Genomic DNA, 72089 nt, shown 5'->3' with positions numbered 1-72089 from the left:
GTTTAAAAATATTTGTCGGCTTCGAGACTCGAACTGAAGACCTGCAAAAGAATGCGCTACACTCTACCGATTCAACCACCAAGCCTCGTAACCTGAGAGCTTCTGAAGGGTCTAAGAATCTCATTACGACTGCCCAGTAAAATTTTAAAGACGGTGTCATTCTGGTCTAAAAGCACAATGCTAAGAATACGAATGAATTCTGCGCAGGTGCGTGAACTTGACTCGCAAAATTTCGAATAAATATAGAAATATTTTGATATTAAATACTATTTTTGACGTATATGATTAGGAATTATTCAATTAATCTATAGGAATGATAGAGAAAACGAACTAAAATAAATTTTTTTTTAAAAAAATAGAAAAATGTTTAAAAATATTTGTCGGCTTCGAGACTCGAACTGAAGACCTGCAAAACAATGCGCTACACTCTACCGATCCAACCACCAAGCCTCGTAACCTGAGAGCTTCTGAAGGGTCTAAGAATCTCATTACGACTGCCCAGTAAAATTTTAAAGACGGTGTCATTCTGGTCTAAAAGCACAATGCTAAGAATACGAATGAATTCTGCGCATGTGCGTGAACATGAGTCGCAAAATTTCGAATAAATATAGAAATATTTTGATATTAAATACTATTTTTGACGTATATGATTAGAAATTATTCAATTAATCTATAGGAATAATAGAGAAAACGAACTAAAATAAATCTAAAAAAAAAAAAAAAAGAAAAATGTTTAAAAATATTTGTCGGCTTCGAGACTCGAACTGAAGACCTGCAAAACAATGCGCTACACTCTACCGATCCAACCACCAAGCCTCGTAACCTGAGAGCTTCTGAAGGGTCTAAGAATCTCATTACGACTGCCCAGTAAAATTTTAAAGACGGTGTCATTCTGGTCTAAAAGCACAATGCTAAGAATACGAATGAATTCTGCGCATGTGCGTGAACTTTAGTCGCAAAATTTCGAATAAATATAGAAATATTTTGATATTAAATACTATTTTTGACGTATATGATTAGGAATTATTCAATTAATCTATAGGAATGATAGAGAAAACGAACTAAAATAAATCTAAAAAAAAAAAAAAAAAGAAAAATGTTTAAAAATATTTGTCGGCTTCGAGACTCGAACTGAAGACCTGCAAAACAATGCGCTACACTCTACCGATCCAACCACCAAGCCCCGTAACCTGAGAGCTTCTGAAGGGTCTAAGAATCTCATTACGACTGCCCAGTAAAATTTTAAAGACGGTGTCATTCTGGTCTAAAAGCACAATGCTAAGAATACGAATGAATTCTGCGTTGGTGCGTGAACTTGACTCGCAAAATTTCGAATAAATATAGAAATATTTTGATATTAAATACTATTTTTGACGTATATGATTAGAAATTATTCAATTAATCTATAGGAATGATAGAGAAAACGAACTAAAATAAATCTAAAAAAAAAAAAAAGAAAAATGTTTAAAAATATTTGTCGGCTTCGAGACTCGAACTGAAGACCTGCAAAACAATGCGCTACACTCTACCGATCCAACCACCAAGCCTCGTAACCTGAGAGTTTCTGAAGGGTCTAAGAATCTCATTACGACTGCCCAGTAAAATTTTAAAGACGGTGTCATTCTGGTCTAAAAGCACAATGCTAAGAATACGAATGAATTCTGCGCAGGTGCGTGAACTTGACTCGCAAAATTTCGAATAAATATAGAAATATTTTGATATTAAATACTATTTTTGACGTATATGATTAGGAATTATTCAATTAATCTATAGGAATGATAGAGAAAACGAACTAAAATAAATTTTTTTTTAAAAAAATAGAAAAATGTTTAAAAATATTTGTCGGCTTCGAGACTCGAACTGAAGACCTGCAAAACAATGCGCTACACTCTACCGATCCAACCACCAAGCCTCGTAACCTGAGAGCTTCTGAAGGGTCTAAGAATCTCATTACGACTGCCTAGTAAAATTTTAAAGACGGTGTCATTATGGTCTAAAAGCACAATGCTAAGAATACGAATGAATTCTGCGCATGTGCGTGAACTTGACTCGCAAAATTTCGAATAAATATAGAACTATTTTGATATTAAATACTATTTTTGACGTATATGATTAGGAATTATTCAATTAATCTATAGGAATGATAGAGAAAACGAACTAAAATAAATTAAAAAAAAAAAGAAAAATGTTTAAAAATATTTGTCGGCTTCGAGACTCGAACTGAAGACCTGCAAAAGAATGCGCTACACTCTACCGATTCAACCACCAAGCCTCGTAACCTGAGAGCTTCTGAAGGGTCTAAGAATCTCATTACGACTGCCCAGTAAAATTTTAAAGACGGTGTCATTCTGGTCTAAAAGCACAATGCTAAGAATGCGAATGAATTCTGCGCAGGTGCGTGAACTTGACTCGCAAAATTTCGAATAAATATAGAAATATTTTGATTTTAAATACTATTTTTGACGTATATGATTAGGAATTATTCAATTAATCTATAGGAATGATAGAGAAAACGAACTAAAAAAAATTTTTTTTTAAAAAAAAAGAAAAATGTTTAAAAATATTTGTTGGCTTCGAGACTCGAACTGAAGACCTGCAAAACAATGCGCTACACTCTACCGATCCAACCACCAAGCCTCGTAACCTGAGAGCTTCTGAGGGTCTAAGAATCTCATTACGACTGCCCAGTAAAATTTTAAAGACGGTGTCATTCTGGTCTAAAAGCAGAATGCTAAGAATACGAATGAATTCTGCGCATGTGCGTGAACTTGAGTCGCAAAATTTCGAATAAATATAGAAATATTTTGATATTAAATACTATTTTTGACGTATATGATTAGGAATTATTCAATTAATCTATAGGAATGATAGAGAAAACGAACTAAAATAAATCTAAAAAAAAAAAAAAAAAAGAAAATTGTTTAAAAATATTTGTCGGCTTCGAGACTCGAACTGAAGACCTGCAAAACAATGCGCTACACTCTACCGATCCAACCACCAAGCCCCGTAACCTGAGAGCTTCTGAAGGGTCTAAGAATCTCATTACGCGTGCCCAGTAAAATTTACAAGACGGTGTCATTCTGGTCTAAAAGCACAATGCTAAGAATACGAATGAATTCTGCGCAGGTGCGTGAACTTGACTCGCAAAATTTCGAATAAATATAGAAATATTTTGATATTAAATACTATTTTTGACGTATATGATTAGGAATTATTCAATTAATCTATAGGAATGATAGAGAAAACGAACTAAAAGAAATTTTTTTTTTTTTAAAAAAAAGAAAAATGTTTAAAAATATTTGTCGGCTTCGAGACTCGAACTGAAGACCTGCAAAACCATGCGCTACACTCTACCGATCCAACCACCAAGCCTCGTAACCTGAGAGCTTCTGAAGGGTCTAAGAATCTCATTACGACTGCCCATTAAAATTATAAAGACGGTGTCATTCTGGTCTAAAAGCACAATGCTAAGAATACGAATGAATTCTGCGCATGTGCGTGAACTTGAGTCGCAAAATTTTAAATAAATATAGAAATATTTTGATATTAAATACTATTTTTGACGTATATGATTAGGAATTATTCAATTAATCTATAGGATTGATAGAGAAAACGAACTAAAATAAATCTAAAAAAAAAAAAGAAAAATGTTTAAAAATATTTGTCGGCTTCGAGACTCGAACTGAAGACCTGCAAAACAATGCGCTACACTCTACCGATCCAACCACCAAGCCCCGTAACCTGAGAGCTTCTGAAGGGTCTAAGAATCTCATTACGACTGCCCAGTAAAATTTTAAAGACGGTGTCATTCTGGTCTAAAAGCACAATGCTAAGAATACGAATGAATTCTGCGCAGGTGCGTGAACTTGACTCGCAAAATTTCAAATAATTATAGAAATATTTTGATATTAAATACTATTTTTGACGTATATGATTAGGAATTATTCAATTAATCTATAGGAATGATAGAGAAAACGAACTAAAATAAATTTTTTTTAAAAAAAATTGAAAAATGTTTAAAAATATTTGTCGGCTTCGAGACTCGAACTGAAGACCTGCAAAACAATGCGCTACACTCTACCGATCCATCCACCAAGCCTCGTAACCTGAGAGCTTCTGAAGGGTCTAAGAATCTCATTACGACTGCCCAGTAAAATTTTAAAGACTGTGTCATTCTGGTCTAAAAGCACAATGTTTAGAATACGAATGAATTCTGCGCATGTGCGTGAACTTGACTCGCAAAATTTCGAATAAATATAGAAATATTTTGATATTAAATACTATTTTTGACGTATATGATTAGGAATTATTCAATTAATCTATAGGAATGAGAGAGAAAACGAACTAAAATAAATTTAAAAAAAAAAGAAAAATGTTTAAAAATATTTCTCGGCTTCGAGACTCGAACTGAAGACCTGCAAAACAATGCGCTACACTCTACCGATCCAACCACCAAGCTTCGTAACCTGAGAGCTTCTGAAGGGTCTAAGAATCTCATTACGACTGCCCAGTAAAATTTTAAAGACGGTGTCATTCTGGTCTAAAATCACATTGCTAAGAATACGAATGAATTCTGCGCATGTCAGTGAACTTGAACCGCAAAATTTCGAATAAATATAGATATATTTTGATATTAAATACTATTTTTGACGTATATGATTAGGAATTATTCAATTAATCTATAGGAATGATAGAGAAAACAAACTAAAATAAATTTAAAAAAATATATATATATAAAAATATTTGTCGGCTTCGAGACTCGAACTGAAGACCTGCAAAACTAAGCGCTACACTCTACCGATCCAACCACCAAGCCTCGTAACGTGAGAGCTTCTGAAGGGTCTAAGAATCTCATTACGACTGCCCAGTAAAATTTTAAAGACGGTGTCATTCTGGTCTAAAAGCACAATGCTAAGAATACGAATGAATTCTGCGCATGTGCGTGAACTTGACTCGCAAAATTTCGAATAAATATAGAAATATTTTGATATTAAATACTATTTTTGACGTGTACGATTAGGAATTATTCAATTAATCTATAGGAATGATAGAGAAAACGAACTAAAATAAATTTAAAAAAAAAGAAAAATATATAAAAATATTTGTCGGCTTCGAGACTCGAACTGAAGACCTGCAAAACAATGCGCTACACTCTACCGATCCAACCACCAAGCCTCGTAACCTGAGAGCTTCTGAAGGGTCTAAGAATCTCATTACGACTGCCCAGTAAAATTTTAAAGACGGTGTCATTCTGGTCTAAAAGCACAATGCTAAGAATACGAATGAATTCTGCGCATGTGCGTGAACTTGACTCGCAAAATTTCGAATAAATATAGAAATATTTTGATATTAAATACTATTTTTGACGTATATGATTAGGAATTATTCAATTAATCTATAGGAATGATAGAGAAAACGAACTAAAATAAATTAAAAAAAAAATGTTTAAAAATATTTGTCGGCTTCGAGACTCGAACTGAAGACCTGCAAAACATTGCGCTACACCCTACCGATTCAACCACCAAGCCTCGTAACCTGAGAGCTTCTGAAGGGTCTAAGAATCTCATTACGACTGCCCAGTAAAATTTTAAAGACGGTGTCATTCTGGTCTAAAAGCACAATGCTAAGAATACGAATGAATTCTGCGCAGGTGCGTGAACTTGACTCGCAAAATTTCGAATAAATATAGAAATATTTTGATTTTAAATACTATTTTTGACGTATATGATTAGGAATTATTCAATTAATCTATAGGAATGATAGAGAAAACGAACTAAAATAATTTTTTTTTAAAAAAAAAAGAAAAATGTTTAAAAATATTTGTTGGCTTCGAGACTCGAACTGAAGACCTGCAAAACAATGCGCTACACTCTACCGATCCAACCACCAAGCCCCGTAACCTGAGAGCTTCTGAAGGGTCTAAGAATCTCATTACGACTGCCCAGTAAAATTTACAAGACGGTGTCATTCTGGTCTAAAAGCACAATGCTAAGAATACGAATGAATTCTGCGCAGGTGCGTGAACTTGACTCGCAAAATTTCGAATAAATATAGAAATATTTTGATATTAAATACTATTTTTGACGTATATGATTAGGAATTATTCAATTAATCTATAGGAATGATAGAGAAAACGAACTAAAAGAAATTTTTTTTTTTAAAAAAAAGAAAAATGTTTAAAAATATTTGTCGGCTTCGAGACTCGAACTGAAGACCTGCAAAACCATGCGCTACACTCTACCGATCCATCCACCAAGCCTCGTAACCTGAGAGCTTCTGAAGGGTCTAAGAATCTCATTACGACTGCCCAGTAAAATTTTAAAGACTGTGTCATTCTGGTCTAAAAGCACAATGTTTAGAATACGAATGAATTCTGCGCATGTGCGTGAACTTGACTCGCAAAATTTCGAATAAATATAGAAATATTTTGATATTAAATACTATTTTTGACGTATATGATTAGGAATTATTCAATTAATCTATAGGAATGAGAGAGAAACGAACTAAAATAAATTTAAAAAAAAAAGAAAAATGTTTAAAAATATTTGTCGGCTTCGAGACTCGAACTGAAGACCTGCAAAACAACGCGCTACACTCTACCGATCCAACCACCAAGCCTCGTAACCTAAGAGCTTCTGAAGGGTCTAAGAATCTCATTACGACTGCCCAGTAAAATTTTAAAGACGGTGTCATTCTGGTCTAAAATCACATTGCTAAGAATACGAATGAATTCTGCGCATGTGAGTGAACTTGAACCGCAAAATTTCGAATAAATATAGAAATATTTTGATATTAAATACTATTTTTGACGTATATGATTAGGAATTATTCAATTAATCTATAGGAATGATAGAGAAAACAAACTAAAATAAATTTAAAAAAAAATATATATATAAAAATATTTGTCGGCTTCGAGACTCGAACTGAAGACCTGCAAAACTAAGCGCTACACTCTACCGATCGAACCACCAAGCCTCGTAACCTGAGAGCTTCTGAAGGGTCTAAGAATCTCATTACGACTGCCCAGTAAAATTTTAAAGACGGTGTCATTCTGGTCTAAAAGCACAATGCTAAGAATACGAATGAATTCTGCGCATGTGCGTGAACTTGACTCGCAAAATGTCGAATAAATATAGAAATATTTTGATATTAAATACTATTTTTGACGAATATGATTAGGAATTATTCAATTAATCTATAGGAATGATAGAGAAAACGAACTAAAATAAATTTAAAAAAAAAAAAAGAAAAATGTTTAAAAATATTTGTCGGCTTCGAGACTCGAACTGAAGACCTGCAAAACAATGCGCTACACTCTACCGATCCAACCACCAAGCCTCGTAACCTGAGAGCTTCTGAAGGGTCTAAGAATCTCATTACGACTGCCCAGTAAAATTTTAAAGACGGTGTCATTCTGGTCTAAAATCACAATGCTAAGAATACGAATGAATTCTGCGCATGTGCGTGAACTTGACTCGCAAAATTTCGAATAAATATAGAAATATTTTGATATTAAATACTATTTTTGACGTATATGATTAGGAATTATTCAATTAATCTATAGGAATGATAGAGAAAACAAACTAAAATAAATTAAAAAAAAATATATATATATATAAAAATATTTGTCGGCTTCGAGACTCGAACTGAAGACCTGCAAAACTTAGCGCTACACTCTACCGATCCAACCACCAAGCCTCGTAACGTGAGAGCTTCTGAAGGGTCTAAGAATCTCATTACGACTGCCCAGTAAAATTTTAAAGACGGTGTCATTCTGGTCTAAAAGCACAATGCTAAGAATACGAATGAATTCTGCGCATGTGCGTGAACTTGACTCGCAAAATTTCGAATAAATATAGAAATATTTTGATATTAAATACTATTTTTGACGTGTACGATTAGGAATTATTCAATTAATCTATAGGAATGATAGAGAAAACGAACTAAAATAAATTTAAAAAAAAACAAAAATATATAAAAATATTTGTCGGCTTCGAGACTCGAACTGAAGACCTGCAAAACAATGCGCTACACTCTACCGATCCAACCACCAAGCCTCGTAACCTGAGAGCTTCTGAAGGGTCTAAGAATCTCATTACGACTGCCCAGTAAAATTTTAAAGACGGTGTCATTCTGGTCTAAAAGCACAATGCTAAGAATACGAATGAATTCTGCGCATGTGCGTGAACTTGACTCGCAAAATTTCGAATAAATATAGAAATATTTTGATATTAAATACTATTTTTGACGTATATGATTAGGAATTATTCAATTAATCTATAGGAATGATAGAGAAAACGAACTAAAATAAATTAAAAAAAAAATGTTTTAAAATATTTGTCGGCTTCGAGACTCGAACTGAAGACCTGCAAAACATTGCGCTACACTCTACCGATCCAACCACCAAGCCTCGTAACCTAAGAGCTTCTGAAGGGTCTAAGAATCTCATTACGACTGCCCAGTAAAATTTTAAAGACGGTGTCATTCTGGTCTAAAAGCACAATGCTAAGAATACGAATGAATTCTGCGCATGTGCGTGAACTTGACTCGCAAAATTTCGAATAAATATAGAAATATTTTGATATTAAATACTATTTTTCACGTATATGATTAGGAATTATTCAATTAATCTATAGGAATGATAGAGAAAACAAACTAAAATAAATTAAAAAAAATATATATATATATATAAAAATATTTGTCGGCTTCGAGACTCGAACTGAAGACCTGCAAAACAATGCGCTACACTCTACCGATCCAACCACCAAGCCTCGCAACCTGAGAGCTTCTGAAGGGTCTAAGAATCTCATTACGACTGCCCAGTAAAATTTTAAAGACGGTGTCATTCTGGTCTAAAAGCACAATGCTAAGAATACGAATGAATTCTGCGCATATGCGTGAACTTCACTCGCAAAATTTCGAATAAATATAGAAATATTTTGATATTAAATACTATTTTTGACGTATATGATTAGGAATTATTCAATTAATCTATAGGAATGATAGAGAAAACAAACTAAAATAAATTAAAAAAAAATATATATATATATAAAAATATTTGTCGGCTTCGAGACTCGAACTGAAGACCTGCAAAACTTAGCGCTACACTCTACCGATCCAACCACCAAGCCTCGTAACGTGAGAGCTTCTGAAGGGTCTAAGAATCTCATTACGACTGCCCAGTAAAATTTTAAAGACGGTGTCATTCTGGTCTAAAAGCACAATGCTAAGAATACGAATGAATTCTGCGCATGTGCGTGAACTTGACTCGCAAAATTTCGAATAAATATAGAAATATTTTGATATTAAATACTATTTTTGACGTGTACGATTAGGAATTATTCAATTAATCTATAGGAATGATAGAGAAAACGAACTAAAATAAATTTAAAAAAAAACAAAAATATATAAAAATATTTGTCGGCTTCGAGACTCGAACTGAAGACCTGCAAAACAATGCGCTACACTCTACCGATCCAACCACCAAGCCTCGTAACCTGAGAGCTTCTGAAGGGTCTAAGAATCTCATTACGACTGCCCAGTAAAATTTTAAAGACGGTGTCATTCTGGTCTAAAAGCACAATGCTAAGAATACGAATGAATTCTGCGCATGTGCGTGAACTTGACTCGCAAAATTTCGAATAAATATAGAAATATTTTGATATTAAATACTATTTTTGACGTATATGATTAGGAATTATTCAATTAATCTATAGGAATGATAGAGAAAACGAACTAAAATAAATTAAAAAAAAAATGTTTTAAAATATTTGTCGGCTTCGAGACTCGAACTGAAGACCTGCAAAACATTGCGCTACACTCTACCGATCCAACCACCAAGCCTCGTAACCTAAGAGCTTCTGAAGGGTCTAAGAATCTCATTACGACTGCCCAGTAAAATTTTAAAGACGGTGTCATTCTGGTCTAAAAGCACAATGCTAAGAATACGAATGAATTCTGCGCATGTGCGTGAACTTGACTCGCAAAATTTCGAATAAATATAGAAATATTTTGATATTAAATACTATTTTTCACGTATATGATTAGGAATTATTCAATTAATCTATAGGAATGATAGAGAAAACAAACTAAAATAAATTAAAAAAAATATATATATATATATAAAAATATTTGTCGGCTTCGAGACTCGAACTGAAGACCTGCAAAACAATGCGCTACACTCTACCGATCCAACCACCAAGCCTCGCAACCTGAGAGCTTCTGAAGGGTCTAAGAATCTCATTACGACTGCCCAGTAAAATTTTAAAGACGGTGTCATTCTGGTCTAAAAGCACAATGCTAAGAATACGAATGAATTCTGCGCATATGCGTGAACTTCACTCGCAAAATTTCGAATAAATATAGAAATATTTTGATATTAAATACTATTTTTGACGTGTACGATTAGGAATTATTCAATTAATCTATAGGAATGATAGAGAAAACGAACTAAAATAAATTTAAAAAAAAAGAAAAATATATAAAAATATTTGTCGGCTTCGAGACTCGAACTGAAGAATTGCAAAACTTAGCGCTACACTCTACCGATCCAACCACCAAGCCTCGTAACGTGAGAGCTTCTGAAGGGTCTAAGAATCTCATTACGACTGCCCAGTAAAATTTTAAAGACGGTGTCATTCTGGTCTAAAAGCACAATGTTTAGAATACGAATGAATTCTGCGCATGTGCGTGAACTTGACTCGCAAAATTTCGAATAAATATAGAAATATTTTGATATTAAATACTATTTTTGACGTATATGATTAGGAATTATTCAATTAATCTATAGGAATGAGAGAGAAACGAACTAAAATAAATTTAAAAAAAAAAGAAAAATGTTTAAAAATATTTGTCGGCTTCGAGACTCGAACTGAAGACCTGCAAAACAACGCGCTACACTCTACCGATCCAACCACCAAGCCTCGTAACCTAAGAGCTTCTGAAGGGTCTAAGAATCTCATTACGACTGCCCAGTAAAATTTTAAAGACGGTGTCATTCTGGTCTAAAATCACATTGCTAAGAATACGAATGAATTCTGCGCATGTGAGTGAACTTGAACCGCAAAATTTCGAATAAATATAGAAATATTTTGATATTAAATACTATTTTTGACGTATATGATTAGGAATTATTCAATTAATCTATAGGAATGATAGAGAAAACAAACTAAAATAAATTTAAAAAAAAATATATATATAAAAATATTTGTCGGCTTCGAGACTCGAACTGAAGACCTGCAAAACTAAGCGCTACACTCTACCGATCGAACCACCAAGCCTCGTAACCTGAGAGCTTCTGAAGGGTCTAAGAATCTCATTACGACTGCCCAGTAAAATTTTAAAGACGGTGTCATTCTGGTCTAAAAGCACAATGCTAAGAATACGAATGAATTCTGCGCATGTGCGTGAACTTGACTCGCAAAATGTCGAATAAATATAGAAATATTTTGATATTAAATACTATTTTTGACGAATATGATTAGGAATTATTCAATTAATCTATAGGAATGATAGAGAAAACGAACTAAAATAAATTTAAAAAAAAAAAAAGAAAAATGTTTAAAAATATTTGTTGGCTTCGAGACTCGAACTGAAGACCTGCAAAACAATGCGCTACACTCTACCGATCCAACCACCAAGCCTCGTAACCTGAGAGCTTCTGAAGGGTCTAAGAATCTCATTACGACTGCCCAGTAAAATTTTAAAGACGGTGTCATTCTGGTCTAAAATCACAATGCTAAGAATACGAATGAATTCTGCGCATGTGCGTGAACTTGACTCGCAAAATTTCGAATAAATATAGAAATATTTTGATATTAAATACTATTTTTGACGTATATGATTAGGAATTATTCAATTAATCTATAGGAATGATAGAGAAAACAAACTAAAATAAATTAAAAAAAAATATATATATATATAAAAATATTTGTCGGCTTCGAGACTCGAACTGAAGACCTGCAAAACTTAGCGCTACACTCTACCGATCCAACCACCAAGCCTCGTAACGTGAGAGCTTCTGAAGGGTCTAAGAATCTCATTACGACTGCCCAGTAAAATTTTAAAGACGGTGTCATTCTGGTCTAAAAGCACAATGCTAAGAATACGAATGAATTCTGCGCATGTGCGTGAACTTGACTCGCAAAATTTCGAATAAATATAGAAATATTTTGATATTAAATACTATTTTTGACGTGTACGATTAGGAATTATTCAATTAATCTATAGGAATGATAGAGAAAACGAACTAAAATAAATTTAAAAAAAAACAAAAATATATAAAAATATTTGTCGGCTTCGAGACTCGAACTGAAGACCTGCAAAACAATGCGCTACACTCTACCGATCCAACCACCAAGCCTCGTAACCTGAGAGCTTCTGAAGGGTCTAAGAATCTCATTACGACTGCCCAGTAAAATTTTAAAGACGGTGTCATTCTGGTCTAAAAGCACAATGCTAAGAATACGAATGAATTCTGCGCATGTGCGTGAACTTGACTCGCAAAATTTCGAATAAATATAGAAATATTTTGATATTAAATACTATTTTTGACGTATATGATTAGGAATTATTCAATTAATCTATAGGAATGATAGAGAAAACGAACTAAAATAAATTAAAAAAAAAATGTTTTAAAATATTTGTCGGCTTCGAGACTCGAACTGAAGACCTGCAAAACATTGCGCTACACTCTACCGATCCAACCACCAAGCCTCGTAACCTAAGAGCTTCTGAAGGGTCTAAGAATCTCATTACGACTGCCCAGTAAAATTTTAAAGACGGTGTCATTCTGGTCTAAAAGCACAATGCTAAGAATACGAATGAATTCTGCGCATGTGCGTGAACTTGACTCGCAAAATTTCGAATAAATATAGAAATATTTTGATATTAAATACTATTTTTCACGTATATGATTAGGAATTATTCAATTAATCTATAGGAATGATAGAGAAAACAAACTAAAATAAATTAAAAAAAATATATATATATATATAAAAATATTTGTCGGCTTCGAGACTCGAACTGAAGACCTGCAAAACAATGCGCTACACTCTACCGATCCAACCACCAAGCCTCGCAACCTGAGAGCTTCTGAAGGGTCTAAGAATCTCATTACGACTGCCCAGTAAAATTTTAAAGACGGTGTCATTCTGGTCTAAAAGCACAATGCTAAGAATACGAATGAATTCTGCGCATATGCGTGAACTTCACTCGCAAAATTTCGAATAAATATAGAAATATTTTGATATTAAATACTATTTTTGACGTATATGATTAGGAATTATTCAATTAATCTATAGGAATGATAGAGAAAACAAACTAAAATAAATTAAAAAAAAATATATATATATATAAAAATATTTGTCGGCTTCGAGACTCGAACTGAAGACCTGCAAAACTTAGCGCTACACTCTACCGATCCAACCACCAAGCCTCGTAACGTGAGAGCTTCTGAAGGGTCTAAGAATCTCATTACGACTGCCCAGTAAAATTTTAAAGACGGTGTCATTCTGGTCTAAAAGCACAATGCTAAGAATACGAATGAATTCTGCGCATGTGCGTGAACTTGACTCGCAAAATTTCGAATAAATATAGAAATATTTTGATATTAAATACTATTTTTGACGTGTACGATTAGGAATTATTCAATTAATCTATAGGAATGATAGAGAAAACGAACTAAAATAAATTTAAAAAAAAACAAAAATATATAAAAATATTTGTCGGCTTCGAGACTCGAACTGAAGACCTGCAAAACAATGCGCTACACTCTACCGATCCAACCACCAAGCCTCGTAACCTGAGAGCTTCTGAAGGGTCTAAGAATCTCATTACGACTGCCCAGTAAAATTTTAAAGACGGTGTCATTCTGGTCTAAAAGCACAATGCTAAGAATACGAATGAATTCTGCGCATGTGCGTGAACTTGACTCGCAAAATTTCGAATAAATATAGAAATATTTTGATATTAAATACTATTTTTGACGTATATGATTAGGAATTATTCAATTAATCTATAGGAATGATAGAGAAAACGAACTAAAATAAATTAAAAAAAAAATGTTTTAAAATATTTGTCGGCTTCGAGACTCGAACTGAAGACCTGCAAAACATTGCGCTACACTCTACCGATCCAACCACCAAGCCTCGTAACCTAAGAGCTTCTGAAGGGTCTAAGAATCTCATTACGACTGCCCAGTAAAATTTTAAAGACGGTGTCATTCTGGTCTAAAAGCACAATGCTAAGAATACGAATGAATTCTGCGCATGTGCGTGAACTTGACTCGCAAAATTTCGAATAAATATAGAAATATTTTGATATTAAATACTATTTTTCACGTATATGATTAGGAATTATTCAATTAATCTATAGGAATGATAGAGAAAACAAACTAAAATAAATTAAAAAAAATATATATATATATATAAAAATATTTGTCGGCTTCGAGACTCGAACTGAAGACCTGCAAAACAATGCGCTACACTCTACCGATCCAACCACCAAGCCTCGCAACCTGAGAGCTTCTGAAGGGTCTAAGAATCTCATTACGACTGCCCAGTAAAATTTTAAAGACGGTGTCATTCTGGTCTAAAAGCACAATGCTAAGAATACGAATGAATTCTGCGCATATGCGTGAACTTCACTCGCAAAATTTCGAATAAATATAGAAATATTTTGATATTAAATACTATTTTTGACGTGTACGATTAGGAATTATTCAATTAATCTATAGGAATGATAGAGAAAACGAACTAAAATAAATTTAAAAAAAAAGAAAAATATATAAAAATATTTGTCGGCTTCGAGACTCGAACTGAAGAATTGCAAAACTTAGCGCTACACTCTACCGATCCAACCACCAAGCCTCGTAACGTGAGAGCTTCTGAAGGGTCTAAGAATCTCATTACGACTGCCCAGTAAAATTTTAAAGACGGTGTCATTCTGGTCTAAAAGCACAATGCTAAGAATACGAATGAATTCTGCGCATGTGCGTGAACTAGACTCGCAAAATTTCGAATAAATATAGAAATATTTTGATATTAAATACTATTTTTGACGTATATGATTAGGAATTATTCAATTAATCTATAGGAATGATAGAGAAAACGAACTAAAATAAATTTAAAAAAAAAAAGAAAAATATATAAAAATATTTGTCGACTTCGAGACTCGAACTGAAGACCTGCAAAACTTAGCGCTACACTCTACCGATCCAACCACCAAGCCTCGCAACCTGAGAGCTTCTGAAGGGTCTAAGAATCTCATTACGACTGCCCAGTAAAATTTTAAAGACGGTGTCATTCTGGTCTAAAAGCACAATGCTAAGAATACGAATGAATTCTGCGCATGTGCGTGAACTTGACTCGCAAAATTTCGAATAAATATAGAAATATTTTGATATTAAATACTATTTTTGACGTGTACGATTAGGAATTATTCAATTAATCTATAGGAATGATAGAGAAAACGAACTAAAATAAATTTAAAAAAAAAGAAAAATATATAAAAATATTTGTCGGCTTCGAGACTCGAACTGAAGACCTGCAAAACTTAGCGCTACACTCTACCGATCCAACCACCAAGCCTCGTAACGTGAGAGCTTCTGAAGGGTCTAAGAATCTCATTACGACTGCCCAGTAAAATTTTAAAGACGGTGTCATTCTGGTCTAAAAGCACAATGCTAAGAATACGAATGAATTCTGCGCATGTGAGTGAACTTGAACCGCAAAATTTCGAATAAATATAGAAATATTTTGATATTAAATACTATTTTTGACGTATATGATTAGGAATTATTCAATTAATCTATAGGAATGATAGAGAAAACAAACTAAAATAAATTTAAAAAAAATATATATATAAAAATATTTGTCGGCTTCGAGACTCGAACTGAAGACCTGCAAAACTAAGCGCTACACTCTACCGATCCAACCACCAAGCCTCATAACCTGAGAGCTTCTGAAGGGTCTAAGAATCTCATTACGACTGCCCTGTAAAATTTTAAAGACGGTGTCATTCTGGTCTAAAAGCACAATGCTATGAATACGAATGAATTCTGCGCATGTGCGTGAACTTGACTCGCAAAATTTCGAATAAATATAGAAATATTTTGATATTAAATACTATTTTTCACGTATATGATTAGGAATTATTCAATTAATCTATAGGAATGATAGAGAAAACGAACTAAAATAAATTAAAAAAAAAAAAAAAGAAAAATGTTTAAAAATATTTGTCGGCATCGAGACTCGAACTGAAGACCTGCAAAACATTGCGCTACACTCTACCGATCCAACCACCAAGCCTCGTAACCTGAGAGCTTCTGAAGGGTCTAAGAATCTCATTACGACTGCCCAGTAAAATTTTAAAGACGGTGTCATTCTGGTCTAAAAGCACAATTCTAAGTATACGAATGAATTCTGCGCATGTGCGTGAACTTGACTCGCAAAATTTCGAATAAATATAGAAATATTTTGATATTAAATACTATTTTTGACGAATATGATTAGGAATTATTCAATTAATCTATAGGAATGATAGAGAAAACGAACTAAAATAAATTAAAAAAAAAGAAAAGAAAAATGTTTAAAAATATTTGTCGGCTTCGAGACTCGAACTGAAGACCTGCAAAACAATGCGCTACACTCTACCGATCCAACCACCAAGCCTCGTAACCTGAGAGCTTCTGAAGGGTCTAAGAATCTCATTACGACTGCCCAGTAAAATTTTAAAGACGGTGTCATTCTGGTCTAAAATCACAATGCTAAGAATACGAATGAATTCTGCGCATGTGCGTGAACTTGACTCGCAAAATTTCGAATAAATATAGAAATATTTTGATATTAAATACTATTTTTGACGTATATGATTAGGAATTATTCAATTAATCTATAGGAATGATAGAGAAAACAAACTAAAATAAATTAAAAAAAATATATATATATATATAAAAATATTTGTCGGCTTCGAGACTCGAACTGAAGACCTGCAAAACAATGCGCTACACTCTACCGATCCAACCACCAAGCCTCGCAACCTGAGAGCTTCTGAAGGGTCTAAGAATCTCATTACGACTGCCCAGTAAAATTTTAAAGACGGTGTCATTCTGGTCTAAAAGCACAATGCTAAGAATACGAATGAATTCTGCGCATATGCGTGAACTTGACTCGCAAAATTTCGAATAAATATAGAAATATTTTGATATTAAATACTATTTTTGACGTATATGATTAGGAATTATTCAATTAATCTATAGGAATGATAGAGAAAACGAACTAAAATAAATTTAAAAAAAAAAAGAAAAATATATAAAATTATTTGTCGACTTCGAGACTCGAACTGAAGACCTGCAAAACTTAGCGCTACACTCTACCGATCCAACCACCAAGCCTCGTAACGTGAGAGCTTCTGAAGGGTCTAAGAATCTCATTACGACTGCCCAGTAAAATTTTAAAGACGGTGTCATTCTGGTCTAAAAGCACAATGCTAAGAATACGAATGAATTCTGCGCATGTGCGTGAACTTGACTAGCAAAATTTCGAATAAATATAGAAATATTTTGATATTAAATACTATTTTTGACGTGTACGATTAGGAATTATTCAATTAATCTATAGGAATGATAGAGAAAACGAACTAAAATAAATTTAAAAAAAAAGAAAAATATATAAAAATATTTGTCGGCTTCGAGACTCGAACTGAAGACCTGCAAAACAACGCGCTACACTCTACCGATAAAACCACCAAGCCTCGTAACCTGAGAGCTTCTGAAGGGTCTAAGAATCTCATTACGACTGCCCAGTAAAATTTTAAAGACGGTGTCATTCTGGTCTAAAAGCACAATGCTAAGAATACGAATGAATTCTGCGCATGTGCGTGAACTTGACTCGCAAAATTTCGAATAAATATAGAAATATTTTGATATTAAATACTATTTTTGACGTATATGATTAGGAATTATTCAATTAATCTATAGGAATGATAGAGAAAACGAACTAAAATAAATTTAAAAAAAAATGTTTAAAAATATTTGTCGGCTTCGAGACTCGAACTGAAGACCTGCAAAACATTGCGCTACACTCTACCGATCCAACCACCAAGCCTCGTAACCTAAGAGCTTCTGAAGGGTCTAAGAATCTCATTACGACTGCCCAGTAAAATTTTAAAGACGGTGTCATTCTGGTCTAAAAGCACAATGCTAAGAATACGAATGAATTCTGCGCATGTGCGTGAACTTGACTCTCAAAATTTCGAATAAATATAGAAATATTTTGATATTAAATACTATTTTTGACGTATATGATTAGGAATTATTCAATTAATCTATAAGGATAATAGAGAAACTAAAATAAATTAAAAAAAAAAAAGAAAGATGTTTAAAAATATTTGTCGGCTTCGAGACTCGAACTGAAGACCAGCAAAACAATGCGCTACTTTCTACCGATCCAACCACGAAGCCTCGTAACATGAGAGCTTCTGAAGGGTCTAAGAATCTCATTACGACTGCCCAGTAAAATTTTAAAGACCGTGTCATTCTGGTCTAAAAGCACAATGCTAAGAATACGAATGAATTCTGCGAATGTGCGTGAACTTGACTCGCAAAATTTCGAATAAATATAGAAATATTTTGATATTAAATACTATTTTTGACGTATATGATTAGGAATTATTCAATTAATCTATAGGAATGATAGAAAAAACGAACTAAAATAAATTTAAAAAAAAAAGAAAAATATATAAAAATATTTGTCGGCTTCGAGACTCGAACTGAAGACCTGCAAAACTTAGCGCTACACTCTACCGATCCAACCACCAAGCCTCGTAACGTGAGAGCTTCTGAAGGGTCTAAGAATCTCATTACGACTGCCCAGTAAAATTTTAAAGACGGTGTCATTCTGGTCTAAAAGCACAATGCTAAGAATACGAATGAATTCTGCGCATGTGCGTGAACTTGACTCGCAAAATTTCGAATAAATATAGAAATATTTTGATATTAAATACTATTTTTGACGTGTACGATTAGGAATTATTCAATTAATCTATAGGAATGATAAAGAAAACGAACTAAAATAAATTTTAAAAAAAAAAGAAAAATATATAAAAATATTTGTCGGCTTCGAGACTCGAACTGAAGACCTGCAAAACAATGCGCTACACTCTACCGATCCAACCACCAAGCCTCGTAACCTGAGAGCTTCTGAAGGGTCTAAGAATCTCATTACGACTGCCCAGTAAAATTTTAAAGACGGTGTCATTCTGGTCTAAAAGCACAATGCTAAGAATACGAATGAATTCTGCGCATGTGCGTGAACTTGACTCGCAAAATTTCGAATAAATATAGAAATATTTTGATATTAAATACTATTTTTGACGTATATGATTAGGAATTATTCAATTAATCTATAGGAATGATAGAGAAAACGAACTAAAATAAATTAAAAAAAAAAAGAAAAATGTTTAAAAATATTTGTCGGCTTCGAGACTCGAACTGAAGACCTGCAAAACAATGCGCTACACTCTACCGATCCAACCACCAAGCCTCGTAACCTGAGAGCTTCTGAAGGGTCTAAGAATCTCATTACGACTGCCCAGTAAAATTTTAAAGACGGTGTCATTCTGGTCTAAAAGCACAATGCTAAGAATACGAATGAATTCTGCGCATGTGCGTGAACTTGACTCGCAAAATTTCGAATAAATATAGAAATATTTTAATACTAAATACTATTTTTGACGTATATGATTAGGAATTATTCAATTAATCTATAGGAATGATAGAGAAAACGAACTAAAATAAATTTTTTTAAAAAAAAGAAAAATGTTTAAAAATATTTGTCGGCTTCGAGACTCGAACTGAAGACCTGCAAAACAATGCGCTACACTCTACCGATCCAACCACCAAGCCTCGTAACCTGGGAGCTTCTGAAGGGTCTAAGAATCTCATTACGACTGCCCAGTAAAATTTTAAAGACGGTGTCATTCTGGTCTAAAAGCACAATGCTAAGAATACGAATGAATTCTGCGCATGTGCGTGAACTTGACTCGCAAAATTTCGAATAAATATAGAAATATTTTGATATTAAATACTATTTTTGACGTATATGATTAGGAATTATTCAATTAATCTATAGGAATGATAGAGAAAACGAACTAAAATAAATTTTTTTTAAAAAAAGAAAAATGTTTAAAAATATTTGTCGGCTTCGAGACTCGAACTGAAGACCTGCAAAACAATGCGCTACACTCTACCGATCCAACCACCAAGCCTCGTAACCTGAGAGCTTCTGAAGGGTCTAAGAATCTCATTACGACTGCCCAGTAAAATTTTAAAGACGGTGTCATTCTGGTCTAAAAGCACAATGCTAAGAATACGAATGAATTCTGCGCATGTGCGTGAACTTGACTCGCAAAATTTCGAATAAATATAGAAATATTTTGATATTAAATACTATTTTTGACGTATATGATTAGGAATTATTCAATTAATCTATAGGAATGATAGAGAAAACGAACTAAAATAAATTTTTTTTAAAAAAAGAAAAATGTTTAAAAATATTTGTCGGCTTCGAGACTCGAACTGAAGACCTGCAAAACAATGCGCTACACTCTACCGATCCAACCACCAAGCCTCGTAACCTGAGAGCTTCTGAAGGGTCTAAGAATCTTATTACGACTGCCCAGTAAAATTTTAAAGACGGTGTCATTCTGGTCTAAAAGCACAATGCTAAGAATACGAATGAATTCTGCGCATGTGCGTGAACTTGACTCGCAAAATTTCGAATAAATATAGAAATATTTTGATATTAAATACTATTTTTGACGTATATGATTAGGAATTATTCAATTAATCTATAGGAATGATAGAGAAAACGAACTAAAATAAATTTTTTAAAAAAAAAGAAAAATGTTTAAAAATATTTGTCGGCTTCGAGACTCGAACTGAAGACCTGCAAAACAATGCGCTACACTCTACCGATCCAACCACCAAGCCTCGTAACCTGGGAGCTTCTGAAGGGTCTAAGAATCTCATTACGACTGCCCAGTAAAATTTTAAAGACGGTGTCATTCTGGTCTAAAAGCACAATGCTAAGAATACGAATGAATTCTGCGCATGTGCGTGAACTTGACTCGCAAAATTTCGAATAAATATAGAAATATTTTGATATTAAATACTATTTTTGACGTGTACGATTAGGAATTATTCAATTAATCTATAGGAATGATAGAGAAAACGAACTAAAATAAATTTTTTTTTAAAAAAAAAGAAAAATGTTTAAAAATATTTGTCGGCTTCGAGACTCGAACTGAAGACCTGCAAAACAATGCGCTACACTCTACCGATCCAACCACCAAGCCTCGTAACCTGAGAGCTTCTGAAGGGTCTAAGAATCTCATTACGACTGCCCAGTAAAATTTTAAAGACGGTGTCATTCTGGTCTAAAAGCACAATGCTAAGTATACGAATGAATTCTGCGCATGTGCGTGAACTTGACTCTCAAAATTTCGAATAAATATAGAAATATTTTGATATTAAATACTATTTTTGACGTATATGATTAGGAATTATTCAATTAATCTATAGGAATAATAGAGAAACTAAAATAAATTAAAAAAAAAAAAGAAAGATGTTTAAAAATATTTGTCGGCTTCGAGACTCGAACTGAAGACCAGCAAACCAATGCGCTACTTTCTACCGATCCAACCACGAAGCCTCGTAACATGAGAGCTTCTGAAGGGTCTAAGAATCTCATTACGACTGCCCAGTAAAATTTTAAAGACCGTGTCATTCTGGTCTAAAAGCACAATGCTAAGAATACGAATGAATTCTGCGAATGTGCGTGAACTTGACTCGCAAAATTTCGAATAAATATAGAAATATTTTGATATTAAATACTATTTTTGACGTATATGATTAGGAATTATTCAATTAATCTATAGGAATGATAGAGAAAACGAACTAAAATAAATTTAAAAAAAAAAGAAAAATATATAAAAAAATTTGTCGGCTTCGAGACTCGAACTGAAGACCTGCAAAACTTAGCGCTACACTCTACCGATCCAACCACCAAGCCTCGTAACGTGAGAGCTTCTGAAGGGTCTAAGAATCTCATTACGACTGCCCAGTAAAATTTTAAAGACGGTGTCATTCTGGTCTAAAAGCACAATGCTAAGAATACGAATGAATTCTGCGCATGTGCGTGAACTTGACTCGCAAAATTTCGAATAAATATAGAAATATTTTGATATTAAATACTATTTTTGACGTGTACGATTAGGAATTATTCAATTAATCTATAGGAATGATAGAGAAAACGAACTAAAATAAATTTAAAAAAAAAAGAAAAATATATAAAAATATTTGTCGGCTTCGAGACTCGAACTGAAGACCTGCAAAACAATGCGCTACACTCTACCGATCCAACCACCAAGCCTCGTAACCTGAGAGCTTCTGAAGGGTCTAAGAATCTCATTACGACTGCCCAGTAAAATTTTAAAGACGGTGTCATTCTGGTCTAAAAGCACAATGCTAAGAATACGAATGAATTCTGCGCATGTGCGTGAACTTGACTCGCAAAATTTCGAATAAATATAGAAATATTTTGATATTAAATACTATTTTTGACGTATATGATTAGGAATTATTCAATTAATCTATAGGAATGATAGAGAAAACGAACTAAAATAAATTTAAAAAAAAAAAAAGAAAAATGTTTAAAAATATTTGTCGGCTTCGAGACTCGAACTGAAGACCTGCAAAACAATGCGCTACACTCTACCGATCCAACCACCAAGCCTCGTAACCTGAGAGCTTCTGAAGGGTCTAAGAATCTCATTACGACTGCCCAGTAAAATTTTAAAGACGGTGTCATTCTGGTCTAAAAGCACAATGCTAAGAATACGAATGAATTCTGCGCATGTGCGTGAACTTGACTCGCAAAATTTCGAATAAATATAGAAATATTTTGATATTAAATACTATTTTTGACGTATATGATTAGGAATTATTCAATTAATCTATAGGAATGATAGAGAAAACGAACTAAAATAAATCTAAAAAAAAAAAAGAAAAATGTTTAAAAATATTTGTCGGCTTCGAGACTCGAACTGAAGACCTGCAAAACAATGCGCTACACTCTACCGATCCAACCACCAAGCCTCGTATTCTGAGAGCTTCTGAAGGGTCTAATAATCTCATTACGACTGCCCAGTAAAATTTTAAAGACGGTGTCATTCTGGTCTAAAAGCACAATGCTAAGAATACGAATGAATTCTGCGCATGTGCGTGAACTTGACTCGCAAAATTTCGAATAAATATAGAAATATTTTGATATTAAATACTATTTTTGACGTATATGATTAGGAATTATTCAATTAATCTATAGGAATGATAGAGAAAACGAACTAAAATAAATTTTTTAAAAAAAAAGAAAAATGTTTAAAAATATTTGTCGGCTTCGAGACTCGAACTGAAGACCTGCAAAACAATGCGCTACACTCTACCGATCCAACCACCAAGCCTCGCAACCTGAGAGCTTCTGAAGGGTCTAAGAATCTCATTACGACTGCCCAGTAAAATTTTAAAGACGGTGTCATTCTGGTCTAAAAGCACAATGCTAAGAATACGAATGAATTCTGCGCATGTGCGTGAACTTGACTCGCAAAATTTCGAATAAATATAGAAATATTTTGATATTAAATACTGTTTTTAACGTATATGATTAGGAATTATTCAATTAATCTATAGGAATGATAGAGAAAACGAACTAAAATAAATTTTTTTTTTTAAAAAAAAGGAAAATGTTTAAAAATATTTGTCGGTTTCGAGACTCGAACTGAAGACCTGCAAAACAATGCGCTACACTCTACCGATCCAACCACCAAGCCTCGTAACCTGGGAGCTTCTGAATGGTGTAAGAATCTCATTACGACTGCCCAGTGAAATTTTAAAGACGGTGTCATTCTGGTCTAAAAGCACAATGCTAAGAATACGAATGAATTCTGCGCATGTGCGTGAACTTGACTCGCAAAATTTCGAATAAATATAGAAATATTTTGATATTAAATACTATTTTTGACGTATATGATTAGGAATTATTCAATTAATCTATAGGAATGATAGAGAAAACGAACTAAAATAAATTTTTTTTTTAAAAAAAAGGAAAATGTTTAAAAATATTTGTCGGCTTCGAGACTCGAACTGAAGACCTGCAAAACAATGCTCTACACTCTACCGATCCAACCACCAAGCCTCGTAACCTGGGAGCTTCTGAATGGTCTAAGAATCTCATTACGACTGCCCAGTGAAATTTTAAAGACGGTGTCATTCTGGTCTAAAAGCACAATGCTAAGAATACGAATGAATTCTGCGCATGTGCGTGAACTTGACTCGAAAAATTTCGAATAAATATAGAAATATTTTGATATTAAATACTATTTTTGACGTATATGATTAGGAATTATTCAATTAATCTATAGGAATGATAGAGAAAACGAACTAAAATAAATCTAAAAAAAAAAAAGAAAATGTTTAAAAATATTTGTCGGCTTCGAGACTCGAACTGAAGACCTGCAAAACAATGCGCTACACTCTACCGATCCAACCACCAAGCCTCGTAACCTGAGAGCTTCTGAAGGGTCTAATAATCTCATTACGACTGCCCAGTAAAATTTTAAAGACGGTGTCATTCTGGTCTAAAAGCACAATGCTAAGAATACGAATGAATTCTGCGCATGTGCGTGAACTTGACTCGCAAAATTTCGAATAAATATAGAAATATTTTGATATTAAATACTATTTTTGACGTATATGATTAGGAATTATTCAATTAATCTATAGGAATGATAGAGAAAACGAAATAAAATAAATCTAAAAAAAAAAAAGAAAATGTTTAAAAATATTTGTCGGCTTCGAGACTCGAACTGAAGACCTGCAAAACAATGCGCTACACTCTACCGATCCAACCACCAAGCCTCGTAACCTGAGAGCTTCTGAAGGGTCTAATAATCTCATTACGACTGCCCAGTAAAATTTTAAAGACGGTGTCATTCTGGTCTAAAAGCACAATGCTAAGAATACGAATGAATTCTGCGCATGTGCGTGAACTTGACTCGCAAAATTTCGAATAAATACAGAAATATTTTGATATTAAATACTATTTTTGACGTATATGATTAGGAATTATTCAATTAATCTATAGGAATGATAGAGAAAACGAACTAAAATAAATTTTTTTTTTTTAAAAAAAAGGAAAATGTTTAAAAATATTTGTCGGCTTCGAGACTCGAACTGAAGACCTGCAAAACAATGCTCTACACTCTACCGATCCAACCACCAAGCCTCGTAACCTGAGAGCTTCTGAAGGGTCTAAGAATCTCATTACGACTGCCCAGTAAAATTTTAAAGACGGTGTCATTCTGGTCTAAAAGCACAATGCTAAGAATACGAATGAATTCTGCGCATGTGCGTGAACTTGACTCGCAAAATTTCGAATAAATATAGAAATATTTTGATATTAAATACTGTTTTTAACGTATATGATTAGGAATTATTCAATTAATCTATAGGAATGATAGAGAAAACGAACTAAAATAAATTTTTTTTTTTAAAAAAAAGGAAAATGTTTAAAAATATTTGTCGGCTTCGAGACTCGAACTGAAGACCTGCAAAACAATGCTCTACACTCTACCGATCCAACCACCAAGCCTCGTAACCTGAGAGCTTCTGAAGGGTCTAAGAATCTTATTACGACTGCCCAGTAAAAATTTAAAGACGGTGTCATTCTGGTCTAAAAGCACAATGCTAAGAATACGAATGAATTCTGCGCATGTGCGTGAACTTGACTCGCAAAATTTCGAATAAATATAGAAATATTTTGATATTAAATACTGTTTTTAACGTATATGATTAGGAATTATTCAATTAATCTATAGGAATGATAGAGAAAACGAACTAAAATAAATTTTTTTTTTAAAAAAAAAAGGAAAATGTTTAAAAATATTTGTCGGCTTCGAGACTCGAACTGAAGACCTGCAAAACAATGCGCTACACTCTACCGATCCAACCACCAAGCCTCGTAACCTGGGAGCTTCTGAATGGTCTAAGAATCTCATTACGACTGCCCAGTGAAATTTTAAAGACGGTGTCATTCTGGTCTAAAAGCACAATGCTAAGAATACGAATGAATTCTGCGCAGGTGCGTGAACTTGACTCGCAAAATTTCGAATAAATATAGAAATATTTTGATATGAAATACTATTTTTGACGTATATGATTAGGAATTATTCAATTAATCTATAGGAATGAGAGAGAAAACGAACTAAAATAAATTTAAAAAAAAAAGAAAAATGTTTAAAAATATTTGTCGGCTTCGAGACTCGAACTGAAGACCTGCAAAACAATGCGCTACACTCTACCGATCCAACCACCAAGCCTCGTAACCTGAGAGCTTCTGAAGGGTCTAAGAATCTCATTACGACTGCCCAGTAAAATTTTAAAGACGGTGTCATTCTGGTCTAAAATCACAATGCTAAGAATACGAATGAATTCTGCGCATGTGCGTGAACTTGACTCGCAAAATTTCGAATAAATATAGAAATATTTTGATATTAAATACTATTTTTGACGTATATGATTAGGAATTATTCAATTAATCTATAGGAATGATAGAGAAAACAAACTAAAAAAAATTTTAAATATATATATATATATATAAAAATATTTGTCGGCTTGGAGACTCGAACTGAAGACCTGCAAAACTAAGCGCTACACTCTACCGATCCAACCACCAAGCCTCGTAACCTGAGAGCTTCTGAAGGGTCTAAGAATCTCATTACGACTGCCCAGTAAAATTTTAAAGACGGTGTCATTCTGGTCTAAAAGCACAATGCTAAGAATACGAATGAATTCTGCGCATGTGCGTGAACTTGACTCGCAAAATTTCGAATAAATATAGAAATATTTTGATATTAAATACTATTTTTGACGTATATGATTAGGAATTATTCAATTAATCTATAGGAATGATAGAGAAAACGAACTAAAATAAAAAATTTAAAAAAAAAAAAAAAAAAATTTTAAAAATATTTGTCGGCTTCGAGATTCGAACTGAAGACCTGCAAAACAATGTGCTACACTCTACCGATCCAACCACCAAGCCTCGTAACCTGAGAGCTTCTGAAGGGTCTAAGAATCTCATTACGACTGCCCAGTAAAATTTTAAAGACGGTGTCATTCTGGTCTAAAAGCACAATGCTAAGAATACGAATGAATTCTGCGCATGTGCGTGAACTTGACTCGCAAAATTTCGAATAAATATAGAAATATTTTGATATTAAATACTATTTTTCACGTATATGATTAGGAATTATTCAATTAATCTATAGGAATGATAGAGAAAACGAACTAAAATAAATTAAAAAAAAAAAATGTTTAAAAATATTTGTCGGCATCGAGACTCGAACTGAAGACCTGCAAAACAATGCGCTACACTCTACCGATCCAACCACCAAGCCTCGTAACCTGAGAGCTTCTGAAGGGTCTTAGAATCTCATTACGACTGCCCAGTAAAATTTTAAAGACGGTGTCATTCTGGTCTAAAAGCACAGTGCTAAGTATACGAATGAATTCTGCGCATGTGCGTGAACTTGACTCGCAAAATTTCGAATAAATATAGAAATATTTTGATATTAAATACTATTTTTGACGTATATGATTAGGAATTATTCATTTAATCTATAGGAATGATAGAGAAAACGAACTAAAATAAATTTAAAAAAAAAAAAGAAAAATGTTTAAAAATATTTGTCGGCTTCGAGACTCGAACTGAAGACCAGCAAAACAATGCGCTACACTCTACCGATCCAACCACCAAGCCTCGTAACCTGAGAGCTTCTGAAGGGTCTAAGAATCTCATTACGACTGCCCAGTAAAATTTTAAAGACGGTGTCATTCTGGTCTAAAATCACAATGCTAAGAATACGAATGAATTCTGCGCATGTGCGTGAACTTGACTCGCAAAATTTCGAATAAATATAGAAATATTTTGATATTAAATACTATTTTTGACGTATATGATTAGAAATTATTCAATTAATCTATAGGAATGATAGAGAAAACGAACTAAAATAAATTAAAAAAAAAAAAAAGAAAAATGTTTAAAAATATTTGTCGGCTTCGAGACTCGAACTGAAGACCTGCAAAACAATGCGCTACACTCTACCGATCCAACCACCAAGCCTCGTAACCTGAGAGCTTCTGAAGGGTCTAAGAATCTCATTACGACTGCCCAGTAAAATTTTAAAGACGGTGTCATTCTGGTCTAAAAGCACAATGCTAAGAATACGAATGAATTCTGCGCATGTGCGTGAACTTGACTCGCAAAATTTCGAATAAATATAGAAATATTTTGATATTAAATACTATTTTTGACGTATATGATTAGGAATTATTCAATTAATCTATAGGAATGATAGAGAAAACGAACTAAAATAAATTTTTTTAAAAAAAAGAAAAATGTTTAAAAATATTTGTCGGCTTCGAGACTCGAACTGAAGACCTGCAAAACAATGCGCTACACTCTACCGATCCAACCACCAAGCCTCGTAACCTGAGAGCTTCTGAAGGGTCTAAGAATCTCATTACGACTGCCCAGTAAAATTTTAAAGACGGTGTCATTCTGGTCTAAAAGCACAATGCTAAGAATACGAATGAATTCTGCGCATGTGCGTGAACTTGACTCGCAAAATTTCGAATAAATATAGAAATATTTTGATATTAAATACTATTTTTGACGTATATGATTAGGAATTATTCAATTAATCTATAGGAATGATAGAGAAAACGAACTAAAATAAATTTTTTTAAAAAAAAGAAAAATGTTTAAAAATATTTGTCGGCTTCGAGACTCGAACTGAAGACCTGCAAAACAATGCGCTACACTCTACCGATCCAACCACCAAGCCTCGTAACCTGGGAGCTTCTGAAGGGTCTAAGAATCTCATTACGACTGCCCAGTAAAATTTTAAAGACGGTGTCATTCTGGTCTAAAAGAACAATGCTAAGAATACGAATGAATTCTGCGCATGTGCGTGAACTTGACTCGCAAAATTTCGAATAAATATAGAAATATTTTGATATTAAATACTATTTTTGACGTATATGATTAGGAATTATTCAATTAATCTATAGGAATGATAGAGAAAACGAACTAAAATAAATCTAAAAAAAAAAAAAAGAAAAATGTTTAAAAATATTTGTCGGCTTCGAGACTCGAACTGAAGACCTGCAAAACAATGCGCTACACTCTACCGATCCAACCACCAAGCCTCGTAACCTGAGAGCTTCTGAAGGGTCTAAGAATCTCATTACGACTGCCCAGTAAAATTTTAAAGACTGTGTCATTCTGGTCTAAAAGCACAATGTTTAGAATACGAATGAATTCTGCGCATGTGCGTGAACTTGACTCGCAAAATTTCGAATAAATATAGAAATATTTTGATATTAAATACTATTTTTGACGTATATGATTAGGAATTATTCAATTAATCTATAGGAATGATAGAGAAAACGAACTAAAATAAAATTTTTAAAAAAAAAAAAAAATTTTAAAAATATTTGTCGGCTTCGAGACTCGAACTGAAGACCTGCAAAACAATGCGCTACACTCTACCGATCCAACCACCAAGCCTCGTAACCTGAGAGCTTCTGAAGGGTCTAAGAATCTCATTACGACTGCCCAGTAAAATTTTAAAGACGGTGTCATTCTGGTCTAAAAGCACAATGCTAAGAATACGAATGAATTCTGCGCAGGTGCGTGAACTTGACTCGCAAAATTTCGAATAAATATAGAAATATTTTGATATGAAATACTATTTTTGACGTATATGATTAGGAATTATTCAATTAATCTATAGGAATGAGAGAGAAAACGAACTAAAATAAATTTAAAAAAAAAAGAAAAATGTTTAAAAATATTTGTCGGCATCGAGACTCGAACTGAAGACCTGCAAAAGAATGCGCTACACTCTACCGATCCAACCACCAAGCCTCGTAGCCTGAGAGCTTCTGAAGGGTCTAAGAATCTCATTACGACTGCCCAGTAAAATTTTAAAGACGGTGTCATTCTGGTCTAAAAGCACAATGCTAAGAATACGAATGAATTCTGCGCAGGTGCGTGAACTTGACTCGCAAAATTTCGAATAAATATAGAAATATTTTGATATGAAATACTATTTTTGACGTATATGATTAGGAATTATTCAATTAATCTATAGGAATGAGAGAGAAAACGAACTAAAATAAATTTAAAAAAAAAAGAAAAATGTTTAAAAATATTTGTCGGCTTCGAGACTCGAACTGAAGACCTGCAAAACAATGCGCTACACTCTACCGATCCAACCACTAAGCCTCGTAACCTGAGAGCTTCTGAAGGGTCTAAGAATCTCATTACGACTGCCCAGTAAAATTTTAAAGACGGTGTCATTCTGGTCTAAAATCACAATGCTAAGAATACGAATGAATTCTGCGCATGTGCGTGAACTTGACTCGCAAAATTTCGAATAAATATAGAAATATTTTGATATTAAATACTATTTTTGACGTATATGATTAGGAATTATTCAATTAATCTATAGGAATGATAGAGAAAACAAACTAAAATAAATTTTAAAAAAATATATATATATAAAAATATTTGTCGGCTTGGAGACTCGAACTGAAGACCTGCAAAACTAAGCGCTACACTCTACCGATCCAACCACCAAGCCTCGTAACCTGAGAGCTTCTGAAGGGTCTAAGAATCTCATTACGACTGCCCAGTAAAATTTTAAAGACGGTGTCATTCTGGTCTAAAAGCACAATGCTAAGAATACGAATGAATTCTGCGCATGTGCGTGAACTTGACTCGCAAATTTTCGAATAAATATAGAAATATTTTGATATTAAATACTATTTTTGACGTATATGATTAGGAATTATTCAATTAATCTATAGGAATGATAGAGAAAACGAACTAAAATAAATTTAAAAAAAAAAGAAAAATATATAAAAATATTTGTTGGCTTCGAGACTCGAACTGAAGACCTGCAAAACAATGCGCTACACTCTACCGATCCAACCACCAAGCCTCGTAACCTGAGAGCTTCTGAAGGGTCTAAGAATCTCATTACGACTGCCCAGTAAAATTTTAAAGACGGTGTCATTCTGGTCTAAAAGCACAATGCTAAGAATACGAATGAATTCTGCGCATGTGCGTGAACTTGACTCGCAAAATTTCGAATAAATATAGAAATATTTTGATATTAAATACTATTTTTCGCGTATATGATTAGGAATTATTCAATTAATCTATAGGAATGATAGAGAAAACGAACTAAAATAAATCTAAAAAAAAAAAAGAAAAATGTTTAAAAATATTTGTCGGCTTCGAGACTCGAACTGAAGACCTGCAAAACAATGCGCTACACTCTACCGATCCAACCACCAAGCCTCGTAACCTGAGAGCTTCTGAAGGGTCTAAGAATCTCATTACGACTGCCAAGTAAAATTTTAAAGACGGTGTCATTCTGGTCTAATAGCACAATGCTAAGAATACGAATGAATTCTGCGCATGTGCGTGAACTAGACTCGCAAAATTTCGAATAAATATAGAAATATTTTGATATTAAATACTATTTTTGACGTATATGATTAGGAATTATTCAATTAATCTATAGGAATGATAGAGAAAACGAACTAAAATAAATCTAAAAAAAAAAAAAAAAGAAAAATGTTTAAAAATATTTGTCGGCTTCGAGACTCGAACTGAAGACCTGCAAAACAATGCGCTACACTCTACCGATCCAACCACCAAGCCTCGTAACCTGAGAGCTTCTGAAGGGTCTAAGAATCTCATTACGACTGCCCAGTAAAATTTTAAAGACGGTGTCATTCTGGTCTAAAAGCACAATGCTAAGAATACGAATGAATTCTGCGCATGTGCGTGAACTAGACTCGCAAAATTTCGAATAAATATAGAAATATTTTGATATTAAATACTATTTTTGACGTATATGATTAGGAATTATTTTATTAATCTATAGGAATGATAGAGAAAACGAACTAAAATAAATCTAAAAAAAAAAAAAAGAAAAATGTTTAAAACTATTTGTCGGCTTCGAGACTCGAACTGAAGACCTGCAAAACAATGCGCTACACTCTACCGATCCAACCACCAAGCCTCGTAACCTGAGAGCTTCTGAAGGGTCTAAGAATCTCATTACGACTGCCCAGTAAAATTTTAAAGACGGTGTCATTCTGGTCTAATAGCACAATGCTAAGAATACGAATGAATTCTGCGCATGTGCGTGAACTTGACTCGCAAAATTGCGAATAAATATAGAAATATTTTGATATTAAATACTATTTTTGACGTATATGATTAGGAATTATTCAATTAATCTATAGGAATGATAGAGAAAACGAACTAAAATAAATCTAAAAAAAAAAAAGAAAAATGTTTAAAAATATTTGTCGGCTTCGAGACTCGAACTGAAGACCTGCAAAACAATGCGCTACACTCTACCGATCCAACCACCAAGCCTCGTAACCTGAGAGCTTCTGAAGGGTCTAAGAATCTCATTACGACTGCCCAGTAAAATTTTAAAGACGGTGTCATTCTGGTCTAAAAGCACAATGCTAAGAATACGAATGAATTCTGCGCATGTGCGTGAACTAGACTCGCAAAATTTCGAATAAATATAGAAATATTTTGATATTAAATACTATTTTTGACGTATATGATTAGGAATTATTCAATTAATCTATAGGAATGATAGAGAAAACGAACTAAAATAAATTTAAAAAAAAAAGAAAAATGTTTAAAAATATTTGTCGGCTTCGAGACTCGAACTGAAGACCTGCAAAACAATGCGCTACACTCTACCGATCCAACCACCAAGCCTCGTAACCTGAGAGCTTCTGAAGGGTCTAAGAATCTCATTACGACTGCCAAGTAAAATTTTAAAGACGGTGTCATTCTGGTCTAATAGCACAATGCTAAGAATATGAATGAATTCTGCGCATGTGCGTGAACTTGACTCGCAAAATTTCGAATAAATATAGAAATATTTTGATATTAAATACTATTTTTGACGTATATGATTAGGAATTATTCAATTAATCTATAGGAATGATAGAGAAAACGAACTAAAATAAATCTAAAAAAAAAAAAAAAGAAAAATGTTTAAAAATATTTGTCGGCTTCGAGACTCGAACTGAAGACCTGCAAAACAATGCGCTACACTCTACCGATCCAACCACCAAGCCTCGTAACCTGAGAGCTTCTGAAGGGTCTAAGAATCTCATTACGACTGCCCAGTAAAATTTTAAAGACGGTGTAATTCTGGTCTAAAAGCACAATGCTAAGAATACGAATGAATTCTGCGCATGTGCGTGAACTAGACTCGCAAAATTTCGAATAAATATAGAAATATTTTGATATTAAATACTATTTTTCACGTATATGATTAGGAATTATTCAATTAATCTATAGGAATGATAGAGAAAACGAACTAAAATAAATCTAAAAAAAAAAAAGAAAAATGTTTAAAAATATTTGTCGGCTTCGAGACTCGAACTGAAGACCTGCAAAACAATGCGCTACACTCTACCGATCCAACCACCAAGCCTCGTAACCTGAGAGCTTCTGAAGGGTCTAAGAATCTCATTACGACTGCCCAGTAAAATTTTAAAGACGGTGTCATTCTGGTCTAAAAGCACAATGCTAAGAATACGAATGAATTCTGCGAATGTGCGTGAACTTGACTCGCAAAATTTCGAATAAATATAGAAATATTTTGATATTAAATACTATTTTTGAGGTATATGATTAGGAATTATTCAATTAATTTATAGGAATAATAGAGAAAACGAACTAAAATAAATTAAAAAAAAAAAAAAAAAAAAACGTTTAAAAATATTTGTCGGCTTCGAGACTCGAACTGAAGACCTGCAAAACAATGCGCTACACTCTACCGATCCAACCACCAAGCCTTGTAACCTGAGAGCTTCTGAAGGGTCTAAGAATCTCATTACGACTGCCCAGTAAAATTTTAAAGACGGTGTCATTCTGGTCTAAAAGCACAATGCTAAGAATACGAATGAATTCTGCGCATGTGCGTGAACTTGACTCGCAAATTTTCGAATAAATATAGAAATATTTTGATATTAAATACTATTTTTGACGTATATGATTAGGAATTATTCAATTAATCTATAGGAATGATAGAGAAAACGAACTAAAATAAATTTAAAAAAAAAAGAAAAATATATAAAAATATTTGTTGGCTTCGAGACTCGAACTGAAGACCTGCAAAACAATGCGCTACACTCTACCGATCCAACCACCAAGCCTCGTAACCTGAGAGCTTCTGAAGGGTCTAAGAATCTCATTACGACTGCCCAGTAAAATTTTAAAGACGGTGTCATTCTGGTCTAAAAGCACAATGCTAAGAATACGAATGAATTCTGCGCATGTGCGTGAACTTGACTCGCAAAATTTCGAATAAATATAGAAATATTTTGATATTAAATACTATTTTTCGCGTATATGATTAGGAATTATTCAATTAATCTATAGGAATGATAGAGAAAACGAACTAAAATAAATTAAAAAAAAAAATTTTTAAAAATATTTGTCGGCTTCGAGACTCGAACTGAAGACCTGCAAAACAATGCGCTACACTCTACCGATCCAACCACCAAGCCTCGTAACCTGAGAGCTTCTGAAGGGTCTAAGAATCTCATTACGACTGCCCAGTAAAATTTTAAAGACGGTGTCATTCTGGTCTAAAAGCACAATGCTAAGAATACGAATGAATTCTGCGCATGTGCGTGAACTTGACTCGCAAAATTTCGAATAAATATAGAAATATTTTGATATTAAATACTATTTTTGACGTATATGATTAGGAATTATTCAATTAATCTATAGGAATGATAGAGAAAACGAACTAAAATAAATTTAAAAAAAAAAGAAAAATATATAAAAATATTTGTTGGCTTCGAGACTCGAACTGAAGACCTGCAAAACAATGCGCTACACTCTACCGATCCAACCACCAAGCCTCGTAACCTGAGAGCTTCTGAAGGGTCTAAGAATCTCATTACGACTGCCCAGTAAAATTTTAAAGACGGTGTCATTCTGGTCTAAAAGCACAATGCTAAGAATACGAATGAATTCTGCGCATGTGCGTGAACTTGACTCTCAAAATTTCGAATAAATATAGAAATATTTTGATATTAAATACTATTTTTGACGTATATGATTAGGAATTATTCAATTAATCTATAGGAATGATAGAGAAAACGAACTAAAATAAATTTAAAAAAGAAAAAAAAGAAAAATGTTTAAAAATATTTGTCGGCTTCGACACTTGAACTGAAGACCTGCAAAACAATGCGCTACATTCTACCGATCCAACCACCAAGCCTCGTAACCTGAAAGCTTCTGAAGGGTCTAAGAATCTCATTACGACTGCCCAGTAAAATTTTAAAGACGGTGGCATTCTGGTCTAAAAGCACAATGCTAAGAATACGAATGAATTCTGCGCATGTGCGTGAACTTGACTCGCAAAATTTCGAACAAATATAGAAATATTTTGATATTAAATACTATTTTTGACGTATATGATTAGGAATTATTCAATTAATCTATAGGAATGATAGAGAAAACGAACTAAAATAAATTTTTAAAAAAAAAAGAAAAATGTTTAAAAATATTTGTCGGCTTCGAGACTCGAACTGAAGACCTGCAAAACAATGCGCTACGTTCTACCGATCCAACCACCAAGCCTCTTAACCTGAGAGCTTCTGAAGGGTCTAAGAATCTCATTACGACTGCCCAGTAAAATTTTAAAGACGGTGTCATTCTGGTCTAAAAGCACAATGCTAAGAATACGAATGAATTCTGCGCATGTGCGTGAACTTGACTCGCAAAATTTCGAATAAATATAGAAATATTTTGATATTAAATACTATTTTTGACGTATATGATTAGGAATTATTCAATTAATCTATAGGAATGATAGAGAAAACGAACTAAAATAAATTTTTTAAAAAAAAAGAAAAATGTTTAAAAATATTTGTCGGCTTCGAGACTCGAACTGAAGACCTGCAAAACAATGCGCTACACTCTACCGATCCAACCACCAAGCCTCGTAACCTGAGAGCTTCTGAAGGGTCTAAGAATCTCATTACGACTGCCCAGTAAAATTTTAAAGACGGTGTCATTCTGGTCTAAAAGCACAATGCTAAGAATACGAATGAATTCTGCGCATGTGCGTGAACTTGACTCGCAAAATTTCGAATAAATATAGAAATATTTTGATATTAAATACTATTTTTGACGTATATGATTAGGAATTATTCAATTAATCTATAGGAATGATAGAGAAAACGAACTAAAATAAATTTTTTAAAAAAAAAGAAAAATGTTTAAAAATATTTGTCGGCTTCGAGACTCGAACTGAAGACCTGCAAAACAATGCGCTACACTCTACCGATCCAACCACCAAGCCTCGTAACCTGAGAGCTTCTGAAGGGTCTAAGAATCTCATTACGACTGCCCAGTAAAATTTTAAAGACGGTGTCATTCTGGTCTAAAAGCACAATGCTAAGAATACGAATGAATTCTGCGCATGTGCGTGAACTTGACTCGCAAAATTTCGAATAAATATAGAAATATTTTGATATTAAATACTATTTTTGACGTATATGATTAGGAATTATTCAATTAATCTATAGGAATGATAGAGAAAACGAACTAAAATAAATTTAAAAAAAAAAGAAAAATATATAAAAATATTTGTTGGCTTCGAGACTCGAACTGAAGACCTGCAAAACAATGCGCTACACTCTACCGATCCAACCACCAAGCCTCGTAACCTGAGAGCTTCTGAAGGGTCTAAGAATCTCATTACGACTGCCCAGTAAAATTTTAAAGACGGTGTCATTCTGGTCTAAAAGCACAATGCTAAGTATTCGAATGAATTCTGCGCATGTGCGTGAACTTGACTCGCAAAATTTCGAATAAATATAGAAATATTTTGATATTAAATACTATTTTTGACGTATATGATTAGGAATTATTCAATTAATCTATAGGAATGATAGAGAAAACGAACTAAAATAAATTAAAAAAAAAAAAAAGAAAAATGTTTAAAAATATTTGTCGGCTTCGAGACTCGAACTGAAGACCTGCAAAACAATGCGCTACACTCTACCGATCCAACCACCAAGCCTCGTAACCTGAGAGCTTCTGAAGGGTCTAAGAATCTCATTACGACTGCCCAGTAAAATTTTAAAGACGGTGTCATTCTGGTCTAAAATCACAATGCTAAGAATACGAATGAATTCTGCGCATGTGCGTGAACTTGACTCGCAAAATTTCGAATAAATATAGAAATATTTTGATATTAAATACTATTTTTGACGTATATGATTAGGAATTATTCAATTAATCTATAGGAATGATAGAGAAAACAAACTAAAATAAATTAAAAAATATATATATATATATATAAAAATATTTGTCGGCTTCGAGACTCGAACTGAAGACCTTCAAAACAATGCGCTACACTCTACCGATCCAACCACCAAGCCTCGTAACCTGAGAGCTTCTGAAGGGTCTAAGAATCTCATTACGACTGCCCAGTAAAATTTTAAAGACGGTGTCATTCTGGTCTAAAAGCACAATGCTAAGAATACGAATGAATTCTGCGCATGTGCGTGAACTTGACTCGCAAAATTTCGAATAAATATAGAAATATTTTGATATTAAATACTATTTTTGACGTATATGATTAGGAATTATTCAATTAATCTATAGGAATGATAGAGAAAACGAACTAAAATAAATTTTTTAAAAAAAAAGAAAAATGTTTAAAAATATTTGTCGGCTTCGAGACTCGAACTGAAGACCTGCAAAACAATGCGCTACACTCTACCGATCCAACCACCAAGCCTCGTAACCTGAGAGCTTCTGAAGGGTCTAAGAATCTCATTACGACTGCCCAGTAAAATTTTAAAGACGGTGTCATTCTGGTCTAAAAGCACAATGCTAAGAATACGAATGAATTCTGCGCATGTGCGTGAACTTGACTCGCAAAATTTCGAATAAATATAGAAATATTTTGATATTAAATACTATTTTTGACGTATATGATTAGGAATTATTCAATTAATCTATAGGAATGATAGAGAAAACGAACTAAAATAAATTTAAAAAAAAAAGAAAAATATATAAAAATATTTGTTGGCTTCGAGACTCGAACTGAAGACCTGCAAAACAATGCGCTACACTCTACCGATCCAACCACCAAGCCTCGTAACCTGAGAGCTTCTGAAGGGTCTAAGAATCTCATTACGACTGCCCAGTAAAATTTTAAAGACGGTGTCATTCTGGTCTAAAAGCACAATGCTAAGTATTCGAATGAATTCTGCGCATGTGCGTGAACTTGACTCGCAAAATTTCGAATAAATATAGAAATATTTTGATATTAAATACTATTTTTGACGTATATGATTAGGAATTATTCAATTAATCTATAGGAATGATAGAGAAAACGAACTAAAATAAATTAAAAAAAAAAAAAAGAAAAATGTTTAAAAATATTTGTCGGCTTCGAGACTCGAACTGAAGACCTGCAAAACAATGCGCTACACTCTACCGATCCAACCACCAAGCCTCGTAACCTGAGAGCTTCTGAAGGGTCTAAGAATCTCATTACGACTGCCCAGTAAAATTTTAAAGACGGTGTCATTCTGGTCTAAAATCACAATGCTAAGAATACGAATGAATTCTGCGCATGTGCGTGAACTTGACTCGCAAAATTTCGAATAAATATAGAAATATTTTGATATTAAATACTATTTTTGACGTATATGATTAGGAATTATTCAATTAATCTATAGGAATGATAGAGAAAACAAACTAAAATAAATTAAAAAATATATATATATATATATAAAAATATTTGTCGGCTTCGAGACTCGAACTGAAGACCTTCAAAACAATGCGCTACACTCTACCGATCCAACCACCAAGCCTCGTAACCTGAGAGCTTCTGAAGGGTCTAAGAATCTCATTACGACTGCCCAGTAAAATTTTAAAGACGGTGTCATTCTGGTCTAAAAGCACAATGCTAAGAATACGAATGAATTCTGCGCATGTGCGTGAACTTGACTCTCAAAATTTCGAATAAATATAGAAATATTTTGATATTAAATACTATTTTTGACGTATATGATTAGGAATTATTCAATTAATCTATAGGAATGATAGAGAAAACGAACTAAAATAAATTTAAAAAAGAAAAAAAAGAAAAAATGTTTAAAAATATTTGTCGGCTTCGACACTTGAACTGAAGACCTGCAAAACAATGCGCTACATTCTACCGATCCAACCACCAAGCCTCGTAACCTGAAAGCTTCTGAAGGGTCTAAGAATCTCATTACGACTGCCCAGTAAAATTTTAAAGACGGTGGCATTCTGGTCTAAAAGCACAATGCTAAGAATACGAATGAATTCTGCGCATGTGCGTGAACTTGACTCGCAAAATTTCGAATAAATATAGAAATATTTTGATATTAAATACTATTTTTGACGTATATGATTAGGAATTATTCAATTAATCTATAGGAATGATAGAGAAAACGAACTAAAATAAATTTTTTTAAAAAAAAGAAAAATGTTTAAAAATATTTGTCGGCTTCGAGACTCGAACTGAAGACCTGCAAAACAATGCGCTACGTTCTACCGATCCAACCACCAAGCCTCTTAACCTGAGAGCTTCTGAAGGGTCTAAGAATCTCATTACGACTGCCCAGTAAAATTTTAAAGACGGTGTCATTCTGGTCTAAAAGCACAATGCTAAGAATACGAATGAATTCTGCGCATGTGCGTGAACTTGACTCGCAAAATTTCGAATAAATATAGAAATATTTTGATATTAAATACTATTTTTGACGTATATGATTAGGAATTATTCAATTAATCTATAGGAAGAATAGAGAAAACGAACTAAAATAAATTTAAAAAAAAAAAGAAAAATATATAAAAATATTTGTCGGCTTCGAGACTCGAACTGAAGACCTGCAAAACAATGCGCTACACTCTACCGATCCAAGCACCAAGCCTCGTAACGTGAGAGCTTCTGAAGGGTCTAAGAATCTCATTACGACTGCCCAGTAAAATTTTAAAGACGGTGTCATTCTGGTCTAAAAGCACAATGCTAAGAATACGAATGAATTCTGCGCATGTGCGTGAACTTGATTTGCAAAATTTCGAATAAATATAGAAATATTTTGATATTAAATACTATTTTTGACGTATATGATTAGGAATTATTCAATTAATCTATAGGAATGTTAGAGAAAACGAACTAAAATAAATAAAAAAAAAAAAAGAAAAATGTTTAAAAATATTTGTCGGCTTCGAGACTCGAACTGAAGACCTGCAAAACAATGCGCTACACTCTACCGATCCAACCACCAAGCCTCGTAACCTGAGAGCTTCTGAAGGGTCTAAGAATCTCATTACGACTGCCCAGTAAAATTTTAAAGACGGTGTCATTCTGGTCTAAAATCACAATGCTAAGAATACGAATGAATTCTGCGCATGTGCGTGAACTTGACTCGCAAAATTTCGAATAAATATAGAAATATTTTGATATTAAATACTATTTTTGACGTATATGATTAGGAATTATTCAATTAATCTATAGGAATGATAGAGAAAACAAACTAAAATAAATTAAAAATATATATATATGTGGGTGTGATGGGTTTTAGCGCATCAGTCCACTTGAATTAGCTTAATCTTTTTATTCTTGATTAACAATTGATGATTCTGATGAGCTTTACAAATGAGAATTCAATGATGAAGGAATTTATATTACATGAAGATGGACAGTTGATGTCGTTCAAAGGATCTTTCCCACCTACGCGTGGTGCACTGGCATTTTCAGAGGAATCCTTCAACGCAAGAATTCCAGTTTCGGCCCTTTCTCAGAGTATCACGGCTTCTCGGCTTCCGGTCGCACCCTTCTCGGCGGACGTCCGTTCTCTCCCCTCGTCTAGTGAACTCTGAACTCTGCCCTCCGACTGCTGGCTATCACCGGATGAACTCAGAGTGCCCTCTCGTGGAGTTAATTTACCACATCGCTCGGCCATCGACATGTGAGGTCCTCCGAACTCTGAAACACACAAATGAAGGAGAAAAAAAAAAGAGAGGACATTGAAGACAAAGGATAGAAATAAAAAAAACAAAAAAGGGTGATGATGAAAAAAGAAATGTATTGATCTCAAGTTGCAACTGCATCAGTCCAGGGCTTCATGTGATCAGCTGAAGTGGAAGTTGCCTCAGGCCCTTCATGAGATCCTACTTTTGCTACGTCGTAACGATCATGTGGCTTTATCTTGACCACTTTGTAAGGTCCAAGAAACTTAGGTCTTAGCTTCAGACCTCCTCCTAACTGTGTTCTTTTAATTGCTACCAAGTCGTTTATTTTATAGAGTGGGGCAATTCTACGATGTTTATTATATTGCCTTCGGTTCTCTTCTTGCACTTTGAAGATATTTGCTTTGGCCTCCTCACGAATTTTTTCTTTTTCTTGAATCATGGAGTGCAAGAATTCTTGATCTAGGATTTCTTTGATTCTTAGGTCCGTTTTGTTTCGCATCTTCACACCTGTCATCAACTCAAAGGGTTTGAATTTGGTGGATCTGCTGATAGTGCTGTTGATGATACGTTGAACGTCTGGTACGAATTTAAACCATTTGGCAGGATCGTCTATTGACAGTTTTGCAAGCACTGGGATAAGTGTTCCATGTATCCTTTCTATTTGGCCATTTGCTCTTGGCACTCCTGTTGTTATTTGTATATGGTCAATTCCTTCGTCCTTGCAGTAGTCCTCAAAGTCTCTAGAAGTGAAGGCAGAACCTTTGTCGGAAATAATTCTCGAAGGATTTCCGAAGACAGCTTGTTGGATCTTGAGTTTTTGCAGTGCCTCTGCTGCTGATGTTGATTTGACTGGGTAGAACCAAACGAATTTGGTGAAAGCATCTACTACCGTAAATATATGTTGATACTTCTTGCTTGTAGATGGTAAGGGACCAATAAAATCTATATGGTATGTGCTCAAAGGAGTATTGTCCTTTGGAATTGGATTCAAAAGACCTTCTCCTTTGCCTCGTTTTCTGTTACAGAGGATGCACTCAACACAATTCATTAGGACTTTTTCTATTTTCCTTTTTGCGTTCGAGATATGAAAGTCTCTTTTCAGCAAATCTTCAGTTTTCTGCAGAGCAAAGTGTCCTTTGTCGTGGATCCCGCGAATGATCTCTAGCTCCATCGCTTCCGGTACAACGATGAGTTCACGTCCATCCACTTGTATGTATAAGACATCTTCTTTTATATGATAATCATCTCTGAGTCCTTTCTCGACCAGAGTTTTCAACAACTGAATACGTTCGTCAGTTTCTTGTGCAGTTGCGATCTTAGATGTAATTTCGCTTTGGGAACGGGTGACCATGCACACTGCATTCCTGCTCAATGCATCTACATGTTTCATTTGTTGACCTGTTCTGTGGACTACTTCGCACTCGAACTCCTCCAGAAATAAGGCCCATCTGGCTATCTTAGGCGCCAGGTCTTTCTTTTCCATCGTCTTTTGGAATGCATCACAGTCGGTGACTATTTTAAATTTTGCTCCCAAGAGATAACTTCGAAATTTCTTCAATGCTTCTATAATCGCAAGCACCTCTAGCTCATAACTTGATAGTTTTTCTTGCTGTGTTGATGTCTTTCTACTCATATAATGAATGGGATGTAGTTGTCCATCATCTGAGCGTTGTAATAAAACTGCTCCAAATCCATGGCTACTAGCATCAGTATGTAATTCGAGAGGTTTCCCTTGCTGGAAAATGTGGAGTACGGGACTTTGACACAAAAGTTCTTTCAGACGTTGAAATGCCTGTTTTTGTAATTGTCCAAATTCAAATTCTACACCGCTACGAAGTAAATCACTTAATGGTTTTGCAATTTTTGAATAACTTGGCACAAATTTTCTGAAATATCCTGTGAGACCTAGGAAGCTTTGCATTTGTTTAATATTCTTAGGTTCAGGGAAATTTTGAACGGCAACCGTTTTATTTGATGAAGGGCGAATTGTGCCCTCTTCAATAACATAACCTAAAAATTCAATTTTTCGTTTTAAAAATTGGCACTTTTTAAAATTAATTTCTAATCCATACTCGGAAGCTACTTTTAAAACACGTTTAAGTTTCTCCAAACCCTCTGTTTCATTAAGTGAAGGTATAATGAAATCATCCATATAAATTACAATTGTATTATCCCTAATTAGATCCCTGAAAACGTGATATATGAATCTTAAGAATACACTAGGACTTGTGGACAAACCAAATGGAGTCCTTAAAAATTCAAATAAACCTGCATGACAAATGAATGCCAAATATTTGGTACATTTTTCCTCAACTGGAACATGAAAAAACCCATTTTTTAAATCTAAAGTTGAGAAAACTTTCGCCTCTCCTAAATGATCGAGAACCTCCTCCACTTGAGCCATAGGAAAAGAATCTTTAACAACTTTTTTGTTCAGTTGTCTGAAATCCACGCATAACCTATGCGAACCATCTCGCTTTTTGCATAACAGAATTGGGGATGCGTATTCAGAACAAGAATGTTTGATTATACCCGATTTTAACCATTCATCTATTTGTTTATCGACAATTTTTTGCTCTGCGAACGGTAATCTTCTAGACCGTTGTCGTACTGGAATATCGTCTTTCAGTACAACATTTAGGCGTAGATCAGTCTCTCGAGGTTGTGTAGATGGTTCATAATTATTTATCAATTGCAAAACCTGATCACGCAAACTATCATCAACAATATGTCTAACATCGAGTGATTCGCTCTCAATTGCCGCCGCAAAAAATGGAAGTTTACCCTCAATAGAATCTACCTGTTTATTTTCGGTGCTTACCAATTCATTATTCTGAATAAGACTCAGACATTTTGGCGGGAAAATTCCCTCCATTACTAATTGATCACTTATAACTGCCTCAATCTCAACGGGTTTACATTCTTCCTTAAAAGCAAATGAAAAGGTTGCAGTTTGAGCAAAAATTTCATTTCCGAAACAAGTTTCAACTTGTATATTTCCCGTTGTTTTTTTGATAGGAAAAAATGATTTGTTCACAATTATAAGTTCACTTCCTGAATCTTTTAGAAATTTTATTTTTTTCCCATCCACAAAAATATCAATATATTCTAGCATATTTTTTGACTGAGTTCCAATTCTCGATATAACCAATTTATTTCCTGTTTCACTTTCATTTGTAGATTTGTCTAATCGTTTTGGACAATTACGAGCGAAATGAAAGCTTTCTCCCTTTTCCCCGCATACATAACAAACCCTTTCCACTTTAACATTTTGATTTTTGTTTCGACGGAATGATTCACTTTTCATTGCCTGTTTTTGAAACCTTGATGCTTTCGTTTCACTACTATGTACATTAGAATTACTGACTTCAGATAACGATTTACCCCGAGATGAAAAAAATAAATCACATTCGCGACCTAACTGAGTTGGCGGAAACCATGTTTTTCCTTCGCGAATACCTATGTATTCCTTAGTTTTGAAATCCAAAGTTTCGAACAATTTATTAGCAACAATTAGATCAAATAATTTTTTAAAATCTCTTTTTACTTCTCTTACCTGACAATAGTAATCAAATGTTGCAGTTAATCGCGATGCAAATTGTACGTGCGATTCGCTTGGTAAACGTTGAGCATTTTTAAAATTACTAAGACATTCTCGAGGTGTCGGCTGAAATTCAGCTAAAAATAACTCTTTTAATTTTTCATAATCCGACAAATCCTGCTCAGTTGCATACGTTAAAACATTATTAGCTTTAACCAGTAGCAAATTAATTAATATCTCAGCTTGGAAGTCTTTAGGAACTTCTTTAGTAATAAATGCCTTTTCTAAGGAAGTAAAAAACAAATGCAATGCCTCGGGTTTATCAGGAACAGAAATTGTTAGTGTTTTAATACTTCTTATTAAATTTTCAACACTAAAAGGCACGTTTGATCGCTCACTAGGCAATGATTGTTTTTTCAATTTTTCTAGCTCAATCTCCTTCTCGAGTCGGGTCAATTTCATTCTTTCCATCTCTAACTTGGATTGTTCAGTGACTGCCTTAGCCGTACGATCCTCAACGATCGATTTGATGACGCCACGGACAAATTCTTGATCCGTTTTAAAAACATCAGAATTCTCAATTAATTTCTTAAGTTCCAAAATTTTAGCATTTTCTGACACAGTTTCACCGAGTTCTTCGGCAAGTATTTTTAAATCACACTTCTTTAAGTTATTCAAGATACTCATTTTGAAGAAATATGAAAGACTAAATATAAAACAGAAGTAGCACAGTACCTTTTAAAATTTGCTGTTCACCGGCTTCGAGCCCCCATGGTTGTGGGTGTGATGGGTTTTAATGCATCAGTCCACTTGAATTAGCTTAATCTTTTTATTCTTGATTAACAATTGATGATTCTGATGAGCTTTACAAATGAGAATTCAATGATGAAGGAATTTATATTACATGAAGATGGACAGTTGATGTCGTTCAAAGGATCTTTCCCACCTACGCGTGGTGCACTGGCATTTTCAGAGGAATCCTTCAACGCAAGAATTCCAGTTTCGGCCCTTTCTCAGAGTATTACGGCTTCTCGGCTTCCGGTCGCACCCTTCTCGGCGGACGTCCGTTCTCTCCCCTCGTCTAGTGAACTCTGAACTCTGCCCTCCGACTGCTGGCTATCACCGGATGAACTCAGAGTGCCCTCTCGTGGAGTTAATTTACCACATATATATATATATATATATATAAATATTTGTCGGCTTTGAGACTCGAACTGAAGACCTGCAAAACAATGCGCTACACTCTACCGATCCAACCACCAAGCCTCGCAACCTGAGAGCTTCTGAAGGGTCTAAGAATCTCATTACGACTGCCCAGTAAAATTTTAAATACGGTGTCATTCTGGTCTAAAAGCACAATGCTAAGAATACGAATGAATTCTGCGCATGTGCGTGAACTTGACTCGCAAAATTTCGAATAAATATAGAAATATTTTGATATTAAATACTGTTTTTAACGTATATGATTAGGAATTATTCAATTAATCTATAGGAATGATAGAGAAAACGAACTAAAATAAATTTAAAAAAAAAAGAAAAATATATAAAAATATTTGTCGGCTTCGAGACTCGAACTGAAGACCTGCAAAACTTAGCGCTACACTCTACCGATCCAACCACCAAGCCTCGTAACGTGAGAGCTTCTGAAGGGTCTAAGAATCTCATTACGACTGCCCAGTAAAATTTTAAAGACGGTGTCATTCTGGTCTAAAAGCCCAATGCTAAGAATACGAATGAATTCTGCGCATATGCGTGAACTTGACTCGCAAAATTTCGAATAAATATAGAAATATTTTAATATTAAATACTATTTTTGACGTGTACGATTAGGAATTATTCAATTAATCTATAGGAATGATAGAGAAAACGAACTAAAATAAATTTAAAAAAAAAAGAAAAATATATAAAAATATTTGTCGGCTTCGAGACTCGAACTGAAGACCTGCAAAACAATGCGCTACACTCTACCGATCCAACCACCAAGCCTCGTAAATCGAGAGCTTCTGAAGGGTCTAAGAATCTCATTACGACTGCCCAGTAAAATTTTAAAGACGGTGTCATTCTGGTCTAAAAGCACAATGCTAAGAATACGAATGAATTCTGCGCATGTGCGTGAACTTGACTCGCAAAATTTCGAATAAATATAGAAATATTTTAATATTAAATACTATTTTTGACGTGTACGATTAGGAATTATTCAATTAATCTATAGGAATGATAGAGAAAACGAACTAAAATAAATTTTTTTAAAAAAAAGAAAAATGTTTAAAAATATTTGTCGGCTTCGAGACTCGAACTGAAGACCTGCAAAACAATGCGCTACACTCTACCGATCCAACCACCAAGCCTCGTAACCTGAGAGCTTCTGAAGGGTCTAAGAATCTCATTACGACTGCCCAGTAAAATTTTAAAGACGGTGTCATTCTGGTATAAAATCGCAATGCTAAGAATACGAATGAATTCTGCGCATGTGCGTGAACTTGACTCGCAAAATTTCGAAAAAATATAGAAATATTTTGATATTAAATACTATTTTTGACGTATATGATTAGGAATTATTCAATTAATCTATAGGAATGATAGAGAAAACAAAATAAAATAAATTAAATATATATATATATATATATAAAAATATTTGTCGGCTTCGAGACTCGAACTGAAGACCTGCAAAACAATGCGCTACACTCTACCGATCCAACAACCAAGCCTCGTAACATGAGAGCTTCTGAAGGGTCTAAGAATCTCATTACGACTGCCCAGTAAAATTTTAAAGACGGTGTCATTCTGGTCTAAAAGCACAATGCTAAGAATACGAATGAATTCTGCGCATGTGCGTGAACTTGACTCGCAAAATTTCGAATAAATATAGAAATATTTTGATATTAAATACTGTTTTTAACGTATATGATTAGGAATTATTCAATTAATCTATAGGAATGATAGAGAAAACGAACTAAAATAAATTTAAAAAAAAAAAAAAGGAAAATGTTTAAAAATATTTGTCGGCTTCGAGACTCGAACTGAAGACCTGCAAAACAATGCTCTACACTCTACCGATCCAACCACCAAGCCTCGTAACCTGAGAGCTTCTGAAGGGTCTAAGAATCTCATTACGACTGCCCAGTAAAATTTTAAAGACGGTGTCATTCTGGTCTAAAAGCACAATGCTAAGAATACGAATGAATTCTGCGCATGTGCGTGAACTTGACTCGCAAAATTTCGAATAAATATAGAAATATTTTGATATTAAATACTATTTTTGACGTATATGATTAGGAATTATTCAATTAATCTATAGGAATGATAGAGAAAACGAAATAAAATAAATTTAAAAAAAAAAGAAAAATATATAAAAATATTTGTCGGCTTCGAGACTCGAACTGAAGACCTGCAAAACTTAGCGCTACACTCTACCGATCCAACCACCAAGCCTCGTAACGTGAGAGCTTCTGAAGGGTCTAAGAATCTCATTACGACTGCCCAGTAAAATTTTAAAGACGGTGTCATTCTGGTCTAAAAGCACAATGCTAAGAATAGGAATGAATTCTGCGCATGTGCGTGAACTTGACTCGCAAAATTTCGAATAAATATAGAAATATTTTGATATTAAATACTATTTTTGACGTATATGATTAGGAATTATTCAATTAATCTATAGGAATGATAGAGAAAACGAACTAAAATAAATTTTTTTAAAAAAAAGAAAAATGTTTAAAAATATTTGTCGGCTTCGAGACTCGAACTGAAGACCTGCAAAACAATGCGCTACACTCTACCGATCCAACCACCAAGCCTCGTAACCTGAGAGCTTCTGAAGGGTCTAAGAATCTCATTACGACTGCCCAGTAAAATTTTAAAGACGGTGTCATTCTGGTCTAAAAGCACAATGCTAAGAATACGAATGAATTCTGCGCATGTGCGTGAACTTGACTCGCAAAATTTCGAATAAATATAGAAATATTTTGATATTAAATACTATTTTTGACGTATATGATTAGGAATTATTCAATTAATCTATAGGAATGATAGAGAAAACGAACTAAAATAAATTTTTTTAAAAAAAAGAAAAATGTTTAAAAATATTTGTCGGCTTCGAGACTCGAACTGAAGACCTGCAAAACAATGCGCTACACTCTACCGATCCAACCACCAAGCCTCGTAACCTGAGAGCTTCTGAAGGGTCTAAGAATCTCATTACGACTGCCCAGTAAAATTTTAAAGACGGTGTCATTCTGGTCTAAAAGCACAATGCTAAGAATACGAATGAATTCTGCGCATGTGCGTGAACTTGACTCGCAAAATTTCGAATAAATATAGAAATATTTTGATATTAAATACTATTTTTGACGTATATGATTAGGAATTATTCAATTAATCTATAGGAATGATAGAGAAAACGAACTAAAATAAATTTAAAAAAAAAAGAAAAATATATAAAAATATTTGTCGGCTTCGAGACTCGAACTGAAGACCTGCAAAACAATGCGCTACACTCTACCGATCCAACCACCAAGCCTCGTAACCTGAGAGCTTCTGAAGGGTCTAAGAATCTCATTACGACTGCCCAGTAAAATTTTAAAGACGGTGTCATTCTGGTCTAAAAGCACAATGCTAAGAATAGGAATGAATTCTGCGCATGTGCGTGAACTTGACTCGCAAAATTTCGAATAAATATAGAAATATTTTGATATTAAATACTATTTTTGACGTATATGATTAGGAATTATTCAATTAATCTATAGGAATGATAGAGAAAACGAACTAAAATAAATTTAAAAAAAAAAGAAAAATATATAAAAATATTTGTCGGCTTCGAGACTCGAACTGAAGACCTGCAAAACTTAGCGCTACACTCTACCGATCCAACCACCAAGCCTCGTAACGTGAGAGCTTCTGAAGGGTCTAAGAATCTCATTACGACTGCCCAGTAAAATTTTAAAGACGGTGTCATTCTGGTCTGAAAGCCCAATGCTAAGAATACGAATGAATTCTGCGCATGTGCGTGAACTTGACTCGCAAAATTTCGAATAAATATAGAAATATTTTGATATTAAATACTATTTTTGACGTGTACGATTAGGAATTATTCAATTAATCTATAGGAATGATAGAGAAAACGAACTAAAATAAATTTAAAAAAAAAAAGAAAAATATATAAAAATATTTGTCGGCTTCGAGACTCGAACTGAAGACCTGCAAAACAATGCGCTAGACTCTACCGATCCAACCACCAAGCCTCGTAACCTGAGAGCTTCTGAAGGGTCTAAGAATCTCATTACGACTGCCCAGCAAAATTTTAAAGACGGTGTCATTCTGGTCTAAAAGCACAATGCTAAGAATAGGAATGAATTCTGCGCATGTGCGTGAACTTGACTCGCAAAATTTCGAATAAATATAGAAATATTTTGATATTAAATACTATTTTTGACGTATATGATTAGGAATTATTCAATTAATCTATAGGAATGATAGAGAAAACGAACTAAAATAAATTAAAAAAAAAAAAGAAAAATGTTTAAAAATATTTGTCGGCTTCGAGACTCGAACTGAAGACCTGCAAAACAATGCGCTACACTCTACCGATCCAACCACCAAGCCTCGTAACCTGAGAGCTTCTGAAGGGTCTAAGAATCTCATTACAACTGCCCAGTAAAATTTTAAAGACGGTGTCATTCTGGTCTAAAAGCACAATGCTAAGAATACGAATGAATTCTGCGCATGTGCATGAACTTGACTCGCAAAATTTCGAATAAATATAGAAATATTTTGATATTAAATACTATTTTTGACGTATATGATTAGGAATTATTCAATTAATCTATAGGAAAGGTAGAGAAAACGAACTAAAATAAATTTAAAAAAAAAAGAAGAAAAATGTTTAAAAATATTTGTCGGCTTCGAGACTCGAACTGAAGACCTGCAAAACATTGCGCTACACTCTACCGATCCAACCACCAAGCCTCGTAACCTAAGAGCTTCTGAAGGGTCTAAGAATCTCATTACGACTGCCCAGTAAAATTTTAAAGACGGTGTCATTCTGGTCTAAAAGCACAATGCTAAGAATACGAATGAATTCTGCGCATGTGCGTGAACTTGACTCTCAAAATTTCGAATAAATATAGAAATATTTTGATATTAAATACTATTTTTGACGTATATGATTAGGAATTATTCAATTAATCTATAGGAATGATAGAGAAAACGAACTAAAATAAATTTAAAAAAAAAAAAAAAAGAAAAATGTTTAAAAATATTTGTCGGCTTAGAGACTTGAATTGAAGACCTGCAAAACAATGCGCTACACTCTACCGATCCAACCACCAAGCCTCGTAACCAGAAAGCTTCTGAAGGGTCTAAGAATCTCATTACGACTGCCCAGTAAAATTTTAAAGACGGTGTCATTCTGGTCTAAAAGCACAATGCTAAGAATACGAATGAATTCTGCGCATGTGCGTGAATTTGACTCTCAAAATTTCGAATAAATATAGAAATATTTTGATATTAAATACTATTTTTGACGTATATGATTAGGAATTATTCAATTAATCTATAGGAATGATAGAGAAAACGAACTAAAATAAATTAAAAAAAAAAATGTTTAAAAATATTTGTCGGCTTCGAGACTCGAACTGAAGACCTGCAAAACAATGCGCTACACTCTACCGATCCAACCACCAAGCCTCGTAACCTCAGAGCTTCTGAAGGGTCTAAGAATCTCATTACGACTGCCCAGTAACATTTTAAAGACGGTGTCATTCTGGTCTAAAAGCACAATGCTAAGAATACGAATGAATTCTGCGCATGTGCGTGAACTTGACTCTCAAAATTTCGAATAAATATAGAAATATTTTGATATTAAATACTATTTTTGACGTATATGATTAGGAATTATTCAATTAATCTATAGGAATGATAGAGAAAACGAACTAAAATAAATTAAAAAAAAAAAAAGAAAATGTTTAAAAATATTTGTCGGCTTCGAGACTTGAACTGAAGACCTGCAAAACAATGCGCTACACTCTACCGATCCAACCACCAAGCCTCGTAACCTGGGAGCTTCTGAAGGGTCTAAGAATCTCATTACGACTGCCCAGTAAAATTTTAAAGACGGTGTCATTCTGGTCTAAAAGCACAATGCTAAGAATACGAATGAATTCTGCGCATGTGCGTGAACTTGACTCGCAAAATTTCGAATAAATATAGAAATATTTTGATATTAAATACTATTTTTGACGTATATGATTAGGAATTATTCAATTAATCTATAGGAATGATAGAGAAAACGAACTAAAATAAATTTTTTTTAAAAAAAGAAAAATGTTTAAAAATATTTGTCCGCTTCGAGACTCGAACTGAAGACCTGCAAAACAATGCGCTACACTCTACCGATCCAACCACCAAGCCTCGTAACCTGAGAGCTTCTGAAGGGTCTAAGAATCTCATTACGACTGCCCAGTAAAATTTTAAAGACGGTGTCATTCTGGTCTAAAAGCACAATGCTATGAATACGAATGAATTCTGCGCATGTGCGTGAACTTGACTCGCAAAATTTCGAATAAATATAGAAATATTTTGATATTAAATACTATTTTTGACGTATATGATTAGGAATTATTCAATTAATCTATAGGAATGATAGAGAAAACGAACTAAAATAAATTTTTTTAAAAAAAAGAAAAATGTTTAAAAATATTTGTCGGCTTCGAGACTCGAACTGAAGACCTGCAAAACAATGCGCTACACTCTACCGATCCAACCACCAAGCCTCGTAACCTGAAAGCTTCTGAAGGGTCTAAGAATCTCATTACGACTGCCCAGTAAAATTTTAAAGACGGTGTCATTCTGGTCTAAAAGCCCAATGCTAAGAATACGAATGAATTCTGCGCATGTGCGTGAACTTGACTCGCAAAATTTCGAATAAATATAGAAATATTTTGATATTAAATACTATTTTTGACGTGTACGATTAGGAATTATTCAATTAATCTATAGGAATGATAGAGAAAACGAACTAAAATAAATTTAAAAAAAAAGAAAAATATATAAAAATATTTGTCGGCTTCGAGACTCGAACTGAAGACCTGCAAAACAATGCGCTACACTCTACCGATCCAACCACCAAGCCTCGTAACCTGAGAGCTTCTGAAGGGTCTAAGAATCTCATTACGACTGCCCAGTAAAATTTTAAAGACGGTGTCATTCTGGTCTAAAAGCACAATGCTATGAATACGAATGAATTCTGCGCATGTGCGTGAACTTGACTCGCAAAATTTCGAATAAATATAGAAATATTTTGATATTAAATACTATTTTTGACGTATATGATTAGGAATTATTCAATTAATCTATAGGAATGATAGAGAAAACGAACTAAAATAAATTTTTTTAAAAAAAAGAAAAATGTTTAAAAATATTTGTCGGCTTCGAGACTCGAACTGAAGACCTGCAAAACAATGCGCTACACTCTACCGATCCAACCACCAAGCCTCGTAACCTGAAAGCTTCTGAAGGGTCTAAGAATCTCATTACGACTGCCCAGTAAAATTTTAAAGACGGTGTCATTCTGGTCTAAAAGCCCAATGCTAAGAATACGAATGAATTCTGCGCATGTGCGTGAACTTGACTCGCAAAATTTCGAATAAATATAGAAATATTTTGATATTAAATACTATTTTTGACGTGTACGATTAGGAATTATTCAATTAATCTATAGGAATGATAGAGAAAACGAACTAAAATAAATTTAAAAAAAAAGAAAAATATATAAAAATATTTGTCGGCTTCGAGACTCGAACTGAAGACCTGCAAAACAATGCGCTACACTCTACCGATCCAACCACCAAGCCTCGTAACCTGAGAGCTTCTGAAGGGTCTAAGAATCTCATTACGACTGCCCAGTAAAATTTTAAAGACGGTGTCATTCTGGTCTAAAAGCACAATGCTAAGAATAGGAATGAATTCTGCGCATGTGCGTGAACTTGACTCGAAAAATTTCGAATAAATATAGAAATATTTTGATATTAAATACTATTTTTGACGTGTACGATTAGGAATTATTCAATTAATCTATAGGAATGATAGAGAAAACGAACTAAAATAAATTAAAAAAAAAAAAAGAAAAATGTTTAAAAATATTTGTCGGCTTCGAGACTCGAACTGAAGACCTGCAAAACAATGCGCTACACTCTACCGATCCAACCACCAAGCCTCGTAACCTGAGAGCTTCTGAAGGGTCTAAGAATCTCATTACGACTGCCCAGTAAAATTTTAAAGACGGTGTCATTCTGGTCTAAAAGCACAATGCTAAGAATACGAATGAATTCTGCGCATGTGCATGAACTTGACTCGCAAAATTTCGAATAAATATAGAAATATTTTGATATTAAATACTATTTTTGACGTATATGATTAGGAATTATTCAATTAATCTATAGGAAAGGTAGAGAAAACGAACTAAAATAAATTAAAAAAAAAAAGAAGAAAAATGTTTAAAAATATTTGTCGGCTTCGAGACTCGAACTGAAGACCTGCAAAACATTGCGCTACACTCTACCGATCCAACCACCAAGCCTCGTAACCTAAGAGCTTCTGAAGGGTCTAAGAATCTCATTACGACTGCCCAGTAAAATTTTAAAGACGGTGTCATTCTGGTCTAAAAGCACAATGCTAAGAATACGAATGAATTCTGCGCATGTGCGTGAACTTGACTCTCAAAATTTCAAATAAATATAGAAATATTTTGATATTAAATACTATTTTTGACGTATATGATTAGGAATTATTCAATTAATCTATAGGAATGATAGAGAAAACGAACTAAAAAAAATTTAAAAAAAAAAAGAAAAATGTTTAAAAATATTTGTCGGCTTCGAGACTCGAACTGAAGACCTGCAAAACAATGCGCTACACTCTACCGATCCAACCACCAAGCCTCGTAACCTGAGAGCTTCTGAAGGGTCTAAGAATCTCATTTCGACTGCCCAGTAAAATTTTAAAGACGGTGTCATTCTGGTCTAAAAGCACAATGCTAAGAATACGAATGAATTCTGCGCATGTGCGTGAACTTGACTCGCAAAATTTCGAATAAATATAGAAATATTTTGATATTAAATACTATTTTTGACGTGTACGATTAGGAATTATTCAATTAATCTATAGGAATGATAGAGAAAACGAACTAAAATAAATTAAAAAAAAAAAGAAAAATATATAAAAATATTTGTCGGCTTCGAGACTCGAACTGAAGACCTGCAAAACAATGCGCTACACTCTACCGATCCAACCACCAAGCCTCGTAACCTGAGAGCTTCTGAAGGGTCTAAGAATCTCATTACGACTGCCCAGTAAAATTTTAAAGACGGTGTCATTCTGGTCTAAAAGCACAATGCTAAGAATACGAATGAATTCTGCGCATGTGCATGAACTTGACTCGCAAAATTTCGAATAAATATAGAAATATTTTGATATTAAATACTATTTTTGACGTATATGATTAGGAATTATTCAATTAATCTATAGGAAAGGTAGAGAAAACGAACTAAAATAAATTAAAAAAAAAAAGAAGAAAAATGTTTAAAAATATTTGTCGGCTTCGAGACTCGAACTGAAGACCTGCAAAACATTGCGCTACACTCTACCGATCCAACCACCAAGCCTCGTAACCTAAGAGCTTCTGAAGTGTCTAAGAATCTCATTACGACTGCCCAGTAAAATTTTAAAGACGGTGTCATTCTGGTCTAAAAGCACAATGCTAAGAATACGAATGAATTCTGCGCATGTGCGTGAACTTGACTCTCAAAATTTCGAATAAATATAGAAATATTTTGATATTAAATACTATTTTTGACGTATATGATTAGGAATTATTCAATTAATCTATAGGAATGATAGAGAAAACAAACTAAAATAAATTTAAAAAAAAAAAAAAGAAAAATGTTTAAAAATATTTGTCGGCTTCGAGACTTGAATTGAAGACCTGCAAAACAATGCGCTACACTCTACCGATCCAACCACCAAGCCTCGTAACCTGAAAGCTTCTGAAGGGTCTAAGAATCTCATTACGACTGCCCAGTAAAATTTTAAAGACGGTGTCATTCTGGTCTAAAAGCACAATGCTAAGAATACGAATGAATTCTGCGCATGTGCGTGAACTTGACTCTCAAAATTTCGAATAAATATAGAAATATTTTGATATTAAATACTATTTTTGACGTATATGATTAGGAATTATTCAATTAATCTATAGGAATGATAGAGAAAACGAACTAAAAAAAATTTAAAAAAAAAAAAAGAAAAATGTTTAAAAATATTTGTCGGCTTCGAGACTCGAACTGAAGACCTGCAAAACAATGCGCTACACTCTACCGATCCAACCACCAAGCCTCGTAACCTGAGAGCTTCTGAAGGGTCTAAGAATCTCATTTCGACTGCCCAGTAAAATTTTAAAGACGGTGTCATTCTGGTCTAAAAGCACAATGCTAAGAATACGAATGAATTCTGCGCATGTGCGTGAACTTGACTCGCAAAATTTCGAATAAATATAGAAATATTTTGATATTAAATACTATTTTTGACGTGTACGATTAGGAATTATTCAATTAATCTATAGGAATGATAGAGAAAACGAACTAAAATAAATTTAAAAAAAAAAGAAAAATATATAAAAATATTTGTCGGCTTCGAGACTCGAACTGAAGACCTGCAAAACAATGCGCTACACTCTACCGATCCAACCACCAAGCCTCGTAACCTGAGAGCTTCTGAAGGGTCTAAGAATCTCATTACGACTGCCCAGTAAAATTTTAAAGACGGTGTCATTCTGGTCTAAAAGCACAATGCTAAGAATACGAATGAATTCTGCGCATGTGCGTGAACTTGACTCTCAAAATTTCGAATAAATATAGAAATATTTTGATATTAAATACTATTTTTGACGTATATGATTAGGAATTATTCAATTAATCTATAGGAATGATAGAGAAAACGAACTAAAATAAATTTAAAAAAAAAGAAAAGAAAATGTTTAAAAATATTTGTCGGCTTCGAGACTTGAATTGAAGACCTGCAAAACAATGCGCTACACTCTACCGATCCAACCACCAAGCCTCGTAACCAGAAAGCTTCTGAAGGGTCTAAGAATCTCATTACGACTGCCCAGTAAAATTTTAAAGACGGTGTCATTCTGGTCTAAAAGCACAATGCTAAGAATACGAATGAATTCTGCGCATGTGCGTGAACTTGACTCTCAAAATTTCGAATAAATATAGAAATATTTTGATATTAAATACTATTTTTGACGTATATGATTAGGAATTATTCAATTAATCTATAGGAATGATAGAGAAAACGAACTAAAATAAATTTAAAAAAAAAAAAGAAAAATGTTTAAAAATATTTGTCGGCTTCGAGACTCGAACTGAAGACCTGCAAAACAATGCGCTACACTCTACCGATCCAACCACCAAGCCTCGTAACCTGGGAGCTTCTGAAGGGTCTAAGAATCTCATTACGACTGCCCAGTAAAATTTTAAAGACGGTGTCATTCTGGTCTAAAAGCACAATGCTAAGAATACGAATGAATTCTGCGCATGTGCGTGAACTTGACTCGCAAAATTTCGAATAAATATAGAAATATTTTGATATTAAATACTATTTTTGACGTATATGATTAGGAATTATTCAATTAATCTATAGGAATGATAGAGAAAACGAACTAAAATAAATTTTTTTTAAAAAAAGAAAAATGTTTAAAAATATTTGTCCGCTTCGAGACTCGAACTGAAGACCTGCAAAACAATGCGCTACACTCTACCGATCCAACCACCAAGCCTCGTAACCTGAGAGCTTCTGAAGGGTCTAAGAATCTCATTTCGACTGCCCAGTAAAATTTTAAAGACGGTGTCATTCTGGTCTAAAAGCACAATGCTAAGAATACGAATGAATTCTGCGCATGTGCGTGAACTTGACTCGCAAAATTTCGAATAAATATAGAAATATTTTGATATTAAATACTATTTTTGACGTATATGATTAGGAATTATTCAATTAATCTATAGGAATGATAGAGAAAACAAACTATAATAAATTTAAAAAAAAAAAAGAAAAATGTTTAAAAATTTTTGTCGGCTTCGAGACTCGAACTGAAGACCTGCAAAACAATGCGCTACACTCTACCGATCCAACCACCAAGCCTCGTAACCTGAGAGTTTCTGAAGGGTCTAAGAATCTCATTACGACTGCCCAGTAAAATTTTAAAGACGGTGTCATTCTGGTCTAAAAGCACAATGCTAAGATTACGAATGAATTCTGCACATGTGCGTGAACTTGACTCGCAAAATTTCGAATAAATATAGAAATATTTTGATATTAAATACTATTTTTGACGTATATGATTAGGAATTATTCAATTAATCTATAGGAATGATAGAGAAAACGAACTAAAATAAATTTAAAAAAAAAAAAAAATGTTTAAAAATATTTGTCGGCTTCGAGACTCGAACTGAAGACCTGCAAAACAATGCGCTACACTCTACCGATCCAACCACCAAGCCTCGTAACCTGCGAGCTTCTGAAGGGTCTAAGAATCTCATTACGACTGCCCAGTAAAATTTTAAAGACGGTGTCATTCTGGTGTAAAAGCACAATGCTAAGAATACGAATGAATTCTGCGCATGTGCGTGAACTTGACTCGCAAAATTTCGAATAAATATAGAAATATTTTGATATTAAATACTATTTTTGACGTATATGATTAGGAATTATTCAATTAATCTATAGGAATGATAGAGGAAACGAACTAAAATAAATTAAAAAAAAAAAAAAAGAAAAATGTTTAAAAATATTTGTCGGCTTCGAGACTCGAACTGAAGACCTGCAAAACAATGCGCTACACTCTACCGATCCAACCACCAAGCCTCGTAACCTGAGAGCTTCTGAAGGGTCTAAGAATCTCATTTCGACTGCCCAGTAAAATTTTAAAGACGGTGTCATTCTGGTCTAAAAGCACAATGCTAAGAATACGAATGAATTCTGCGCATGTGCGTGAACTTGACTCGCAAAATTTCGAATAAATATAGAAATATTTTGATATTAAATACTATTTTTGACGTATATGATTAGGAATTATTCAATTAATCTATAGGAATGATAGAGAAAACGAACTATAATAAATTTAAAAAAAAAAAAAGAAAAATGTTTAAAAATTTTTGTCGGCTTCGAGACTCGAACTGAAGACCTGCAAAACAATGCGCTACACTCTACCGATCCAACCACCAAGCCTCGTAACCTGAGAGTTTCTGAAGGGTCTAAGAATCTCATTACGACTGCCCAGTAAAATTTTAAAGACGGTGTCATTCTGGTCTAAAAGCACAATGCTAAGATTACGAATGAATTCTGCGCATGTGCGTGAACTTGACTCGCAAAATTTCGAATAAATATAGAAATATTTTGATATTAAATACTATTTTTGACGTATATGATTAGGAATTATTCAATTAATCTATAGGAATGATAGAGAAAACGAACTAAAATAAATTTAAAAAAAAAAAAAATGTTTAAAAATATTTGTCGGCTTCGAGACTCGAACTGAAGACCTGCAAAACAATGCGCTACACTCTACCGATCCAACCACCAAGCCTCGTAACCTGCGAGCTTCTGAAGGGTCTAAGAATCTCATTACGACTGCCCAGTAAAATTTTAAAGACGGTGTCATTCTGGTGTAAAAGCACAATGCTAAGAATACGAATGAATTCTGCGCATGTGCGTGAACTTGACTCGCAAAATTTCGAATAAATATAGAAATATTTTGATATTAAATACTATTTTTGACGTATATGATTAGGAATTATTCAATTAATCTATAGGAATGATAGAGAAAACGAACTAAAATAAATTTAAAAAAAAAAAAAATGTTTAAAAATATTTGTCGGCTTCGAGACTCGAACTGAAGACCTGCAAAACAATGCGCTACACTCTACCGATCCAACCACCAAGCCTCGTAACTTGAGAGCTTCTGAAGGGTTTAAGAATCTCATTTCGACTGCCCAGTAAAATTTTAAAGACGGTGTCATTCTGGTCTAAAAGCACAATGCTAAGAATACGAATGAATTCTGCGCATGTGCGTGAACTTGACTCGCAAAATTTCGAATAAATATAGAAATATTTTGATATTAAATACTATTTTTGACGTATATGATTAGGAATTATTCAATTAATCTATAGGAATGATAGAGAAAACGAACTAAAATAAATTAAAAAAAAAAAAGAAAAATGTTTAAAAATATTTGTCGGCTTCGAGACTCGAACTGAAGACCTGCAAAACAATGCGCTACACTCTACCGATCCAACCACCAAGCCTCGTAACCGGAGAGCTTCTGAAGGGTCTAAGAATCTCATTACGACTGCCCAGTAAAATTTTAAAGACGGTGTCATTCTGGTCTAAAAGCAGAATGCTAAGAATACGAATGAATTCTGCGCATGTGCGTGAAATTGACTCGCAAAATTTCGAATAAATATAGAAATATTTTGATATTAAATACTATTTTTGACGTATATGATTAGGAATTATTCAATTAATCTATAGGAATGATAGAGAAAACGAACTAAAATAAAATTTAAAAAAAAAAAGAAAATATATAAAAATATTTGTCGGCTTCGAGACTCGAACTGAAGACCTGCAAAACTATGCGCTACACTCTACCGATCCAAGCACCAATCCTCGTAACGTGAGAGCTTCTGAAGGGTCTAAGAATCTCATTACGACTGCCCAGTAAAATTTTAAAGACGGTGTCATTCTGGTCTAAAAGCGCAATGCTAAGAATACGAATGAATTCTGCGCATGTGCGTGAACTTGACTCGCAAAATTTCGAATAAATATAGAAATATTTTGATATTAAATACTATTTTTGACGTATATGATTAGGAATTATTCAATTAATCTATAGGAATGATAGAGTAAACGAACTAAAATAAATTAAAAAAAAAAATGTTTAAAAATATTTGTCGGCTTCGAGACTCGAACTGAAGACCTGCAAAACAATGCGCTACCCTCTACCGATCCAACCACCAAGCCTCGTAACTTGAGAGCTTCTGAAGGGTTTAAGAATCTCATTTCGACTGCCCAGTAAAATTTTAAAGACGGTGTCATTCTGGTCTAAAAGCAGAATGCTAAGAATACGAATGAATTCTGCGCATGTGCGTGAACTTGACTCGCAAAATTTCGAATAAATATAGAAATATTTTGATATTAAATACTATTTTTGACGTATATGATTAGGAATTATTCAATTAATCTATAGGAATGATAGAGAAAACGAACTAAAATAAATTTTTTAAAAAAAAAGAAAAATGTTTAAAAATATTTGTCGGCTTCGAGACTCGAACTGAAGACCTGCAAAACAATGCGCTACACTCTACCGATCCAACCACCAAGCCTCGTAACCTGAGAGCTTCTGAAGGGTCTAAGAATCTCATTTCGACTGCCCAGTAAAATTTTAAAGACGGTGTCATTCTGGTCTAAAAGCACAATGCTAAGAATACGAATGAATTCTGCGCATGTGCGTGAACTTGACTCGCAAAATTTCGAATAAATATAGAAATATTTTGATATTAAATACTATTTTTGACGTATATGATTAGGAATTATTCAATTAATCTATAGGAATGATAGAGAAAACAAACTATAATAAATTTAAAAAAAAAAAAGAAAAATGTTTAAAAATTTTTGTCGGCTTCGAGACTCGAACTGAAGACCTGCAAAACAATGCGCTACACTCTACCGATCCAACCACCAAGCCTCGTAACCTGAGAGTTTCTGAAGGGTCTAAGAATCTCATTACGACTGCCCAGTAAAATTTTAAAGACGGTGTCATTCTGGTCTAAAAGCACAATGCTAAGATTACGAATGAATTCTGCACATGTGCGTGAACTTGACTCGCAAAATTTCGAATAAATATAGAAATATTTTGATATTAAATACTATTTTTGACGTATATGATTAGGAATTATTCAATTAATCTATAGGAATGATAGAGAAAACGAACTAAAATAAATTTAAAAAAAAAAAAAAATGTTTAAAAATATTTGTCGGCTTCGAGACTCGAACTGAAGACCTGCAAAACAATGCGCTACACTCTACCGATCCAACCACCAAGCCTCGTAACCTGCGAGCTTCTGAAGGGTCTAAGAATCTCATTACGACTGCCCAGTAAAATTTTAAAGACGGTGTCATTCTGGTGTAAAAGCACAATGCTAAGAATACGAATGAATTCTGCGCATGTGCGTGAACTTGACTCGCAAAATTTCGAATAAATATAGAAATATTTTGATATTAAATACTATTTTTGACGTATATGATTAGGAATTATTCAATTAATCTATAGGAATGATAGAGGAAACGAACTAAAATAAATTAAAAAAAAAAAAAAAAGAAAAATGTTTAAAAATATTTGTCGGCTTCGAGACTCGAACTGAAGACCTGCAAAACAATGCGCTACACTCTACCGATCCAACCACCAAGCCTCGTAACCTGAGAGCTTCTGAAGGGTCTAAGAATCTCATTTCGACTGCCCAGTAAAATTTTAAAGACGGTGTCATTCTGGTCTAAAAGCACAATGCTAAGAATACGAATGAATTCTGCGCATGTGCGTGAACTTGACTCGCAAAATTTCGAATAAATATAGAAATATTTTGATATTAAATACTATTTTTGACGTATATGATTAGGAATTATTCAATTAATCTATAGGAATGATAGAGAAAACGAACTATAATAAATTTAAAAAAAAAAAAAGAAAAATGTTTAAAAATTTTTGTCGGCTTCGAGACTCGAACTGAAGACCTGCAAAACAATGCGCTACACTCTACCGATCCAACCACCAAGCCTCGTAACCTGAGAGTTTCTGAAGGGTCTAAGAATCTCATTACGACTGCCCAGTAAAATTTTAAAGACGGTGTCATTCTGGTCTAAAAGCACAATGCTAAGATTACGAATGAATTCTGCGCATGTGCGTGAACTTGACTCGCAAAATTTCGAATAAATATAGAAATATTTTGATATTAAATACTATTTTTGACGTATATGATTAGGAATTATTCAATTAATCTATAGGAATGATAGAGAAAACGAACTAAAATAAATTTAAAAAAAAAAAAAATGTTTAAAAATATTTGTCGGCTTCGAGACTCGAACTGAAGACCTGCAAAACAATGCGCTACACTCTACCGATCCAACCACCAAGCCTCGTAACCTGCGAGCTTCTGAAGGGTCTAAGAATCTCATTACGACTGCCCAGTAAAATTTTAAAGACGGTGTCATTCTGGTGTAAAAGCACAATGCTAAGAATACGAATGAATTCTGCGCATGTGCGTGAACTTGACTCGCAAAATTTCGAATAAATATAGAAATATTTTGATATTAAATACTATTTTTGACGTATATGATTAGGAATTATTCAATTAATCTATAGGAATGATAGAGAAAACGAACTAAAATAAATTTAAAAAAAAAAAAAATGTTTAAAAATATTTGTCGGCTTCGAGACTCGAACTGAAGACCTGCAAAACAATGCGCTACACTCTACCGATCCAACCACCAAGCCTCGTAACTTGAGAGCTTCTGAAGGGTTTAAGAATCTCATTTCGACTGCCCAGTAAAATTTTAAAGACGGTGTCATTCTGGTCTAAAAGCACAATGCTAAGAATACGAATGAATTCTGCGCATGTGCGTGAACTTGACTCGCAAAATTTCGAATAAATATAGAAATATTTTGATATTAAATACTATTTTTGACGTATATGATTAGGAATTATTCAATTAATCTATAGGAATGATAGAGAAAACGAACTAAAATAAATTAAAAAAAAAAAAGAAAAATGTTTAAAAATATTTGTCGGCTTCGAGACTCGAACTGAAGACCTGCAAAACAATGCGCTACACTCTACCGATCCAACCACCAAGCCTCGTAACCGGAGAGCTTCTGAAGGGTCTAAGAATCTCATTACGACTGCCCAGTAAAATTTTAAAGACGGTGTCATTCTGGTCTAAAAGCAGAATGCTAAGAATACGAATGAATTCTGCGCATGTGCGTGAAATTGACTCGCAAAATTTCGAATAAATATAGAAATATTTTGATATTAAATACTATTTTTGACGTATATGATTAGGAATTATTCAATTAATCTATAGGAATGATAGAGAAAACGAACTAAAATAAAATTTAAAAAAAAAAAGAAAATATATAAAAATATTTGTCGGCTTCGAGACTCGAACTGAAGACCTGCAAAACTATGCGCTACACTCTACCGATCCAAGCACCAATCCTCGTAACGTGAGAGCTTCTGAAGGGTCTAAGAATCTCATTACGACTGCCCAGTAAAATTTTAAAGACGGTGTCATTCTGGTCTAAAAGCGCAATGCTAAGAATACGAATGAATTCTGCGCATGTGCGTGAACTTGACTCGCAAAATTTCGAATAAATATAGAAATATTTTGATATTAAATACTATTTTTGACGTATATGATTAGGAATTATTCAATTAATCTATAGGAATGATAGAGTAAACGAACTAAAATAAATTAAAAAAAAAAATGTTTAAAAATATTTGTCGGCTTCGAGACTCGAACTGAAGACCTGCAAAACAATGCGCTACCCTCTACCGATCCAACCACCAAGCCTCGTAACTTGAGAGCTTCTGAAGGGTTTAAGAATCTCATTTCGACTGCCCAGTAAAATTTTAAAGACGGTGTCATTCTGGTCTAAAAGCAGAATGCTAAGAATACGAATGAATTCTGCGCATGTGCGTGAACTTGACTCGCAAAATTTCGAATAAATATAGAAATATTTTGATATTAAATACTATTTTTGACGTATATGATTAGGAATTATTCAATTAATCTATAGGAATGATAGAGAAAACGAACTAAAATAAATTTTTAAAAAAAAAAGAAAAATGTTTAAAAATATTTGTCGGCTTCGAGACTCGAACTGAAGACCTGCAAAACAATGCGCTACACTCTACCGATCCAACCACCAAGCCTCGTAACCTGGGAGCTTCTGAATGGTCTAAGAATCTCATTACGACTGCCCAGTGAAATTTTAAAGACGGTGTCATTCTGGTCTAAAAGCACAATGCTAAGAATACGAATGAATTCTGCGCATGTGCGTGAACTTGACTCTCAAAATTTCGAATAAATATAGAAATATTTTGATATTAAATACTATTTTTGACGTATATGATTAGGAATTATTCAATTAATCTATAGGAATGATAGAGAAAACGAACTAAAATAAATTAAAAAAAAAAAAAAAGAAAATGTTTAAAAATATTTGTCGGCTTCGAGACTTGAACTGAAGACCTGCAAAACAATGCGCTACACTCTACCGATCCAACCACCAAGCCTCGTAACCTGGGAGCTTCTGAAGGGTCTAAGAATCTCATTACGACTGCCCAGTAAAATTTTAAAGACGGTGTCATTCTGGTCTAAAAGCACAATGCTAAGAATACGAATGAATTCTGCGCATGTGCGTGAACTTGACTCTCAAAATTTCGAATAAATATAGAAATATTTTGATATTAAATACTATTTTTGACGTATATGATTAGGAATTATTCAATTAATCTATAGGAATGATAGAGAAAACGAACTAAAATAAATTTTTTTTAAAAAAAGAAAAATGTTTAAAAATATTTGTCGGCTTCGAGACTCGAACTGAAGACCTGCAAAACAATGCGCTACACTCTACCGATCCAACCACCAAGCTTCGTAACCTGAGAGCTTCTGAAGGGTCTAAGAATCTCATTACGACTGCCCAGTAAAATTTTAAAGACGGTGTCATTCTGGTCTAAAAGCACAATGCTAAGAATACGAATGAATTCTGCGCATGTGCGTGAACTTGACTCTCAAAATTTCGAATAAATATAGAAATATTTTGATATTAAATACTATTTTTGACGTATATGATTAGGAATTATTCAATTAATCTATAGGAATGATAGAGAAAACGAACTAAAATAAATTTAAAAAAAAAAAAAGAAAAATGTTTAAAAATATTTGTCGGCTTCGAGACTTGAATTGAAGACCTGCAAAACAATGCGCTACACTCTACCGATCCAACCACCAAGCCTCGTAACCTGAAAGCTTCTGAAGGGTCTAAGAATCTCATTACGACTGCCCAGTAAAATTTTAAAGACGGTGTCATTCTGGTCTAAAAGCACAATGCTAAGAATACGAATGAATTCTGCGCATGTGCGTGAACTTGACTCTCAAAATTTCGAATAAATATAGAAATATTTTGATATTAAATACTATTTTTGACGTATATGATTAGGAATTATTCAATTAATCTATAGGAATGATAGAGAAAACGAACTAAAATAAATTAAAAAAAAAAATGTTTAAAAATATTTGTCGGCTTCGAGACTCGAACTGAAGACCTGCAAAACAATGCGCTACACTCTACCGATCCAACCACCAAGCCTCGTAACCTCAGAGCTTCTGAAGGGTCTAAGAATCTCATTACGACTGCCCAGTAAAATTTTAAAGACGGTGTCATTCTGGTCTAAAAGCACAATGCTAAGAATACGAATGAATTCTGCGCATGTGCGTGAACTTGACTCTCAAAATTTCGAATAAATATAGAAATATTTTGATATTAAATACTATTTTTGACGTATATGATTAGGAATTATTCAATTAATCTATAGGAATGATAGAGAAAACGAACTAAAATAAATTAAAAAAAAAAAAAGAAAATGTTTAAAAATATTTGTCGGCTTCGAGACTTGAACTGAAGACCTGCAAAACAATGCGCTACACTCTACCGATCCAACCACCAAGCCTCGTAACCTGGGAGCTTCTGAAGGGTCTAAGAATCTCATTACGACTGCCCAGTAAAATTTTAAAGACGGTGTCATTCTGGTCTAAAAGCACAATGCTAAGAATACGAATGAATTCTGCGCATGTGCGTGAACTTGACTCGCAAAATTTCGAATAAATATAGAAATATTTTGATATTAAATACTATTTTTGACGTATATGATTAGGAATTATTCAATTAATCTATAGGAATGATAGAGAAAACGAACTAAAATAAATTTTTTTTAAAAAAAGAAAAATGTTTAAAAATATTTGTCGGCTTCGAGACTCGAACTGAAGACCTGCAAAACAATGCGCTACACTCTACCGATCCAACCACCAAGCCTCGTAACCTGAGAGCTTCTGAAGGGTCTAAGAATCTCATTACGACTGCCCAGTAAAATTTTAAAGACGGTGTCATTCTGGTGTAAAAGCACAATGCTAAGAATACGAATGAATTCTGCGCATGTGCGTGAACTTGACTCTCAAAATTTCGAATAAATATAGAAATATTTTGATATTAAATACTATTTTTGACGTATATGATTAGGAATTATTCAATTAATCTATAGGAATGATAGAGAAAACGAACTAAAATAAATTTAAAAAAAAAAGAAAATGTTTAAAAATATTTGTCGGCTTCGAGACTTGAACTGAAGACCTGCAAAACAATGCGCTACACTCTACCGATCCAACCACCAAGCCTCGTAACCTGGGAGCTTCTGAATGGTCTAAGAATCTCATTACGACTGCCCAGTGAAATTTTAAAGACGGTGTCATTCTGGTCTAAAAGCACAATGCTAAGAATACGAATGAATTCTGCGCATGTGCGTGAACTTGACTCTCAAAATTTCGAATAAATATAGAAATATTTTGATATTAAATACTATTTTTGACGTATATGATTAGGAATTATTCAATTAATCTATAGGAATGATAGAGAAAACGAACTAAAATAAATTAAAAAAAAAAAAAAAAAAAAGAAAATGTTTAAAAATATTTGTCGGCTTCGAGACTTGAATTGAAGACCTGCAAAACAATGCGCTACACTCTACCGATCCAACCACCAAGCCTCGTAACCTGAAAGCTTCTGAAGGGTCTAAGAATCTCATTACGACTGCCCAGTAAAATTTTAAAGACGGTGTCATTCTGGTCTAAAAGCACAATGCTAAGAATACGAATGAATTCTGCGCATGTGCGTGAACTTGACTCTCAAAATTTCGAATAAATATAGAAATATTTTGATATTAAATACTATTTTTGACGTATATGATTAGGAATTATTCAATTAATCTATAGGAATGATAGAGAAAACGAACTAAAATAAATTTAAAAAAAAATGTTTAAAAATATTTGTCGGCTTCGAGACTCGAACTGAAGACCTGCAAAACAATGCGCTACACTCTACCGATCCAACCACCAAGCCTCGTAACCTCAGAGCTTCTGAAGGGTCTAAGAATCTCATTACGACTGCCCAGTAAAATTTTAAAGACGGTGTCATTCTGGTCTAAAAGCACAATGCTAAGAATACGAATGAATTCTGCGCATGTGCGTGAACTTGACTCTCAAAATTTCGAATAAATATAGAAATATTTTGATATTAAATACTATTTTTGACGTATATGATTAGGAATTATTCAATTAATCTATAGGAATGATAGAGAAAACGAACTAAAATAAATTAAAAAAAAAAAAAAAAAATGTTTAAAAATATTTGTCGGCTTCGAGACTTGAACTGAAGACCTGCAAAACAATGCGCTACACTCTACCGATCCAACCACCAAGCCTCGTAACCTGGGAGCTTCTGAAGGGTCTAAGAATCTCATTACGACTGCCCAGTAAAATTTTAAAGACGGTGTCATTCTGGTCTAAAAGCACAATGCTAAGAATACGAATGAATTCTGCGCATGTGCGTGAACTTGACTCGCAAAATTTCGAATAAATATAGAAATATTTTGATATTAAATACTATTTTTGACGTATATGATTAGGAATTATTCAATTAATCTATAGGAATGATAGAGAAAACGAACTAAAATAAATTTTTTTTAAAAAAAGAAAAATGTTTAAAAATATTTGTCGGCTTCGAGACTCGAACTGAAGACCTGCAAAACAGTGCGCTACACTCTACCGATCCAACCACCAAGCCTCGTAACCTGAGAGCTTCTGAAGGGTCTAAGAATCTCATTACGACTGCCCAGTAAAATTTTAAAGACGGTGTCATTCTGGTCTAAAAGCACAATGCTAAGAATACGAATGAATTCTGCGCATGTGCGTGAACTTGACTCTCAAAATTTCGAATAAATATAGAAATATTTTGATATTAAATACTATTTTTGACGTATATGATTAGGAATTATTCAATTAATCTATAGGAATGATAGAGAAAACGAACTAAAATAAATTTAAAAAAAAAAAAAAGAAAATGTTTAAAAATATTTGTCGGCTTCGAGACTTGAACTGAAGACCTGCAAAACAATGCGCTACACTCTACCGATCCAACCACCAAGCCTCGTAACCAGAAAGCTTCTGAAGGGTCTAAGAATCTCATTACGACTGCCCAGTAAAATTTTAAAGACGGTGTCATTCTGGTCTAAAAGCACAATGCTAAGAATACGAATGAATTCTGCGCATGTGCGTGAACTTGACTCTCAAAATTTCGAATAAATATAGAAATATTTTGATATTAAATACTATTTTTGACGTATATGATTAGGAATTATTCAATTAATCTATAGGAATGATAGAGAAAACGAACTAAAATAAATTAAAAAAAAAAAAAAAAAAAAGAAAATGTTTAAAAATATTTGTCGGCTTCGAGACTTGAATTGAAGACCTGCAAAACAATGCGCTACACTCTACCGATCCAACCACCAAGCCTCGTAACCTGAAAGCTTCTGAAGGGTCTAAGAATCTCATTACGACTGCCCAGTAAAATTTTAAAGACGGTGTCATTCTGGTCTAAAAGCACAATGCTAAGAATACGAATGAATTCTGCGCATGTGCGTGAACTTGACTCTCAAAATTTCGAATAAATATAGAAATATTTTGATATTAAATACTATTTTTGACGTATATGATTAGGAATTATTCAATTAATCTATAGGAATGATAGAGAAAACGAACTAAAATAAATTAAAAAAAAAAATGTTTAAAAATATTTGTCGGCTTCGAGACTCGAACTGAAGACCTGCAAAACAATGCGCTACACTCTACCGATCCAACCACCAAGCCTCGTAACCTCAGAGCTTCTGAAGGGTCTAAGAATCTCATTACGACTGCCCAGTAAAATTTTAAAGACGGTGTCATTCTGGTCTAAAAGCACAATGCTAAGAATACGAATGAATTCTGCGCATGTGCGTGAACTTGACTCTCAAAATTTCGAATAAATATAGAAATATTTTGATATTAAATACTATTTTTGACGTATATGATTAGGAATTATTCAATTAATCTATAGGAATGATAGAGAAAACGAACTAAAATAAATTAAAAAAAAAAAAAAGAAAATGTTTAAAAATATTTGTCGGCTTCGAGACTTGAACTGAAGACCTGCAAAACAATGCGCTACACTCTACCGATCCAACCACCAAGCCTCGTAACCTGGGAGCTTCTGAAGGGTCTAAGAATCTCATTACGACTGCCCAGTAAAATTTTAAAGACGGTGTCATTCTGGTCTAAAAGCACAATGCTAAGAATACGAATGAATTCTGCGCATGTGCGTGAACTTGACTCGCAAAATTTCGAATAAATATAGAAATATTTTGATATTAAATACTATTTTTGACGTATATGATTAGGAATTATTCAATTAATCTATAGGAATGATAGAGAAAACGAACTAAAATAAATTTTTTTTAAAAAAAGAAAAATGTTTAAAAATATTTGTCGGCTTCGAGACTCGAACTGAAGACCTGCAAAACAGTGCGCTACACTCTACCGATCCAACCACCAAGCCTCGTAACCTGAGAGCTTCTGAAGGGTCTAAGAATCTCATTACGACTGCCCAGTAAAATTTTAAAGACGGTGTCATTCTGGTCTAAAAGCACAATGCTAAGAATACGAATGAATTCTGCGCATGTGCGTGAACTTGACTCTCAAAATTTCGAATAAATATAGAAATATTTTGATATTAAATACTATTTTTGACGTATATGATTAGGAATTATTCAATTAATCTATAGGAATGATAGAGAAAACGAACTAAAATAAATTTAAAAAAAAAAAAAAGAAAATGTTTAAAAATATTTGTCGGCTTCGAGACTTGAACTGAAGACCTGCAAAACAATGCGCTACACTCTACCGATCCAACGACCAAGCCTCGTAACCTGGGAGCTTCTGAAGGGTCTAAGAATCTCATTACGACTGCCCAGTAAAATTTTAAAGACGGTGTCATTCTGGTCTAAAAGCACAATGCTAAGAATACGAATGAATTCTGCGCATATGCGTGAACTTGACTCGCAAAATTTCGAATAAATATAGAAATATTTTGATATTAAATACAATTTTTGACGTATATGATTAGGAATTATTCAATTAATCTATAGGAATGATAGAGAAAACGAACTAAAATAAATTTTTTTTAAAAAAAGAAAAATGTTTAAAAATATTTGTCCGCTTCGAGACTCGAACTGAAGACCTGCAAAACAATGCGCTCCACTCTACCGATCCAACCACCAAGCCTCGTAACCTGAGAGCTTCTGAAGGGTCTAAGAATCTCATTACGACTGCCCAGTAAAATTTTAAAGACGGTGTCATTCTGGTCTAAAAGCACAATGCTATGAATACGAATGAATTCTGCGCATGTGCGTGAACTTGACTCGCAAAATTTCGAATAAATATAGAAATATTTTGATATTAAATACTATTTTTGACGTATATGATTAGGAATTATTCAATTAATCTATAGGAATGATAGAGAAAACGAACTAAAATAAATTTTTTTTAAAAAAAGAAAAATTTTTAAAAATATTTGTCGGCTTCGAGACTCGAACTGAAGACCTGCAAAACAATGCGCTACACTCTACCGATCCAACCACCAAGCCTCGTAACCTGAAAGCTTCTGAAGGGTCTAAGAATCTCATTACGACTGCCCAGTAAAATTTTAAAGACGGTGTCATTCTGGTCTAAAAGCCCAATGCTAAGAATACGAATGAATTCTGCGCATGTGCGTGAACTTGACTCGCAAAATTTCGAATAAATATAGAAATATTTTGATATTAAATACTATTTTTGACGTGTACGATTAGGAATTATTCAATTAATCTATAGGAATGATAGAGAAAACGAACTAAAATAAATTTAAAAAAAAAAGAAAAATATATAAAAATATTTGTCGGCTTCGAGACTCGAACTGAAGACCTGCAAAACAATGCGCTACACTCTACCGATCCAACCACCAAGCCTCGTAACCTGAGAGCTTCTGAAGGGTCTAAGAATCTCATTACGACTGCCCAGTAAAATTTTAAAGACGGTGTCA

This window comes from Argiope bruennichi, chromosome 10 (genome assembly GCF_947563725.1).
Source record: "Argiope bruennichi chromosome 10, qqArgBrue1.1, whole genome shotgun sequence".
Classification (NCBI taxonomy): Eukaryota; Metazoa; Arthropoda; class Arachnida; order Araneae; family Araneidae; genus Argiope; species Argiope bruennichi.
This window is presented reverse-complemented; position numbering follows the sequence as displayed.